At 36.9% G+C, this 72,089-nt stretch overlaps 1 protein-coding gene across 1 annotated transcript; it reads left to right on the top strand.

The window, feature by feature from the left end:
• The first annotated feature begins 12,830 nt into the window (after positions 1–12,830).
• Positions 12,831–48,655, top strand: LOC146003291 (uncharacterized). The gene is made up of 6 exons (XM_083141530.1): positions 12,831–13,031; positions 17,340–17,521; positions 33,366–33,617; positions 36,707–36,890; positions 42,216–42,388; positions 44,871–48,655. Exons 1-6 carry the CDS (start codon positions 12,881–12,883, stop codon positions 44,991–44,993), a joined length of 1,065 nt encoding a protein of 354 aa, XP_082997656.1. The 5' UTR covers positions 12,831–12,880; the 3' UTR covers positions 44,994–48,655.
• The last annotated feature ends 23,434 nt before the right edge of the window (positions 48,656–72,089 follow it).

The following is a 72,089-nucleotide window of genomic DNA, read 5'->3' on the forward strand; positions in this document are numbered from 1 at the left end:
GTCGGTTGCTTGCCAGACCCACTCGCCCGAAAACCACCCACGAACTATTCACGATGCTACAGGACGAATGGGAAAAAAAATCCACCAGCAATAGCCTATACCAGAACTTAGTGGAAAGTCTGCCCGTAGAGTAAATGCTGTAATAATAGCGAAGGGAGGTCCGACATCTTATTAATTACCTGGCTGATGTCTTTGGAATGAACAGCACTGGGTCTCCGGTGACTTTTGGCTATGTAGTGTAGATTTAAAATATTCAATTTAAGATGCGGGGTTTAAATTTGCCATTTCGCATACTTTATGCACAGATAGCTAATCATGACTGGACTTACAGTTAAAAGTATGATCGGAACCACTGTGCAATGAGCCTCCACCGGGTACCGAACCCGGGACCCCTTGATGGCGAGGACGTTACCACTACGCTATCGGGAAGACCCATAAAAAATAGATAATTGCATGAAAGTATCAAACTCAAATTTACTTAATCATCTGCAAGATATCTTATCTTGCAATAATCTTCCATCTGTCAGATAGATTGTTCTGCAAACAGGGTGGATAAATTCATGATTTTCATTTAAAAAATCATTTTTGTTGATTTTTCATTTAAATCGGATTTTTTTATTTAAATCGATTTTTTTTAAAAAAAAAACATGCTTAATTTGCTTGCATGGTATGTTTTTTATAGAAAGGCTTTTTCTAGTAAATGTCCCTCTAAATATTTTAACAGTTTGATTCAAGCAAATAAAAAATATACGTAAACATACATTTTTCTGTTTCTGATACTGTAACTATTATGGAAATGTTTGTTGAGTTTGTTAATGAATCTAATAATAATTTCAGTAACATTTCTTCCAGTGAAACTAAAACATTCTGGATGTACTGTAAAATTGTAACTTAAAATATTAACTTAAATAATTTTATAGTCTTTTTGCGTTTCTGATATCTACAAAATCCTTATGTAAATTGTTCTATAAATTGCTTATTTAGAGTGATTTAAATGAGTGATATTTTTTAAAAAAATCGCCTTATTTAAATCAATCCACTCTGTCTGCAAAACACATTAATAAATAATACGGATTTAGAGAATTCTGTTTTATTTCCACGCAGCTTTCTTTTCCTTCCTGGATATAAATAAAAGGTAAACAGTCAAAAACTTGCCTCAGGACATTTATAAATTCAATGCGATTTGCATGAACAATTGTTTTAAGGAAAAGCAAACATGCACATTTGAGATACAATTATATAATTTTGCTGTTGGTCTATATGAGGTGGATAATTTGATTATGTACTGGATTTATATAATATATATTGCATAGGCTATATATGTATTAAAGAAACTTTAATAATAATAATACATAATATGTATTGAAGAATACGTACACAATTTAATATTAGCATGTTGAACATGTATTTTCTTATTTTACGTAGCTCCATGTTGCATTTTCTGCCATTCACAAATACAGTTTGTGTGTTGTCTTCCATTCTTAGTTAATGTGAAATTGAACGTTTTAAAAAAAAGATATCAAATCGTTTGTTCCAACATAAATGCTAATGCTTCAGCACCGATTTTTACCCCCTTTTTGTGGAATACGTGTTTGATACTACTACTAATAATAATATTAATAACAGTCATTATAATAATAATAATAATAATAATAATAATAATAATAATAATAATAATAACAGTGACTTATTATTATTATTATTATTATTATTGGTGCGTTTATCCTGTAACTTGCCCCCCATCCCACAAAAATGCGTGGTTGCGCCACTGGTCACCTGTCGCTTCGGTCTGAAAGAAATAAGAAAACACTATTTCTTGAGCAATTCTGCAGAAAGTTAAAATCAGATCAAAAAGTAAAGCAGCATCTTAGAACAACATATTTTCAGAGACATTGTTGACGAGCATATTGCTTCTCTTTTGTTTTTTATTTATATCTTTATTATAGAAAAAAATCGTGACGAGTCATCATTGACTCTGTAACTTCGGTATTTCATATAACATATTTTGCTTATCAGCTCTTCACATAAGCACATTTCTCGTATCTATCTTATCTTTTACTAAGCTTTTGTGATAGACACTTTGTAGCGATTGAAGTGTAGGAAAATAACCTTCCCTTATGTGGAATTTTATCCTTAATTTAAGTACCTAGAAACCAGTTAGAACAGGATGCTTATGGAGTTTTCTTTGTCATTGAACACCTGTTCCTTCAACACCTGTTCTGGCATAAATTACGTGACTAATTCGATCAAAACATGATGTGAAAACCATAGGCAACGTCAACAACGATAGATAAGCATCTGGTAAGTGATTTCCAGTGTAACATCTGTGATCAGAGTTACATTTTGTGTTGAGGCCACTTTCTGCACAGATAGGCTAAACAGGACTGGACCTACACTTTAAAGTGGAATCCGAACCGGGACTTCTTGATTACAAGACGAAGACGTTACCACTATGCCATCGGAGAGGCACGAAAATTTAGAATGTCACCGTTCCAGGGCCAGAGTAAAGGTTGAATCACATTGAACTGGGTTTCCAGCAGGCGCGTCGCCTGATAATGTTCGCATGAGCACGTGAACACTCATGTGTATGTTTTAAATTACGTACATATTAAATGCACACACATATATTTCTTCGAAATAATACTTTTTTGATGTTCGAGTATACACACACAATTTACTCTGACACGACGTCTTTCACGTCTGATAACTTTTTTAGATAGTTGGTAACACTGACTCCAACTGTGTTCCGCGGTTGCAATGAACACAATTACCGTGTTGTGTGTTGTGAACTGGCAGCTAAGGGGCTGTTGGTCGCTATAGGCCGAAAATGTTCAGTGCGCTGTGCGAACATTGTGGTGCGAACCCTGATCCAAGCGGCAATACTTCTTACATTTGTCACCAGGGTGCAGCATATACAAGGCATGTCTAGGAGGACTCGAAAAGATCGGCGCTACATAGTTGCAATCTTTAGTGAGAAGTCGCTAAACCTGGCGGATTTTAAATTCCAGTGGGCGCTAAAATTCACGGAATAGTGACGAGCGACTTTTCTTTAAAAACTAGTCTCCAGGAGTTACATAATATCTTTCAAAGTTTATATGATTTGCGCATGTGCGTCTAAGGGCAATTCAGACTGTGCAACTTTCTTTAGTAATCGACGTTTTTCATGCCAAGGAAATAACTCTCACCAACTTAAATTGCAAAGGAAAATGCCGACTACATTTACATCAATTCAACGCACATTTTTCTGGTAATTTTCTGTATGGGGTCGTATGGACTAAATAGTTGTTACCGAAAAAAGTTATCAACTGATATTAGTAAATCATTTTTACTATTCTCTACGTTATTAGAATATGCTTATTGTAAAGAACAAAATATAACTTTCAGAAAACTAGAGCTGTATTTTTGCTACACATATATTTTCTTTTTTGAAGTTAGAAAGTTGAAATAATATATGCATTTAAATTATCACAATTGAAATTAAATGCATTTTTAATGTGCATATAAACACACGTATATTCAATAAACCTGGTGTAAGTTGTTCCCCACAGCATTTTAAAAAAATACATTTTGCATTTTTCACCAGCAAATTTGATTCAGCGATTTTTAGTTAGCGCATGTTGAAGATTTAGCAACTTTTGCGTTGCAATTGTTGGCAACACTGCTGCTGTGGAAGAACTGTAAGGGGGCACGTTTGTTTTGGAAAGATCAAGTACCGTTAGTTTTTCGGGGCAACAAAAGAGCCTATGCTCTTTGGCGGCAACGGGTAAAAGGCTGTTAGTGTCGATGTCGAGAGCAAGATATCTATTGACAAGCGGTTAGGTGAATTTACGTGCACTAGCTTTCAGACGTGCGCGCGTGTGTGGTGTAGTGTTGTGTTTTGTGAATACTGTTAGGAGTTTGAAAGAAAAGTCATTTTCGCGATTGAGCGAAGCAGAACGAACTCAAGGAAAAAGGATGGGCCCTCACCAGCCGGACCTCTACATTGTACAAGAGGTAAGTACTCCCAAATGCGTTATTAAAAGAACAATCAAAAATTACTGGTACACAAAGTACAATTGGTTTGGGTGCAACGTTGTGAACGCGCAATTTTGTTTTCTTTGTTTATTGTTTGGAGGCGGCAATTCATGGACAAACACAGGACACTTCCTGGGCGTTTGTTACTATTTGCACATGCGACTCGCTTAAAAAGAGACTGCATCTGGATTGGAACGATTCGTTTTGTTCAATGTATCAGATCAAGGATGGTAAATATGTTTGATTGATTGATTTGTTGCTTTAAGTCCGCTTTATGCACAGTAAGGCTAATCGGGACTGGACCTACAGTTCTAAGTGGGATCCGAACCACTGTGTGCCTCGACCGGGTTTCGAACCCGGGACCCCTCGATTACAAGGCGACGACGGGTAAATATGTTAATGACGACGACGAACAGATGTTACTATACGCTTTAAATCTGTGGTTCCCAAAGTGTGTGCCTGGGGCACCGTGATTAGCTTGCAGGGGCGCTACGAAATGTTCCAATATTTTCACTGAATCGTTAGTAAATGCTATGAATGTTTCAAATATCTGCTTATTTAGTACTTTTTTTTACATATAAAATGTTTCTGAATTTAAAATACGTGTTTAATTTTTAACTTAAGACAAGCAATCGTACATGAGCGTTGCAAGTGTTAGAGAGGGCTATATTCTAGGCGCCGCGGTAAAGTCTTGAAAAAACTAAGGGAGCCGTGAAGCAAACAAGTTTGGGAATCCTTGCTTTAAATGGTCTAAAATCAATCTCTCTCTGAACCATGGCTAGGAGGAATAATACGGAACACTAGGAAAGAAGGAATACAAGCAATGTCACATTGACTGATACTTCAATCACAAGCATCACAACCGAGTTATTGTGGGCGGGGCGAGGGGACATTCTGTACAATACCCAAATATCTTATATATACAACATATTTTTTTTTTCTGGACTGGACGCGTCCTCCTCTCTGTCCCGCTAACGATGCACGTGCTTTCAATGCTGAATGAATGTGGTTGGTTAACATATGGTCCGTGTAATACAAAGTATATTGCGAAGTATGATAATCTTGCGTTGTACATACCTGAGATTGCATGTTATACTAATTAGTTTGCACTAGACATCACTAATTGTAAATAACGTAATTAAAAGGGTGTTAATTGAATAAAAAAAGTATTGCATTACTTCAGATATAGCATGATTTGGGGGGGAAATTGTTGAAAATAGGTTGAACTGTTATTCTTACTTGTTCAATATTGAAGATGAAGTTACAAGGGAGAGTACTAAATCTCCAATCAGTATAATTTTTTTATTGTGAACACCCGTATGTGAACCGCACGCGACGCCACTGGTTTCCAGTAGATTTCCTGTAAATGCACAACAGCTCTCACTCTAGCCAGCGAGCCTACCAAGAGTGCAGAACATGAGCAAATAGGTTAGCGATAGGTGCTGCGTTGAGATGACGTCAGCTGCTCGCTCTTTGATTGGATTCTTCGCGAGTTATGACGCCCAAGCTACAAATGGATAACAGCCGATAAAGTCACTCTAATTTTCAATACTTTGTATCTCCCGAATGAACAAAGATGCAGAAGTTGCTTAGACTTGTTTCAAAGAGGGCGTTCAATAGTATATTGGGATATGATCGTTCGTGAAACTTTTTAATATTCTATCTCTCTGATCAAGTGTTCAAATCTGAACAGTTCGAAACCTCCATCCCAATAAGTTTTTCTCACTTGCGGGTTTTTAAACAATTATGGATTAAGAAAGTCTTATTGTTGTGTTTTCATGTGCCAGTTGTGGGCATATCCTCAGAACTTTCATTTTTTTTAACGCCAAAGAAACCAGGCGCAATACTTGCTCTGCAGGGACAAGATGATGTCCTACATTGATAATTAATTTGTTTTTATGATCTCGTAATTACAATGATGTAGAGTACGTTTATTTAACAACATATGAACATAACCAACATACAGGAAACAATTATTGAGTCAGAAGCTCCCTCTCTCTCACACACAAACACACAAACACACTGATAGACACACGTACAATATACAGGGTGAGCCAAAAGTCCCATTACCCCGTATTATGCGAGTCTGTGCTGTGGTAGTGGTTCGTAGTGATACTTAGACGTTGTAGTTCTAAGTGGTAGTAGTAGTTGTGTGCAGATAGTGATGTACCTCTCAGCAAGATGGAGCACCAGCCCATTATTCGATTGCCGTGCGAGAATATCTTAATGAAGTGTTTCGGACCAGATGGATTGGACGTGGTTCTCCACAGTTGCCAGCACCTCTGAACTGGCCTCCCAGAAGTCCCGATCTTTCATCGTGTGATAATGCATTGTGGGGTTATATCAAACAGCAAGTTGCCGGCACGCGTTACCACACAACTAACGAACTGAAAGAAGCCGTTCGGCATCCACGACCACTCGCACAATGCTGCGTAGAATTTCACACCGTACCTGGAGGCGCATAATTCTGTTATGAAAATGATGGTGTCCATGCAGATATTCTGGACTAAATTGTTGACTGTAACCTCCTCAGCTAACATGTCTCGTCTCCTATCATACTCTATTTACTTCAGATCCATAACCTTCCCTCGTCGCAAAATACAGACGGTATTGGGACTTTTAGCTCACCCTGTAGATATAGTGAGTGATGTATGCACGTGTGCTTCAGGAATTTACTTTTCATGTTTCAGTTCTATAAAATGAACATAAAAATCTTTAGGATAAACTCAATATATCATCATTAATTTTGAGTCGAATAACCTGGATTTTAATTACATAGAAAATATTTTTAATAATACTTTGATAGATATAAAAAAAGTATTAAAATGGGGACAGAGACCAAAATCATAGTAAATCATAAGATTTTAAGCGATCGAAGTGATTACAAACTGTGTGTTAACAAAACATGTACAAAGGTGCAAGTGTTAAGTCAAAGAAAAGTAAATAATATTTTACCCATGTTAAGACATCATGTACGTATATCTATTTTATAAACGTTATTTTCTCAATCATTAGTATTCCATATCTGGTTTGTCTTTGATAGTAATAATTTTACTCTAAATGTAACCATTATATGATGTGCCTAGAATCATTGAAGCCACGTTTTCAGGAAATACAAGAAAAACTGTACTGAATGAACCATGCAATGTAGGTTAATTGTTTTTAATTCCTCATTGTCCATGTATTTTATTTTTGCATTATTTCATGAGCCTTAGTGCATGAACAAACAAACTACGTAATGATTATATATGGAGCATTCTGATACCAATTAAGGATTTGGCTGATTTATTTTTTCCCAATGTAGCTAACTGTCTACAATGTGAATGTATGCAATGGGATTTCATTATTTTAAAATGAAATAAAAATAAACTTAATTTGTTTACTCGTTTTCAAATAGGTTCATTGAGTAAATAATGAGTACATTGTATCAGTATATACATGTATTACATAACTGCAACTTCTTTTATGATGCCACTTGTGGTGGAACATTTGATCAGCAAACTGATATGTAAATAAACGCAAACAAAATCATCCACAAACTCGCCTCCATAAATGTAGTTCTTGCAGAAAAACAGATCTTCTGCTCAACAACCAACCACACCAGTTGTATTTTACGAAGTTTTGTTACGGTGTATTAAGTTATGTTATCTTGAAACGCCCTGCAGAAACATGTCAACACTGAAGTTCGGAAAGTAAGAGTACTTTTACGCTCTCACCAATACATGCAGAGGCGAGGCTCATCGGGAGATGCGGCGATGACAAAGGAAAACAAAAAATATTGCATTTTAAATATTTTAGAGAAGTGAAAAAATAAGCAGTGGCGTAACGTTATAGTACGCCCCGTGTTCCCCGATTTTTAAATTTTTTAAAGTGCGTAAATGCTGCCGTCTACAACGCTCCACTAACAGCTCTCGTTCTAGCATTTTTTCAATGTCTTTGCCGACCGGGCTCCTCGGCCTGCCAGGAAGAATGCTTGGATCTCTATAGTACGCACGAAAGGCTCTCTTGTACGCCGGTGTACAGAGCAACCTGATTGGTTCTATGGCTCGTGTGACCTTCCTGCCTTCCAACGCAGGCGACAGAAGCAGAATTCCTACCCGTTTCTTCGCGCTCGTCCTGTGTGAAGCTACAATACGCAATATTGACTGACGTAACTCATTTTCTAGCTAAAACAAGGATGAATTATGTTTTATAGCCACCCGGTTGACTTCAGGCATATAGACAATACCTATGGCGACTAATTCCGTAATAAATTATTAAGCTAAAAAGGGTCAACCCTTCGACTTGGCGTTCCCACCCGAAATGTCCATGCTACGCCACTGAAAATAAGTCACAATATTCGCATATTTCCGCGAAATTTGTGAAGTGACACCATGAAACAGCTAGAAATACGCAAGATATTCGCTAAGTTTGGCGCATCGAAAGGAGAGCCCAGTTCTATTCCCCGTGTCCAACCGTCCCGCTACGTTTCCTGTAGAGTGCAATGGTGTCAGGCGGGCAAGGTCATCGCAGCAGGTCTGCGAATCCAAGGTCCTTCGACCGCTTTCCCCCGCTTTGAAGGTCTGGTCATAAGAGACCTTTTTTTCAGCCCCTATCTTTACAACCACGGCAGGGTTTCTGTGACGTCATCAAAATTAAACTTCTCCAAGTGTCTGCTATTCCCAGCACTGTAAAGCATGCAAAGCTCCACAACTTACACAGAATATATGAAAGTAAAGATGCATAGAAAAAAATATAAGTAATCAAAAGCATATATTTACCCACCGTTAGTGTGGAAAGAACTGGAAAAGGAGCAGTTCTAGATCCACTGTATTTCCTTCAAAGTATGTCTCCTTTTAATTTTCTTGGATCCTGCGGTTCAAATATCGATTTCGGAAAAAAAAAAACGTTCTTGCTTTGCAAAACACGAAGTACTTCATGTTGTTTTGTGTTTACTAAGTGATTTAATGATTTTGTTTATTTTACTTCGCTTGGCTAATTGCGAAGATGAAAATGAGTGATGATACAATGAAAATGATGAAGGGACACTCACAAACACCCATGCCGGGATTCGAACCCGGGACCCCTAACGTCGTAGCGCGCTGTGATAACCACTCTGCCACGGAGTCCTGATTGTTTACTATGTTTACAAATTACAAGACTGATAAAGATTTTTTGATATCAAGGTGATAGACATACTCAGATGACTCGTCCTTTCCCATTGCACTAATATTTATTGTTATTAATTATCTTTTCGATTGTACAAATGTTTATTGTTCATTAATCTTAATTTCTGTAATTTACCTATCACTGATAATGTCAGGATAGTGACTAACACAGAGAGAACACAGAGAGAACCATTTTCCTAGCACATCTTACTAAAATATCAGGATTCCGGAAAATTTAAAATTCTCGATTCGGAAATTTTACTACCCGGATTTCGGAGGCAATCCGAATTTCGGAGAGAGAGGTTTATTTTTTTTAAAATATTTTTCAAGTAGAATTTGTTATCAAAGTCTCGTCTTCCTTATTTTACGATAATTTAGTCCGTAGAAAAATAAATCCGGATTTGGCCATCGATCGTTAGCAATGTAGGAAGTGCTTCTTTCTTCTGTCTCTTCTTTTGTGTAATTCCTAGTAATTCGGATTTTAAATCACGTTTGTAATATTATAGTGAAAAATGTTAGCAACCTGAAATTTTGTATTTTCGACAGGATTTTCTTTCCCAATTTTCGGAACTTCGCATCGGACGGAAATGTGTGGTAAACAATCTCAGATTTTTTCGAATTCTTGAGATGCGCTTACAGCAGCGCGAGATACGCGTATTATTATCACTCAGATAATATAATATGAATCGCATAACATAACTTATGACCTTGGCGTTTACCGTGGAGAAATGTCCCCCCCCCCCCTTTCCCCTGGTTGAAAGATTTACCATGACGTTTGGCAGGTCTTGCGATGACTACGTAAAAATGTCACGCTTTGGCACTGCATACAGGGTGTCCCCAAAATAATCGTCATAACTTCATGAATGTGTTCCTCATATGTAATAATGATAATAGTTTACATAGTTTATGTAAAAGTATGGACTAAAAATCGCTTCGAAGGAATAAATGCCTATTCAAAGTATATGTTCAACATGTTTTCAATGAGCTCGGTAGTACGTGTTCATATATGAGATTCGCAGGATTCATTCATTAATAGAAAAAAGGATTATTGTGCAACTAAATACCGGGTGATCCGTTTGAGATGCCAGAAAAGTAAACCTTTATACACAAGAGGTTACTGTACGCTTCTTCGAGAAACTTGTTGTAATATAAGCACAAAGATGTAAGTTTCGAATTAGTCGAGGTTTACGGACTTCAGCTGTGTGGCGGCAGTAGCATGCATGTAATACTCGAAAATTTCGCATACCATACGACATACTGTGTACGTTGTTGTGAAGATCACCACCTTTGTTACTATGCACAGTAGCGCCGCCATGTGGCTGAAGTCTGTAAACCTCCACTCAGTCGAAACTTACATCCTTTCTGCTTGTAACAGGTGCGGCAGTGAAACGGGCGATTTAGCAACCCTGGAAATAGCAAGTTACGTAAGTAATCAGATAACGGGAGTGGTGCAACGACAGCATCGTGGCCGCGCAGCGTTTTTGTAAAACGCCTTCACGGCAAAAGCGCGTTGTTCGCCGGTCCACGACGCCATCTCGACTGAACACGGATATCAGTGTCAATGGCAAAGGTTTGTTGTCCAGATGGCACCACTCCCGTTATCTGGTTCCATACGTAACTTGCTAGTTCCAGGGTTGCCAAATCGCCCGTTTCACTGCCGCACCTGTTATTACAACAAGCTGCTCGGAGATACGTGCATTAACCTCTTGTGTATAAAGGTTTACTTTTCTGACATCTCAAACGGATCACCCGGTATATAATGAAGATTTTCATTATCGGCTAATCACATATGTCGTGTACAAATCTCATTGCTTTGGATAAATTCCATAAATATTAATAAACACAAATGCACATCATTTCCACTACTTTATTTTTATCGAGCAACAAACATAATTGCACAATCAACGTTCAAAGACCAGCAGCACCGTGGCTACCATTGGCTTAAAAATTATGGATATCCGAGTTTGGACTATGATTAAAAATTAACCAGTAAAAACAAGTTACATCAAAATTTAGCTTATTCAATTCTGCATTAAGCTATGGTAACCAAGTTTATTCGAGTATGCCTTCGGACTTTTTATCGTCGTGAGAACAAAAAAGTGACGTTTTTTTGTGTTTTCCAAAAGTCTGCTCTCTTTGAAATCGTATGAATAAAAAACTCGTGGTCCGATCGTGATGAAATCTAAATCCAGTGCAGGTAGAAAGCTTTTAAACATATTTCTTCATTTTCATTTTTTTTTAATCGGCCAAAGGAAGCTCTTAAAACGACTTTATCTTAGTATTGGATAGTTCTATAAATTCGATCTTGGTCTTGTTAGGAAGCTCTTTGCATCTGCTTTTAAAATCCATTACCATTGTCAAGTCACATTGCGAAACCGGTTTTATACAGATTTTTATTCAACGAAGTAAAGATGTGTGTTGAATGTGGCGACACAACTCACAGTGACAGCCCACAGTTTATCGGTCATCGCGGTAGTGACTGAACGTGATAGTCTGGTACAGTGCGCATATGGCCTTGAACGGCTGAACAGCACGAGCGAATCACAGACGTGCGGCGGTACCTATATATTTCCGTGACAAGGCATTTCGCTCAACCACGCTGTCTCTTTTCTGAGTGAGATTTCGACATGGCACCGCTGCAGTGCGCTGCTATTGGCTATCGCCATATGCAGGAGATTTGAAGCGCACTCTAGCATTGCATCAATAGTTATAAAATTAAAATTACTCAATATTGCAGACTGCACACTTCTGAAGCTTGCCTCTCTCCACAACAAACATAGTCATTTATTCAAAGACGAAATCGAAATTCTTACAAAATCTGAAAATAAAAAATCGTCAACGTTATTTTCTTATAGGTTGACATTAACATATTTCATAGTTCGAGGGAGCGGGGGCATCCGTTCCCCTCGATATGGGCCTGACATCGAGTCCCATCGTCGCTGCTTTCTGGTTGTGGAGACCACAATATTGCTTTCTCCACCAAAACAGTCCAGTCAAGGTCTGAGCTTCCCCTTACCTCCTCCACACCCCTGGCCCTCCAAGGTTGCCACACTTCTTCTAAGCTGCTCAGTAGACACTTCGCGCGTTGTACAGTCACAAATAAATTCTGGGTTGTAACGATCCCATTGACATCCAATGGGATTGTTACAACCCAGAAATGTCCGTGACTGTACGTATGCGGTTGGTTTCGTCGGTTGAACTTGGTGAGTATTGGCAACACTGTAGGGGATGGCGTGACCTTGACTGGATTATTTTCATGGCTTAAGCTTTTAAGTGCCAAGATTGCAAGTAATGTTAATTTGTAAATCTCATGGATAGTAAAATGACGACAAAAGTCTAGCAAAGTCAATAACTGGGGCAAACTTTTAATTTCACGATGAAGGTCCAACAATTTTGGAGGTTTCCACCGAGAATCGAACCCAGGACCGTTCTCACCAAAGGCGAGAGCGCCAACCATTCGCCCGAGCCTTTTATCGACTAACAGAAATGGTTGCTACGTGGCGTTATCAAATTCACAGATAAGTTCAGAAGAGACGTCAACCTTTTTAACATTTAACATTGAGTACAAATGCACTTAGACAAGTTCAATATGTCGCCAACCTTCGACTTATCTACTGAGAACGGAAACTAAACAAAAACGTCCGAGATTAAATGCCTGTTGGATGTATTTCTCAGATATCGAAGTGCATTTCGGCGATACGGTCTGCCTATTCTTCGCGATGGAGGACAGATGCAACGAAAGGCACCAAAACAAAAACGTGACGCTCGTCCTGGACAACCTGTTCAACCAGATCAGGGTCAAAATGTCCAAAGCCGTTGGGTCGATGATTGTGACGTCAGCGATTTTCTTACTCGGAATAACAATGAAAGGCAAGTATGTTTGCAATTTTCCAGTATAGATTTACTATTAAGTGTTTCTTTTAGTGCACGTTCAAAAGCACTAGCGTACGCAGGGGGAGCTGGTGGGGCTACAGCCATTCAAATAAAAACAATAAAATAACTCGAGGGGCTTTTACAAATATCATAAACTTGTAGATTGAGTTGGTTCATTTTACTTGACGTTTCTGCCACTTTTGGCTAACTTGCGAAGATGAGGATGAGCGATGATGAAGGGAGACTCGCAAAGAACAGCCATGTCTGTCCAGGCCGGGATTCGAACCCGGGGACCGCACAGAGCGCTACGACGTCAAGAGTATCGGGTTTGAATCCCGGCCTAGATATGAGCGTTAATTGTGAGCCTCCCTTCATAAGTATCATCACTCATCCTAAAGTGGCACAAAAGCGAAGTAAAATAAAGCAAATCAATCAATCTTATTTGACAAAAATATTACGCAATTGATAATAATGTCTAAAATTAGCTGAACCAATAATATTTTAAATGTAAATATCTAGTTTTCTAAAAAATATGAATAAGAGATGTAACAAATTTGTCTCCTTCCCATTTCCGAAGTCAAAATTTGGAGACTTCATTTTGTTTTTCATATTTATCACTAGGGCTCGGATAGTTATGCACTAAAAACATGTAAAATATGCATGCAAATATGAACTAAAAAGTGTAAAATATGCACTTAAATATGCACTTTAAAAACCAGTTTAAAATAGAAATGCTGTATGTTACAAACTATGAAAGATTACATGCCAGGCAATGAATATGCATTATTCTGAATGCTCATTCGCTACACAGACTTTATTTACATTAATATGGTTCTCCGTTAAATGAAACTCAATACATTACAGATCAAGATTATGATTGCATTTGATAACAACATGTCGTCTCAAATTTTCGAACTTGAAACTACTTCTGTTTTCAGCTATAATAGTCTTATATTGAGAAAACACACGTTCCACTCGCAAGATACAAGTGGACTGTATTTTAGGACAACAAAGTCGGACACATCAAGTTCCAGATCATCCACACGTTGTCCATTTGTATGCAGAATTTTGCAAACTTTCACCATTGTTGCATACCCACTGTTCTTTTTCAATACTGCATGCAATTTCTGTACATACACAGGATCTTCAACCTAGGCGAGGGCCTTTTTAATGTCTTCTATAATTTTGATGCCACATTTCATACAATCCAGAAAAAAGGAAAGAAGACAAAGAAAACATAAAGAAAAGAGAAGCGAGGAGAAGAAAAATAAATACAGTGTATTGTCGGTGTTGGTTGTTCGTACAAAAATATGCACATCAACTTATTTTCATACAAATATGCACCTGCATATGAAATTGGTCATCATGAAATTGAATGCTATATACCGACTAACACATTGATCATGTGGACAGGACCAAAAAGTTATTGCACATAGGGTTCATCCCCCCCTCCTTTCCAGCAATCAAATAAACCCAAAGTCGCCGTCTTTGATAGAGAGAGGCAAGGAATTTCCTATCCATCAAATGTTATATATTAGGGTGGTCCAAGCTTGTATTATTTAGCAAGAACCGAAGTATCTCCAAACTCTTCTCCACATGCCTTATTTTTGTCCTCTAGTACTGACTTAATTGTGTGTAAAATTTTAACTTGATTGATGCATATGTGGAGGTCACCCCATTGTGAACATTTTTCTCCCCTCTCAGGATAGATTCCCAAACTATTGTGGAAGAACTCGAGGTAATTCAAAGCATTTTCCACGTAGGATATTTGTGCCCTCTGGTGTAGATCTACCTCTGCATAAAGTTTTAACTTAATTGATGGGTTGTTATAAACATATTTATTTTTTGAGGATTCATTTCACTATATCATCATCTACTGTGAGATCTTCGCCAGCTAAATGCATTCGATGTTCAGAATGTTGAAACAAGATATAGTAAATTATTTGGCACATGCTCTTGATATCCAGCAACCAAGAGATAATTATAAAGGGGTTCTCCTTCTCTAACTTTTGTCTCTTAGAGAAAGAAGTAGAAATGAGTCATTTCGAGTTCCTGGTGAAGCTCACCATGCTCTGTGAAGGAGCAGAGGTATCTATGTGCTGCAGGCCCATAGCACGGGGACTTTGTAAACAAAGTCCATTTTCAAAAGTTTAACAGTATTAAATTAAGGTAAATTATGTGTGTGGGGGAGGGGGTCATTCAGTCACATACAGTTTAGAAATATCACACAAATACTACATTTTTTCTATATCTTAAACTAACACTTGAAGTGTTAATTGTCTGCTACCGAAACTATATCTTACTACACACTCCATATTACCTTCGATGATATATATTTATATCACACAAGAAAAATGGACAATATTCAATCACAGTGCCTAGAAAAACACAAAAACAAGTTTCTAATTTTATCAAAAGCAAATTTAATGTCGTTACTTTCCAAATGTACAGCTCTTAAATAAGAAATACATGCAATTTAATTTGATAGAAAGTGTAAATTGGGGCCTAAATATTGTTTGTTTGGAGTAAAATTTGAAGTATTTTTTAGTTACATGTGAAGGAATAAAATTATCCTTGTGCAGAATGGAAACTCATACAGCTCACCTGAAAGACAGAATAATTGTAAGTTTCGTAATTACTTATCGTAAATTTCCACTTTCATAGCATAAAATTTCCTAGTTCACAAGAACAAAACTTGAATAAGTTCAAGGCAAATATATAAACTTGCGACAAACCTACGATGTAGTATATTAAGATGTTTTATATTTTTATATCAGACATGTTCATAAGTTAGTTTCTATAGTTCTCCGCAAAAAACAACAACTTGGAGCTATATAATACAGGGTGTTTCCGGGGTGATGATACAGACTTTCAGGGATGATGGAGAAGGGCACATGTATCAATTTCAGATATGGAACCCTGGTCCGGAAACGACTTAGCCGAAAGTTATAAGCGAAAATCGGTGTATGAAGATGTAATACTTTTATTACCTGCACGAGTTTCACAAGCTGTTCCGTGGCCAGCTCGGTCACCTGATCTGACCCCACTTGTTTTCTTCTTGTGGGGTTATGTGAAAAGTCTTGTGTACGAGACACCTGTAGTACACTGAAGAGGATCCCCTGGCAAGTATTCTCGCTGTCTGTGACATTGTTCGAACGACCTCGGGGTTGTTCCAACGGGTACGTCAGAACTTTGTGCGACGATGTCATGCCTGCAGCGAGCCTAGGGACGCCATTTTGAACAACTGTTGTGAATGTAGCAGCTTGTGAAACTTGTGCGGGTAATAAAAGTATTACATCTTCATACACCGATTTTCGCTTATAACTTTCGACTAAGTCGTTTCCTGACCAGGGTTCCATATCTCAAATTGATACATGTGCCCTTCTCCATCATCTCCATTTAATGAAATAAGTTGGAAACTATCGTCATTAGCAGAAGAGTACACACACAAAACTAAATGCATCATATCGATTGATACACCAGAATCCATGGATTGATTGATGCACTAAAGTGTGCTTTATTGCTTCTTCAAAGAATCAGATTCACATTTGATGCATTTGGATGCATTGTTGTTGTCTTGGAAGAAACACCAAAGTACATCATTTGATTCAAGTGAGGATTTCTTTCAGTCGAGATGCACTTCAATGCGTCAGTTGATGTTCCTTGATGCACTTTCCTGCATCTTTTTTGATGATGCACTTAAACGTTTGGTCTGAGCTACAGAGGTTATGAAGCTCAGACGAAACGTTTAAGTGCATCATCAAAAAAGATGCATTCTGGTGCATCAAGACGCATCAAGGTGCATAAAAACGCATCAAATGATGCATTCAAGTGCATCTCGATTGAAAGAAATCCTCACTTGAATCAAATTATGCACTTTGGTGTTTCTTTCAAGACATTCAAAAATGCATCAAATGTGAATGTGATTCCTTGAAGAAGCCATAAAACACACTTTAGTGCATCAATCCATGCATTCTGGTGCATCAATCGATATGAGGCATCTAGTTCTCTGAGTGATAGCATGAACTTGCCCATATTATAACAAGAATTGTAATGTTACGTACAGTCACCGGTAATAAAAGTGTAACACAGACCCTGAAACACTCTCTTCACTGCATGCCGCTATGTGTGTTGCCTACCCATACGGCGATAAACAAACCTCAACAGCAAATCTTAAATTGCAAGCTTGGTTTACGCCTTAGGTTTATGCAGGACCCATAACGTCATGCAGGGAAGCCATTACTTCAGGATATAAGTGTCGCATTTTTATTGCCTGTGACCGTATGCCATTCTCTCCTTTCACAGGCGAATGGATCATCATCCTTGCTTCTGGAATGGCAGAAAAGTTCGGAAACGCTTCTGCTTCTCCCATTAGTTTCGTTAAAGAAACTTTCGGAGAATTAGACTTCATACAATTGCTACAGTGCTACATTGGCTTTTTAATTCCGAGCTTCATTATATATTTCGGAGTCTCAGGATTTTTACACGTAAGTACTAACGACAATATTAAACCAATTTACATTCTCATCTAATTTTTACTACAATATTGGTTGGCTGGAAACTGTTCTCTTATGATTCCTACATAACCTTCCCGATAGCGTAGTGGTAACATCGAAGGACTTCGGGTTCGATGCCCGGTGGAGACACGTAATGGTTCTGATTCCACTTTAAACTGTAGTTCCAGTCCCGATTAGTCTATCTGTGCATAAAGTGGACTTAAAACCAAACTCGGCTCCTGCGATTACTAAGAAATGCATACAGAAATATACCGGGTGGTCCAAAAGTCCAGGAACGGTGACATATCTTGAGAAAAACACATCGAATCGGAAAACGAAAAAATATGTGTTTAATAAGTGAAAGAAAGCTATTCAATGATATCACACTTGATTCCCCACCATCGCACCCTGGGGGTGGGGCGGGGGGCAACTGTGAAATTTTAAATGGAAACCCCCATCTTGTATTGTAGAATCGGAGTATATAGAATATATAGAGTATATGGAAAGGCGGGGTCTACCATATACTCTATTGAAAGGTCTTGACGTGCAGATTCCGAATCTGCAGTCGCTTTCACTCTAGCTCAATTAGGGGCAGAGCGTCCCTTCGAAAATTTAAAATCGCCATATCTCAGTTTCTAATTGAGCTAGGAGGATGGTTGATAGCTCGTTGGAGGAATGAAGTCCTTTTTCCGATTCTACAATACAAAATGGGGTTTCTATTTAAAATTTCACAGGAGGTGGGGAATCAAGTGTGATATCATTGAATAGCTTTCTTTCACTTATTAAACACGTATTTTTTCGTCTTCCGATTCGATGTGTATTTCTCACGATACGTGACCATTCCGGGACTTTTGGACCACCCGGTATGTTGCAACATAGTAGGGACCATACCCTCCCCTAGATTCTTCCAGACTGCAGATACAGCATGTACAATATCACTTATGTCAAGCCGGTGAAGCTGTCCCTCTCTCCAATTTATATATACGAGGGGTGTCGAAGCCAAATTTAGAATACCATATAAGGCGACCATGTAGACATGTCATATTGTGATGGAATAATGTTCACATCTTTGTACATATACTCATTTCCATGTACTCGCTATTTCATTCCACGTGGGTACCGTGGCTTACGAAAGTTAGAACCTTGAGTATATCGTGGCGGAAAAGCAATTGAAGTATCGAGCAATGATATGAGTTCTTGATGCTGGAAGGGCTACCACACAAGGACATCCACACTACAGTAAACCCTCGTTAACACAAACTCTCTTAAAACGAATACTCGGTTAACATGAAGAAAATGTTGGTCCCGGCAGGGATGTATTATATCTTATAGAAAGTTGTATCGGTTAACGTGAATTTCGGTTGCCACGAATTACGAACTGTTTTTTAGTCCGTTGCGTCATTAGATCTCACTTAACACGAACTTCCAAAGTTTTTCATAACTTTTTTTCTGTTGTTCCTCAGTCGTTCCTCTGCTAGGTATGTAAGAAATCGCTCAACAATCTCTATCATCTTGTCAACAATCAACTTATACAGTATTGTAACCAACAGATTCAGATCAACAATGTGCTCAAATATGTTTTTCTATTCTTTAAAACATAACCAGTACGAGTAACATCAAGATTAAAACTTGGGTGCAATTGGTCGACAATCGCGATCTTCGCGTCAACAATGAGCTTATACGTATTTAACCAACAAATTCAGTTGTGTGTTCAGATGTGTTTTTCTATTCTATAAGACGTAGCCAGTACGAGTAACATGAAGTGCCTTTGGATCAAGGCATTATTGCTCTTATGAAGAGGTCTTATCGTATCTTGCGAAAGAGTAATATAAAGGAATTTTTCACAAAAAAAATGATCTGCGAGTACTTTTTTTAAAAGTTAGTTACTGTAGTACTGTACTAGTGTTTTCTATGACGACATACATAATACGTATTGTAAATGATTATTGAGTTTATTGAGTTTATTGAGCAATTTTCACACCGATAGTACCCCTGGGGGCATTGGTGCATGTAAATTACAAAAGACATGTTGACATCGCACATATATATATCTATACATCAATTTGGCATTTTTTTTAATAATAATATAACATAATATAATAGTAAAACACACAATGACAAATTATTTGTTGAAGTGAACTAGTGCTGTAAAAGTACATGTTATATAGTGTATACAATCTAAATTTATTTTATAAAGTTAGTTAATTCTTGAAATTCTTGAACTGAATATAATGTGTATTCCAATAACAATTTTTTCACTTTACTTTTAAAGATTGTGGTTCTCTCAAAATTTTTGTAACTTTTTGGTAATATATTGTATAACAGGATGCCTGAGTAAAAAGGTCCTGTTTGTAATGCAGTTAGCCGCACTTTGGGAATGTGGAAGTTATCTTTTTGTCTGGTATTGTAATCGTGAGTGTCTATGTTCCTTGGATAGTTCGATTTTGTTTCGTGTATGAAAGTAAGTGTTTCAAGTATGTACAGACTTGGAAGTGTTAATATACGTAATTTTTTGAAAAGCGGTTTACATGTATCAGTTTTATGTGCATTTGCCAAAATACGCAATGCTCTTTTTTGAATTTTAAAAATCCTCTGCGATTGAGCCGAGTTTCCCCAAAATTGGATACCGTAAAGAACTGTATTGCAACAATAAAATTTGAGTCCCCGGTTAGCACGATTTTTTTTAACACGAACTCTTGAATTTTCGGTCCCTTGGGATTCGTGTTAACGAGGGTTTACTGTAGTTTGGTCAATGCGTATAATGTGCTATCGTGTTCAATTGGGCTGACGAGTTCAAGAGGGGAAGGAAATCTATTCAAAATGAACCATCCCCACCACCTCCGAGAAATAACCGTACTCCAGACACCTTAAAAAAAATAAGAACTATATGTCAAATCACAAACCCTGACACCTTCTCTAAACAAAACCACCTGCATGCAGAAAGCATTGCAAACTCATACAAGTAAAATAATCCACACGAAAATCCAGCGTTGTTACAGGATTCATTACGTAAGGTAAAACAATGGTAAATTTGTAGTATGGGATACGCTGCCGCAAATGACGTCTCACTTTAAACCCAATGATCTTTCTTTTTTTACTTATTGCTTCACCTTTATGGTTAACTCTTTGCACCAGTAATCATTTCCCATAAATTTGGCTTCTTTCTTTGAATATATTTTACTTGCATTTTTTAGACAAAATGATATAACATGGTAATGTATATTTCTAAGGATGATATAGATAGGAGTGTATTTGAAATTTGTTTGTACATTTTATGTAAATTGTATCTTATGTAACTAAAATATATAATGGGCATAAACAGCCATATGCATTGCTGTAAGTCCAATAAATATATTGATGATGATCCAAACAAGACAAAGAAAGTTCGTAAATTTATTGCGGTTGGAAACTTTGACAAGCATCCTAATAACGATTTTTGTTCCGCCAAATATAGTGCACTTCGTAAAATAACTTGGTGACATCGCAAGGCAAGATAAGTGTGAACATTTTGTAGTAATATAACTTTCAATGAGCTTAGAGATTTGTGCACATAATGATATTTTATAACATTGGTTATTTTCTAAAAAAAATCATGTGAACAGCAAGGAAGTAGTGCAACTTAGTAATATTGCCTGACTTAGCCTTAGAAAAATAACATGCCGAGTTCTATGCGTGAGGGAAAGTCTCCGTGTTCTCCGAGCTTGTTTTCAAAACACCAGCAAGGACAGCCTTTGCAAAGGGGTGAGAAACAGATTCTACTCAATATTTATGTAACGTTCTGTCAGTAGTATCCTGAGAAACCAGTAAATGAAGTGGTTAAGTTGGTATCCCAGTGCAGTGGTGTGTCAGTATCTGCAGTTTTAAGGGTTATGAAAGAGAGAGTGACCGGGAGAGTAACAATATATGCGGCTGCATATTCGTCTGATGTTTTGAGAACGGGTTCTCACATTCAGAGGCTCTTATATAAAATGAATAGGTGCGGCGAACTATGAGTGTAACAGCAGATGATTGCGGTCATGGATCAGCTGACGCGGAGTGATACATCGAATCGGTGATCCGTTTGTTTACAGAAGGTCTCAGGGATTTTGATTTAGACCTTAGTGATGCGAGACAGAAGACAAACTGTCTGTCAAGCAGGGACGATGGGCTTTCGGATATTCATCTGATATTGACTGAAGTCTTGATGATGAGAAAAGTGCCCGGGTAATGGGTGTCAAAGTTGCTCACACCACTTCGAAAGCAAGATAGTGTCGACATTTCAATTAAAAATTTGGAATTAGTGAAAGAAAAAAAATATCTCTAATCTAATAACATGGGACGAGAGATTTGACATTATTATGATCCCGAAAGGAAGCATGCAGTGGAAGCATAAGGACTCGCCTCCGCTCAAGAAGGCAAAAGTTCAACGGAAGCTGTTGACTGTTTTTTTAGGGGGGTGGAGGCTGCAAGGGTCCAGTGCTCGCCAAGTTATATCCCAGACATATTATGATTAATGGTATGCAGAAACTTTGACCGAACTGCGTCAAGTTATTCACCAGAAAAGGAGGACTAACAACAGGTACTGTATGAATTTGTTACACGAATGCGTCACCACACACGTCTCACAATGCCAGGCCTGATGCAGACGAACAGAAGTTCAGAATAACCAGTCACCCGGAGTATTCGCCAGACCTGGACCCAAGTCATTGTTGCCTGTTTCGATATTTGAAGTTCGAGATAATGGGACGGCAATTTCACGACGACAAGAATGTCATGTGTGCTATGAACCCCTTTTTTGAGTCTCGGGGTGAATTCTTCTACCACACTGGAATTACTCGTATGAGCTTGTCATCCAACAGTGTGTGTTAATAGAGGGGACTACGTTGAAAAGCAAACCAGATTTCTTTCTTTACCACATGCTATTTACTTTCTCTGATTTTCTAAATTCGGCTTGGACACCCTTCGTATATTTGAAGTCGGTTGGTGATTTTTTTTTATTATTTATGCCGTTCAAATAGATCATAATATTGTGTGATACGCAAGTAGTTGGAATAATAGTTAGTGTCTGTCGCTATTTAATATTCGCAATTAATTTGCACGGGTGTTAATTAATTTGCACGTACTTAGAACTAATTTGCACGTACTTAGAACTAATTTGCATGTACTTAGAATACTTTACATTTATGTATTTGCATGTTTATAACTTTTTATGAATATATCATTATTTATTTTATGAAAAATATGTATATAGAAGGTAATTAGAGGTACTAAACGCCATGCATATGTTTTTATATTATTTACTGCAAAGTATGTAATGTATGAATCGATAATATTAATGTTTATAGTTTTGAAAATAAGAGTTTATGGTTTATGAACCGCTTTGAATGGTGGTAATGGTACGAAAGAAGAAGGTCCCGGTACTCGAACCCGCGATATGTAACTGTAATAAGTGGTTAGGCCTATAGTGTATACAATGTATGTAATAATTTCATTATGTTATGAAAGACGGTGGTCTCAGACGCTAGACAGAATACGGTGAACTCCGCTCTGGGGGTAGACGAGAAAGGAGTTTGGGAGATGTTCGGTCAAGGTCAAATGACGTCACAACGTCAGAACAAAGAAAGAACCCGATTGACCAATCAGAACCGGTTTTCCCAAGGTTAACCAGTACGCAATAACAGGGGAAAGGTATGCAATACTGTAGGGCATGGGAAGGGATTGATCCAGACAACAAAGGATGTCTGCGAATGCGCAGCAAGGGTCAAATTTTTTGAAACTGCGTCGGTTGCATGCTAGAACATGTTTCTGTCAAAGTAGGCCAAGGTTTTCTAGAACACTAGAACAAAAGATGTCTGAGAATGCGTGATGTAGGTCAAATTTCTGAAGCTATGCGTCGCTTGTAGAACCGGTTTCCGCCGCCAATTAATATTCCGCTCAGGGTTTCCCCAAGGCACAGGGCGCTTTAGCGCGGGTTTTGGGCTAGAACTCTTGCATGTCAGAACAGGTTTCTGTCTAAGTAAGCCAAGGTTACCGAGAACACAAGAAAAAAGGATTTTTGAATACCCAATTAGATTGTAGCGAGAATTTTACTTTAAACAAGGAGAACGAAGCGTAAGGGTTTTATATCTGTACTAGGAAGAAGGGAGAACTATCAGGGACTGGGCCTACAGTTTTCACTATTTGCTTTTATCACGGGAGATCGAACCTAGGACCCTTTGATTATTGATTTAGGTAGTAAATTTATGTTACTGTGTGCTATTTAATATAATATTGAGTTTATTTTTTTACCAAACTTTGACTTTATGTCAAACATTTTACAAGTTTAGGCTTATTATTACTCAAATAACACAATTTCATCTATTCAGGCAACATTTTTTATTATATTTTCAACACAAACTGTGTTCTTCAATTTTTAATTGTTTACTTTTCAAGTTTTGGACACACAAAGTGTATTTTGTCGACCTTTAAATTATTATTTTACCAAAATAACGCAATTTCATCTATTCAGGAAATACTTTTAGTTACATTTTCGACACACAAAGTGTGCTTAGTCAAGTTTTACTTTTTCATTTTACAAGTTTAGGCTTATTATTACTCAAATAACACAATTCAATCTGTTCAGGAAAGATTTTTAGTTACATTTTCGACACACAAAGTGTGTGTTCTCAACTTTTATCTGTTTATTTCACAAATTTATACCTATTTTTATCAAAATAACACTATTTATACTATTCAGGAAAGACTTTTAGTTATATTTTCGACACACAAAGTGTATGTTCTCAACTTTTATTTGTTTATTTCACAAGTTTAGCCTAATATTTACTCAAATAACTCGATTTGAACGTGTTTTTTATTACATTTTGGACACACACGCACTCACACACACACACACACACATCCACACACACACACGCACACACACACACACACGCACACACACACACAGAGAGAGAGACAGATAGAGAGAGAGAGAGAGAGATTTTCCAAGTTTACAGGATTATTCTCTAGTTTACTCAAATAACACAATTTAGATTTGGTTTGAATTAAATTTTGTACACATGAAGTGTGTTTCGTCAAGTTTTACCCTTTTATTTTACAAGTTTAGGCTTAATATTACTCAAATAACACAATTTAATCCAGTCAGGAAGGATTTGTTATTATATTTTGGATGCACAAAGATATGTTTTCACCTTTTTTACTGATTTTTTCCAGGGTATGTATTAATTTTTATTTATTTTGTTTTGTATTATATATACATTTACAAATTTTTAACTTAGACTTTAGTATTTCTTTAAATCTTTTCAAAAACACTAAAGAAAAAGTACTCTTAGCTAAAATGTAAGCCACAGAATATATTATTATTATTATTATTATTATTATTATTATTATTATTATTATTAGGGTTTACTGATTTCCACTATGCTATTTTTGGTTCTGTATTTCTATATGTATTTATTTAGGTCAGGTTACGCCTGCTACGTAGGAAAGTTTGTTTATTTTAGAGTTTGCTGAGTATTTTGTTACTCTTATACTAGGTAAAGTTTCCTAAATATATCAGGTAGGGCTCCATCCATATACTTTTGTTTTTGCTGTTTGGAGATGATGTGATTAGCATCACTCTCCATCTGCTTTTCATTTTATGTACCCAATATTATTTTGAGGCTTAGTGAATTCTAGAGCCTATTTATGCAGGAGAGAGGGCTTGAAAATTTTGATCTCAGATAACCCACAACTATTTGTAAGAGTATTTTAAAGGATATTTTATATTTATTATGTGCCACTAGAATATCAAAGCTTGCTTAATTTTTATGTTTTTAACGCTGTTATTGTATTTCTAGCTAAGGCTTACTGGATAAAGTACACGAAATGTTTATCATTTCGACTATTTACGTTTATACGAGGCCAAATTTTTAGTGTGACGAAAATTATTGTGTGTCTATAAAGACTGAAATTCCTTTACAAATGGGTCCATAACTGGACGCTTACCAACATTGTTCCTTTTTTTTTAAAAAAAAAATATAAACATTTATCAATATATTGACAATTCACAGGACAAGACGAAGTTCACAGACGACTGACTATATGGACCATAGGTCCACTTGCTAAACTTTTTTCTATGCTAGAAGAATAATTTAGCCTTATAGCCTCTTTCAAAGTATTTTTGAAGTATTACTGGTTTTTGGGTGCATCAACACTTGGGTTATTTCCATTTGGTTTATTATACGAGGCTACAATCACTATCTGAACACTGAAATTCTCTGATTGAAACTAAAAGCTTAGGCTGTAACTAGGGACTTAGTATGTATATCGACAATTTATACGACAACACGAACCTTACAAAGGATTATAGGTGACGTAGGACCACACGCCAGAGCTTTGTTAATATGCAAGAAGCACTTACAGCTAATATTACGAGGAAATGAGGTTGATTTTTACCGTTTCACAAGAATGCTATTTTTTATACACCCAATATTTGCTTTTTCAAGCAACTACTTGTACCAGAAGCACTTACAGGCCAACTCTAACTAGACTTCGACTTATTCTATATCAGGTGCTAAATTTATAAAGAACTATGATTATGTATATTTCTGAGGAAGCACGTAAAAGCAGATTATCCGATTAAAGTATTTGAAAAACAGATTTGTCTATGCAAGTATATTTTTATTGACTGGATTATTTAACAGATCAAACAGGAAGACTGCAAAATTCATTAAATGTAGTTCTATAGTATAGGTGGTTTCAGAGATATAAAAAGAACAAATATAAGATTTCGCTTTTTTTTTGCTTCTGAGGCTAATCGCGACGCTAAGGGTAAATGGCGAGGAAATGTAACGGAGGAGAAACAGTCCCAAAAGTTATGGGCTGCATGTAAGTTAATACCACACAGATATTACAGTAGGTGTAGGTTCTACCACCAGAACTTTTCTATCATAATAATACTGGTTATGCTGTACTGTTAGCTAAAGATGCTGATATTTGAGAAACTTAAAAGCTTATTTGCAAAATTTTAGATAAATAATAATCTGTTAGACTGTAAACATATTTTATATCCCTTCTGCATAAGATCCGATGACAAAATTTAAAAAATTGTTATCGCCCAGACAGGGACTCGAACCCTGGACAGATAGGTTAAAAGTCTAACGCTATACCAACTAAGCTATCTTGGCACAAGGTATTCTTTTCTTGAAAAGTTAGTTATGTTAAGAAATATATTGAAACACTTGAGAACACTCTTGGTCTGGTTCGACAGAGAAGGAGACAACATTTCCAAATTTTTACAGAGTGGGTGTATTTTTCCACTATAGAGGCCTTCACTATATGTAATTCGAAACGCTAAAGTTCAGCTAGCTTCCAAAATTGAGGTAAAGATTGTGTTTCGCGAGAAATAAAGCTAAAACTCTCAGATTTACTGTACTAGCCAAGTTTTAGTAACATTTTCCTTCACTATAGTACTAATACCAAAGAAATAGGTATATTTTATTTATAATTTGACAAAATGTACTAGTATTTAATTCACAAAGTTAGGTAAAGAACAGTATTTTTTAAAAATATTGTTACTGCCTTCAAATTTTATGTTATTTAGCCACTAACAACTGGTTTACACTGTTTGGCATCCTTTAAATAGGAAAAGAAGGAATTATTTGTTTAGTATTTTTACTATTTTATATTTATTTAAGAAAACAATTCTACAGTTTAACTTAATTTTAACAAATTGTAACTAATTTATATATCAAAGTTATGTTATTTAGAGTGTATGAAGGCGTACAAAGTTAATATTTGTACTTATCAGTTCAACTAACAATTATATTTTACACACAAAAGATAATGTTTACAGTTAAATTATTTGAATCAGAGAATAATATTTTACAGTAATTGATTCATTCAGCACTAGTCAGTACTTTTATGCATCAGAAAGTTTTTTTAATTTTCTATTACGCATGCTATTTTGGGCTATTCTTAAAATGTATTTCTAGGGCAAACTGGTTTAATTTTCTGCTTATAATGCAAAGTTGACAGTTTTCGCACAATGCATTGTACATTTGTTATATTCTCTACTTACAATCCAAATATTATGCTTATTTAATGTATAACTAACTATCTCTCTAGCCTTCTTAAACCCGAATGTTCATGGCTGCAGCAACACATGCCTTGCATCTGTCCCTGTCCTGAGCAAGATCTATATACTCCTTTCCTTCCCTACCAATTTCCTTTAGGTCCATCTCTACATTATCTCTCCATCTTTGTTTTGGTCTTGCTATTGGTCTTTTACCATCAGGTTTCCCAACAAGAATCCTGTATACTCTTCTTTCCTCTCCCATTCGTACCACATGATCTACACACCTAAGTCTTCTTGATTTAATAATTCTAATAATATCTGGACATGAATACAAATTATGTACTTCTAAATTATGTAACCTTCTCCACTCAGCTGTCTCCTCATCTGTTTTAGGCCCAAATATTTTCCTAAGGATTTTATTTTCAAATACTCTCAATTTATGTTCCTTTTTCAATGTAAGGGACCAGGTATATATACTGTATTTAACTTTTATTTTTTTGTAATTAACAAAAATTAAAAGCTTATACTGTAGTTATTATATCTTTTTCTATCAGCTTATTTTGAAATTAATATTATTAGGTATAGTCTTTGATTTATAACTATATTGCTTTTTTATCAATTTATCTAAGAGTACACGCAGACAAACACATGTGTACACATTTTTATGTAAATAGATATGCCTTTTTTCAATATTTTAGTATGAAGATTGCACTTTAGCTATTTAAGCAAGGGTAGGAAAGGTAGGATTTCTGAGAATTTGTTGCAGGATTTTGTTGTCCAAGTATAGATGAGAACTGAGCTGGGAGACTGTTTTGAACCTTGTCATGAGAGTTTGCATGTGAACTTTATGCAAATTGAGCACTATTGACTGTGCATGCTTCTAAGTTTTGCTGTTATTTCACATCAACTCTGCGAGACTGTAGACAGTTTTCCCATTTCAAGTAGTTTTTATTGATTGTATTTGTATATGTTTTGGGGACTTAGCAGTTTTATGTTATGAGGCAGTTTGTTGTAGAATATTTTTACCGGATTGTTTTGACAAATTGAGTGTCTGCTGTTTTACTTGTAATTATTTTCGTTCTTGTGTTGTGTATTTGACTATATTTTGTCCAAGTTCGTAGTATTTAGAATAATTGTTATTGACTTGTAGACGTAGGGAGTAATAATCCTTTGCAAGATGCCCTATACTTTAGTCTGAACATTATTCTTAGTGTTCACTTTTGAAGCCTTAGTATTCTGGTAGTATTATTAATGTAGAGGTAAATTAGGCTGAAATGTAGGCATTTAGTTGTTTCAGCAGGTAGAAGTTGCATGATGGTTTACTGCTGATGATGTTAATTTACTCTTCTTATGTACTACGTATGATGTAGCTTACTTGAGTATTTGGAATTTTCTACTCAAAAAAGGATAGCTTGTCTATCTTATTCCTATGTTGTTGAGTTTGTCCAAATGCCTAGGAAGAATCTAGATATATTATGTTTGCAGTTTTATGTTTCTCTAAGGTTTCAGCTATGTAGTTTTTTTAAACTGTGCTATGGGTGTGACTATGGATTTCTCTTTCTGGATGCCATGTTGGTTTCTGATTATTCCTCTTGCTGTTTGAATTTGACTTAGGTTGTTTGCTTTTTTTCTTACATCTTTATTTGCTTCCTTGTTCAGTATTTTTTACTTTTTTAGAGTTGGCCTGTAAGTGCTTCTCGTACAAATAGTTACTTGAAAAAGCAAATATTGGGTGTATAAAAAATAGCATTCTTGTGAAACGGTAAAAATCAACCTCATTTCCTCGTAATATTAGCTGTAAGTGCTTCTTGCATATTAACAAAGCTCTGGCGTGTGGTCCTACGTCACCTATAATCCTTTGTAAGGTTCGTGTTGTCGTATAAATTGTCGATATACATACTAAGTCCCTAGTTACAGCCTAAGCTTTTAGTTTCAATCAGAGAATTTCAGTGTTCAGATAGTGATTGTAGCCTCGTATAATAAACCAAATGGAAATAACCCAAGTGTTGATGCACCCAAAAACCAGTAATACTTCAAAAATACTTTGAAAGAGGCTATAAGGCTAAATTATTCTTCTAGCATAGAAAAAAGTTTAGCAAGTGGACCTATGGTCCATATAGTCAGTCGTCTGTGAACTTCGTCTTGTCCTGTGAATTGTCAATATATTGATAAATGTTTATATTTTTTTTTTAAAAAAAAAGGAACAATGTTGGTAAGCGTCCAGTTATGGACCCATTTGTAAAGGAATTTCAGTCTTTATAGACACACAATAATTTTCGTCACACTAAAAATTTGGCCTCGTATAAACGTAAATAGTCGAAATGATAAACATTTCGTGTACTTTATCCAGTAAGCCTTAGCTAGAAATACAATAACAGCGTTAAAAACATAAAAATTAAGCAAGCTTTGATATTCTAGTGGCACATAATAAATATAAAATATCCTTTAAAATACTCTTACAAATAGTTGTGGGTTATCTGAGATCAAAATTTTCAAGCCCTCTCTCCTGCATAAATAGGCTCTAGAATTCACTAAGCCTCAAAATAATATTGGGTACATAAAATGAAAAGCAGATGGAGAGTGATGCTAATCACATCATCTCCAAACAGCAAAAACAAAAGTATATGGATGGAGCCCTACCTGATATATTTAGGAAACTTTACCTAGTATAAGAGTAACAAAATACTCAGCAAACTCTAAAATAAACAAACTTTCCTACGTAGCAGGCGTAACCTGACCTAAATAAATACATATAGAAATACAGAACCAAAAATAGCATAGTGGAAATCAGTAAACCCTAATAATAATAATAATAATAATAATAATAATAATAATATATTCTGTGGCTTACATTTTAGCTAAGAGTACTTTTTCTTTAGTGTTTTTGAAAAGATTTAAAGAAATACTAAAGTCTAAGTTAAAAATTTGTAAATGTATATATAATACAAAACAAAATAAATAAAAATTAATACATACCCTGGAAAAAATCAGTAAAAAAGGTGAAAACATATCTTTGTGCATCCAAAATATAATAACAAATCCTTCCTGACTGGATTAAATTGTGTTATTTGAGTAATATTAAGCCTAAACTTGTAAAATAAAATAGTAAAACTTGACGAAACACACTTCATGTGTACAAAATTTAATTCAAACCAAATCTAAATTGTGTTATTTGAGTAAACTAGAGAATAATCCTGTAAACTTGGAAAATCTCTCTCTCTCTCTCTCTATCTGTCTCTCTCTCTGTGTGTGTGTGTGCGTGTGTGTGTGTGTGTGCGTGTGTGTGTGTGGATGTGTGTGTGTGTGTGTGTGTGAGTGCGTGTGTGTCCAAAATGTAATAAAAAACACGTTCAAATCGAGTTATTTGAGTAAATATTAGGCTAAACTTGTGAAATAAACAAATAAAAGTTGAGAACATACACTTTGTGTGTCGAAAATATAACTAAAAGTCTTTCCTGAATAGTATAAATAGTGTTATTTTGATAAAAATAGGTATAAATTTGTGAAATAAACAGATAAAAGTTGAGAACACACACTTTGTGTGTCGAAAATGTAACTAAAAATCTTTCCTGAACAGATTAAATTGTGTTATTTGAGTAATAATAAGCCTAAACTTGTAAAATGAAAAAGTAAAACTTGACTAAGCACACTTTGTGTGTCGAAAATGTAACTAAAAGTATTTCCTGAATAGATGAAATTGCGTTATTTTGGTAAAATAATAATTTAAAGGTCGACAAAATACACTTTGTGTGTCCAAAACTTGAAAAGTAAACAATTAAAAATTGAAGAACACAGTTTGTGTTGAAAATATAATAAAAAATGTTGCCTGAATAGATGAAATTGTGTTATTTGAGTAATAATAAGCCTAAACTTGTAAAATGTTTGACATAAAGTCAAAGTTTGGTAAAAAATAAACTCAATATTATATTAAATAGCACACAGTAACATAAATTTACTACCTAAATCAATAATCAAAGGGTCCTAGGTTCGATCTCCCGTGATAAAAGCAAATAGTGAAAACTGTAGGCCCAGTCCCTGATAGTTCTCCCTTCTTCCTAGTACAGATATAAAACCCTTACGCTTCGTTCTCCTTGTTTAAAGTAAAATTCTCGCTACAATCTAATTGGGTATTCAAAAATCCTTTTTTCTTGTGTTCTCGGTAACCTTGGCTTACTTAGACAGAAACCTGTTCTGACATGCAAGAGTTCTAGCCCAAAACCCGCGCTAAAGCGCCCTGTGCCTTGGGGAAACCCTGAGCGGAATATTAATTGGCGGCGGAAACCGGTTCTACAAGCGACGCATAGCTTCAGAAATTTGACCTACATCACGCATTCTCAGACATCTTTTGTTCTAGTGTTCTAGAAAACCTTGGCCTACTTTGACAGAAACATGTTCTAGCATGCAACCGACGCAGTTTCAAAAAATTTGACCCTTGCTGCGCATTCGCAGACATCCTTTGTTGTCTGGATCAATCCCTTCCCATGCCCTACAGTATTGCATACCTTTCCCCTGTTATTGCGTACTGGTTAACCTTGGGAAAACCGGTTCTGATTGGTCAATCGGGTTCTTTCTTTGTTCTGACGTTGTGACGTCATTTGACCTTGACCGAACATCTCCCAAACTCCTTTCTCGTCTACCCCCAGAGCGGAGTTCACCGTATTCTGTCTAGCGTCTGAGACCACCGTCTTTCATAACATAATGAAATTATTACATACATTGTATACACTATAGGCCTAACCACTTATTACAGTTACATATCGCGGGTTCGAGTACCGGGACCTTCTTCTTTCGTACCATTACCACCATTCAAAGCGGTTCATAAACCATAAACTCTTATTTTCAAAACTATAAACATTAATATTATCGATTCATACATTACATACTTTGCAGTAAATAATATAAAAACATATGCATAGCGTTTAGTACCTCTAATTACCTTCTATATACATATTTTTCATAAAATAAATAATTATATATTCATAAAAAGTTATAAACATGCAAATACATAAATGTAAAGTATTCTAAGTACCAGGTGGTTATAATTAAAGTGACGGTGTTCAGAGTGGTACAGCACGGGCTGTAATGAGAGTAGCAGTCTGAAACTTCGTAGATATGCTAATGAAGCAATGCGCTCGCGAATTATGCAAAAAAAAAATAGTTCCAATTCTCGCCACCAGGGTAAAAAATGGCGCTGTAAGCAGTCAAAACGTGGAATTTTCCGTAACTCTGACGTCAAAGTCGGTGACATTGCCTAACCATTGTGTGAGCTCCCTGGTTGTTGTTGGTGACGCTTGTTGCTTTTTCCTTTAGTAATGTTCATGTAATTCGAATAGTGAAATTGTAGCCATATTTCATTACAAAGAGTATTGTTTTCTGCGATTTATAGTGTTTTCCTGTAACTATACCAAGTTTTGACTGCATACAGCGCCATTTTTTTACCCTGGTGGCGAAAATTGGAACTATTTTTTTTTTTTTTTTTTTTGCATAATTCGCGAGCGCATTGCTTCATTAGCATATCTACGAAGTTTCAGACTGCTACTCTCATTACAGCCTGTGCTGTACCACTCTGAACACCGTCACTTTAATTATAACCACCTTGTACATGCAAATTAGTTCTAAGTACGTGCAAATTAATTAACACCCGTGCAAATTAATTGCGAATATTAAATAGCGACAGACACTAACTATTATTCCAACTACTTATGCACGGTCCAAGGGCTTGTATAGTAAACGGCAATATTTAATTTCGAGTTCGGTGCGCGGGTACACACATTCAAGAACCAATCGATTTATTTTCAGTGGTACTTCTACCGTCGATGCAAGGGTTGCCCCCACGAATGGAAGTGTCAGCCAACCAGGTGGCTGAGTCCTGAGCTGGAGAGGGAGGAAATTCTCATTGGCAGCATGAACATGGCTCTGGGAAATTTGGTCTCATCATCCATAGCGTACTACATCATCAACGGAGGAACCAGGACGGGACTCTACTTTGAAATTCATCAGTACGGATGGATTTGGTTCGTCCTGCAGTGGCCAGTCATCTTCGTATTTACTGTAAGTGTCCATTCTTTAAACTCAGCATTGAATGAACACAGGAAATTGGAAAATTTTCAAGGGTAGCTATACAAAGTAAAAATTAAAGTGCACCCCTGTGCTTTGCATCACTCCATCAAGGCGTATACGGTGTGTGCACACAGAAAACTAAATGCATCATATCGATTGATGCACCAGAATGCATCGATGAACTAAAGTGCACTAAAATGTGTTTGATAGCATCTTCAAAGAATCAGATTCACATTTGATGCATTTGCATGCATTTTTGTATGTCGTGAAAGAAACACCAAAGTGCATCATTTGATTCAAATGAGGATTTCTATCAGTCGAGATGCACTTCAATGCATTAGTTGATGTTCCTTGATGCACCTTCCTGCATCTTTTTGAATGACTCATTTAAACGTTTGGTCTTAGCTACAGAGTGTATTTAGCTCAGTCTAAAACATTTAAGTGCATCATAAAAAAGATGCATTCTGGTGCATTAAAACGCATCAACTAATGCATTGAAGTGCATCTCGACTGATAGAAATCCTCACTTGAATCAAATAATGCTCTTTGGTGTTTCTTTCACGACATACAAAAATGCATGCAAATGCATCAAATGTGAATCTGATTCTTTAAAGAAGCCATGAAACACACTCTAGTGCATCAATCGATGCATTCTGGTGCATCAATCGATATGATGCATTTAGTTCTCCGAGTGTGGAGTTAGGGCCCCACACTTTCTTGATCACAACCGAAGGCAGGGATGATGTGTTCAGCATCACGCCCCTGGCCGCCTATAACCCCCCACCCCCAGTCTCCTCCATGTACCCACTTTATACGACGCTAGGTGGGCGCCGAATCCGCTTGAACAGGTGGAAACAATCCCTGTTCTCCTCCCCCTCGCCCCCGCGTCTTTAGCATGGTAGTCAGACGTCCTAACTATTGAGCTACAGCGGGTCAAAGAGTATTCATGTTAAGTTCGTTTTGCAGTATTTTTTTTTATTAAATGTATTCACGAAATCATTTAACTTCCACAAAAATATGACATTGATGGTAGAATACTGATGATGATACAGGGTGATCCATTTACAACGCAATCCGGAGTTGGGGAACCGGAAGTGGTACACGTATAATCCTTATACCAAATGTGAAGCCTTGTTCATGCATATATTTTTAAACCGGGGAACAATGATTGGATTTCATTAGTGTCCACGCAGTGTTGCCAAATGTAACGGGAAGTGTAAATGAAATTTTTTACAAAGCATGAAAAATGACACATAATACACATGTACGGACATGCCGACGGTAATTTTCAGTTTGGTTCGGTGGATTAGCTCGGAATCTATGGCAGTGAGAAAAGAAATGTTCATTTCTACCGATAGTCAATCGGATGAGGCGTCTTTAAGGGGAAACTAGGAAAATCGTTGTTTTTAGAAATTAAGACTGTGCAATGGCAACACTGCTGGTGTTTCAGTGCCACAAAGGTGTGTTTCAAAACTGTATACATCATTCAATTACTGGAAACAATAGAAAAGAAACTTGGAAATTTTCATGAAAATAGTGTTACTTACATGCACCTGGCAACCATGTGTTTTGCAGTCTGTACCATATACCTTTGGAATGAGAGGTCCTAGATTCGATCAACCTTGGAAGCAATGAAATGTAATCTCATCTCATTTCACTGCCATAGATGCCGAGCTAATCCACCTAACCAAACTGAAAATTACCGACGACATGTCCGTACATGTGTGTTATGTGCCACATTTTTCATGCTTTGTAAAAAATTTCATTTACACATCCCGTTACATCTGGCAACACTGCGTGGACGCTAATGAAATCCAATCATTGTTCCCCAGTTTAAAAATATATGCATGAACAAGGCTTCAATTTGGTATAAGGATTATATGTGTACCACTTTCGGTTCAAAAGTTGTACTATCCCCAACTCCGGGTTGCGTTGTAAATGGAACACCCAGTATATTCATAGTTGGTATAAGACAGTCATATTTCAATACAGAAGGCATTTTTAAAATCCCTACGAACTACAGTAGGATTTTATAGGCTACAGTACAGCATGTGTGTTTTATTTCCTTGTTGATGTTGCTTTTGTGAATTGTCAATTTGTATACTGTTAATACTACTACTACAACACTAAAAATAAAAACTTGGAAAAATAATTTTAAAGTTCGCATTGTGAGCAGTAAAATCTCTTTCTACCTGTCTACTGGAAACTATTCCAAAGTCCCTATTTTCATACGTAACCGCAATTGTCGCTAGAACATTTTGCACAAACTGTTCAGTTAGTGTAGTGTCATTTGCAGCATTGTAGTTTTCCAACCACATCTTCATATACAGGGTAATTCAAAAGTCTCTTGATATTTTCCTATTATCGCTAATGAATGGTGTTCAGGATGAAAAAAAATATACCCTGTTGTCTATTGAAACGCACCCAAGACTCTGAGCGGCTCTTTGTCCAGACCTGAGTCCCCTAGATGTTTTGTCTGAGGTTGTACAAAGTAAAGAGCAACACCATAGAGTAAGTGACAGCAACAGGGGAGATCACGCAAACTATGTTGGAGCATGTGCTCCAGTCTACGCAAGGGAGGTGTGTGGTATGCCTAGATTTACAGGGCCACCACATTCAAATGTACTGAGTTTCTCTTCTATTCTAGAGTACTATTCAGCAGTACTGTCAATTTTGTCAATAAAATGATTTTTGATTAAAATTTCAAGACTTTCTGAAACTTAAACTGATCAACTGATGGGCCTCCTCGACATTATGTTTCCGATCACGTGAAACCCGAAGTATACAAATTATTTAAATAAATACAAAACTTCTACTTCCGTTTGAATTAATCAGTAAGATTAACGAGAGAGTATATGCCATACTCTCGACTACGCCCCTAGGTATACAGCCACTAATTCAGACTTGAAAATATATGTAGATCAGCAATGTATGCTAAAATGCAGCAAGCTTGTGAACCCTATGTGCAAGAATCTACCCAATAAATTTAAAAATTTATTATTTTTTTCATTTGATTCTCCCTCGGTTATTTAATAAAGTTGCCAAAATGTATATTTTCTGATTTTGCACGTCTTTTCCAGGAGTTCTTAGTGTATTGGCAACATCGCTGTTTTCATCTGCCTTTCATCTACAAATCCGTTCACAAACTCCACCATAGATACAAGCAGCCTACAGCCTTCTCTTCAGTGGCCATGCACCCCATAGAGTTCTTCACCTTACAGTCCATTGTTCTGTTGCCGCTTTTCCTCCTACCAGTTCACTGGGGTAAGTATTAGTATTGGACGATATATCGTTCAGACGATATCAATCTCAAGCAGTGGCGGCATTAAGCGCCATGCCATGTTTGACCTTGCACTATGCTAAACCTTATCTACAAGGAAAGTAAACTGCCTCCCCCCCTAAGTTTTAGCACTTGCTTCCCCAGTTTTGCAACCCAATTGCCGACACTTACCTCAAGTTATGAAATACATATGCCAGCATATGATGTATCTCGAATTAGATTAGTAGAGGAAAAGGTCTAAATATGGACCCCCCTTTTTATGTTGTCATTTTCGGAGGAATAAAATTAATATATCAAGCACCTGCCTTTAAAATGCATATCTATGAAATATATACTTACATGTAAGTAAGAAGGTATAGAAGGTCTCAATTTTTCTTAAAAAAAAACCCAGCAATTTCCAAAAAATGGTAAAATGATGTATTTCAAAATTGTGGTCTAAATATGGGCTATTAGTGGCGATATCACAAAAAGCAATTATTTTTTTTTAAAACAACCAGTCATTTATCGCTAAAAGAATATGAAATTCATATTTATGAATAATCTGTTGTTTTGAAACTCACGCGGAATGGGAAGAATCGAAATTAAGAAAAACATCCAAATATTTGTTGAAAATGTGATCTGGGCATTAGACCTCGTGTCAAAGCGCATATTTAGACCATCGCGCTATTTTTCTTCTTCATTTTATTCTCGCTCTCTGTGGTACATATTTCACAAACAAATCATGGCATTATAAAAGCCCACATTTGTTTTATGTACCGCTAATATCATAACCTAAACAAAGCAGATGAGAATTCAGAAAACGCCGAGTTAAAACATACCTGCAAAAAGTTTTCGGAGGTCGCAATTCTATAACAGCGTCCAAGGCCGAAACTAACCACCAATTTCTCTTGCGAATTGGCGCCGCAACCTTTGTTCTTGACAGATAACCAGTTCCCATAGCCTCTGCCAGGCTGCAGCACCCGGAAGCGCTGATAACTCCAAAACCCATATTTAAACCTTCGCCCATATTTAGACCTTCTCCTCTACCATTATTAAATACGTGTGTGAATGTTTTAAGAAATGGTATATATTTAACCAACACTTGAAGTGCAAATTATTAGATTAGAGGATTATTTTCCGATTTTTTTTAGTGCCCGCGATGTACACCAGTTGAATAACAAAAGGAAACGGAAGGAAAAATGCATTCCAGTGATATCAACGCACAAATATGGTCAAAGAAGTGTTCGAAATAAACCTCTGTGTCAAGTAACATGTTTTGTATGTATTTCGAACAAAGGCGCATCTAAATTTTGTGTTATTTCGCAAAATACACTTAATCATAGTGTCGCGTAGTGGTGGCAGCTTGAACATTTAAGGGACACACGACACGAGAGTTTCACACCGAAGAGACAAGATGTACTCGACACGCGGCAAGCTATACTTGTTTCTTTGCTCAATTCACATGATGGTACAGATATAACTGCATTAATCAGTTTATTAGTCACCCGAAAAAACGTAACAAGAGACATCCTTACATCTAAATCGCGTTGTAAAATTTGTGTAAGTTAATTAAACTCGAGAGAGGCATGTTGTGCATGAGAAAACTGAGAAATAATATGCACTGACATCAAATTGTATACGCTAGACTTTCCAGCTTGGATAAAGCGAATACCTAAACACTAGAGAAATGGTTCTTAACCTTCGTGAAACCATGTCCCGATATTTTTTTTTTAAGTCAATGCCCTTAGCCCAAGAATTTTACTCGTAAATCTTTACAGTATTTAAGATTGTTTGCATGAATTAACATGCACCTATGAAATTAAATATTGATAAATATATTCTGGCATAATAATAAAGAGTAATAATAGTTTGATTACGTTTGTAGGATTGTTGACAAATATAATAATATGGATGACGAAGTAGTAACGTCGTCTCCTTGTAATTAAGTGATCCCGGATTCGATAACATGTGGAGGCACATACTGGCGCGGGTCCCACTTTAAACTGTAGGTCGAGTCCTGATAAGTACATTTGTGTATAAAATGGACTTAAAAACGAAAACTCACAACTCAAATATAATATTGAGATTATGATAGTTGTCAACAACTTTCAGCAGAACATTTCGCAGTTCAGTATGGCTAATACGAGGGTACGGTATCGGCTCGCGGCCCTGCATTTGGGAAACAATGCACTAGAGTACTTTACCATGTTGATTGATCTGTTTTGGACTAAAGTGCCTCCATATGCTGTTTTTCTTTTTAAATAAAAGCAGTAACGTCGTAATTGGTAAAAAAAACATGGCCTCTTTACACGATGCTGAAGGCAAATTACAGCCGATAACTGCATCAAAAAAATTGATAAAGCGAAAAGAACGTTGTGCTTAAATCTTAAAACATTGTACATATCCTTTATTACATCAACAAATTTGAGATTCGAACATGTTGTAAGGCCTCCGGTTGGGCTCTCTTCTAGAGTCTAAATATAGCTCGTTGGAGTGAAGCATTCACTGCGCATCCGCGAACATCAAACTGAGGCGACACGATGCACGGTATTGAGAAAACGGCACAGTCATAGAGGCACGTAAGCGACATGCGACACGTGCAGCTTGCCGTGTCTGTTCGGTTCGAAAGGTTGCATTGATTACTGAGGGTTCGCTTCCACGCGACACGTGTCGCATGTCTCTTCGGTGTGAATTCTCCCTAACGTGTAGCTACACACCACTTGAAATATTGCTTTCATACGCTGCCCTAGTTCACAGCCACAACTCATGTAATAATGACGGTTCTATACAGCGTCTCTAGAATGCTCCACTGGACGTGGCACTTCGCTTAGTAACAAAAAACTTCTCGGCTCACTTCGAGAGAGTGGACGTGCATTCGTATAGCAACGAGGCGAAAAAAATAACGCGGGAGCTGGTTGCCAAGAAAAACAATTCTGTCTAACCTTTGCAGTTCGCATAATATGCAAATATGAAATATGGATATTTGATTTTTGTTCCACGACCACCATTTTGATATGTATTGTCACTTGGCTGAGTATTATCGATATTGCAACATTGCATTAAGCATTAATTGCAGCGGTCCAACAAATGATGATAATATTATGTGTGATTGACATATTTCCACATAAACAAGCTTCAATGGGTTTGAGTTTGATTACACGTTATGCACAGATAGTAGTGTTGCCCACGAGACGAGACGAGACGAGACTTGGGTCTGTCTCGTCTTTTCTCGTGAAAATGCTGTCTCGTCTCGAAAATATTCGTTTGTCCCGTCTCGTCTCGAAGGGTTCTGTCTCGTCTCGTCTCGTCCTGTCTCGTGAAAGTATCCAGGATATTATGGCAACAAAAGTTATAACTGGGAGAAATCACAAAATATTATTCTCGAAAATTGGTTAAACCTGTAATCACTTTGCTCACTGTAGCTATAGTGAGAATAAATATGATTCCTTAATCATAAGAACATGAGTATATCAAATAAAGTTTGTTGATTATCAATAGCTAGATAATGTATAGAATCTGCCTTGCTTTTCTAGCTCCCATCCACTCTTTATCCATCGTACACGCAGGGAGCTTTCAGACAGAAGGAACACGCGACAGGCGACAAGCCACACGGGGGTTTGCACTGAAGTGACAAGCGACAGGACCCCCTTCCGTTCCGTTTATGATAAAAGTATTCACCGCACGGGCAATACCAACAGATCGAGGCGATTCTACGCTCGATATTAAGAAAACGACCCAATTTGAGCGACACGCAAGCGACAAGAGACACGTGCTGCTTCGGTTCGGAAGGTTGCGTTTACTGAGGGTTCGTATCCAAGCGAAACATGTTGCTTGTCGCTTCTCTCCTGTGACTTGTTCAATGTGACAAGCGACACGGAAGAGGGTCGCAAATGAAAGAAGGGTCTGTTTGGGCGAGAAATTTTATGACGATTGTCGCCAGTATGGCTGGAACAGGGCCGTAGAAAACAATGGCAGTGACTACCTCCAGATCGTTTTGCGCAAGGATGAATGGAAGAGAGCTCTTGGGGTAGCAGATAGTTGCCACATATAAGGTATTCTGAGGAAATTTCAGTAGGAAGATACAGGGACACGAGGCTAAAGTCTGGGCAAATTCGTTACGGACAACGTGTGACGAATTAGGATTTTTCGAGGGGGAATCTTACAGATCTCTATTCCTGTAATAGAAGCTGTTTTGGGTTTCCAAAGAAAATGCTTTATTCCGAATAAATAAATATTTGTAATTGATTAGTTATTTTGCTTATATTTTTTCGAGACTTTCGAGACGAGACGAGACTCTTCAGGAGCCGTCTCGTCCCGTCTCGTGTCTCGTCTCGAAAACGAGACGAGACGAGACAGGTGGTCAGTCTCGTCCCGTCTCGAATTTTAAAAAGCCTGTCCCGTCTCGTGGGCAACACTAACAGATAGGCTAATCGGAAATGAACTTACAGTTTAAATTGGGATCCGAACCACTGTGCAATATGCCTCCACCGGGTATCGAACCCGGGATCACTTGATTACAAGGCACCGACTTATGTAAAAACAAAGAACACAACACACAAGAAAAGTTATGCTTTTGCAAACATTTTGTCTGAATAAAGAACAGAGTTAAAAATCACTTTGTCTTACTTTTGTCCAAAAGCTTACATGCATTTGAGCAGTGGCGCTAGTGTCGCTATTTTAAGCCTAGGGGAAACGAGCGTTTAGGAACAGCATTAGCACCTTGGGAAATACATGCTAACTGCACCAAACCTGGCCTGCCTAACCAATCCACGTAGGCATATGCTAGCATAAATAAGCATATAAATAGGTTTGGAAAGTTATATTTTGTTTACTTAAGTTATTATATGTATACGTGGATAGGTTAGGCACATCAGGTTTGGTGCTGTTTGCATGTAGGCCTATTTCCCAAGGTGTTAATGCTGTCCCTAGCTGCTCGTTCGGGGAAGCTTGTAGTTCGCATATTTTCAGATGTTTCAGAAATCTTGGAGCTAGTGTAGTTCTTGTTTTACATTGAGGCAGCTGTGAATTTTATTTCCTCCCATGAATAAAAAATTGACAAGCACTTAAATAGAGCGCTCAATATTTTTGGCGCGGGCAGTAGTAATGCGCGCCAAAAATCGACAATGTTGCCAACGAAACATGAATATAACTGCATTGCGGATAATTATTGACTAACCCTCGTACTTCTACTAACAACACTAATATTTCTGGGACGGTTCAAACCAAATGCATCCTTCTTAGTTTTCAGTGCTGTGAAATTATTTAAGACAGAATTGCTATGTGGTGCACAACATTACTTTTTTCATTATTTGTTTCTTTGACAATTCCAGTGCCATATCTCACCATAGTGACGTATGACTTCTACCAAGGGATGTTGGATCATTCGGGAATAGACTTCAAACCCCACTGGTGGCAGCCATGGCAACCTGGAACTATGTTCCACGACAATCACCATCAGTACTTCCATGTAAACTTTGCACTCAATATGTCATGCTTGGATAAGGTAAGCAAGGGTGGTTCTGCCTGCAGAGCAGAGTGGATAAACATAATGATTTTTAATTTTTTACATCATTTTTGATGTTTCTTTATTTAAATCGATTTTTTTTAAAAAAAAAAAAGACGCTAATATATAATAATAATTATTAATACCATTGTCATCATCATTATTATTCTTTCGAATAAAATTTATTTTTGTTAGTTTATACAATTTACCATTGTATAACAACATTTATAACAGTGGTAATAATACTTATTTTTTTCTACTATTCAACTTTTATCATTTGCCCAACCCCCCCCCCCCCCCCCACAAAATTTTCTGGCGACGCCCATGTATAGATATATGTTTTTTTTATACAAAGGCATTGCAAAATATTTGAACAGTTTGATTAAAAAAAAATTATGTAAATAGCCTATACATTTTTCTGTTTCTGATACTGTATAATATGAACCTACTATGGAAATGTTTGCTGAGTATGTTAATGAAACCACAACAATTTCAGTAACTTTTTTCCAGTGAAAATAAACTTTCTATATCTACTCTATAATTGTAACTTAAAATATTTACACAACGTAGGGAAATCCTTTATCAAATCTGTACTATACGGATATCCAAATTATCCAGAAATTCGCATCCGAAACAGATATCGGATAATTTGAAATCCAGAGATCCGTTATCCGGACTGTGTAGCCATTCCTAAAACAACCATGCATGCTCCAGAATTAATGTATAAGATTTACACTAATTGAGAAATGACAGTCATTTTGCGCACTGTAGGTATCAGCACGTGAAATTTCATTATTAATAATGCCTTTTGAATTTGTATTTAAACGGTATGTGTGTTCATTTAATTTTGTGAGTTTCCTACAGGTAAAAATGGCTGAATACATATAGAGAAATGAAAGGATAGTTTCAACTTTCAGTAGCCCAAGAATGTAAACTATTCATAGTTATAGATAGACCATTAACATTAATAGTAATAACTATTGCTTGATGTTAATTGTTATATATGTAAAAGGGTTGCTAATTTTTGCTTCTACCATTAAACAATTTACAATTAATAAATAATATATTTCCTTTTAAATATTATCACTGTATATATTAATGTGCATCTATTAATAATAACATTATTATCCTTTATTATGTTTATTGTACGAGTGCATTCATATTTATGTTTTCAACTTTCGAAATAATCTATCAAAATGTACCTGAATTATCACTTCTTGAGACTACATACTGTACAATTAATTCAATTACAGCATATTTTTTTCCATAACGTATTCTGAAACTGCTTAGATTATGATGAAAATAACGTTATTATAATTGAATAATACGTGACCATCCGATATAAAAAACAAATAAATCTTTCCACGTTCAACGTTCTTCCAAATAATATAATGAAATGATTAATTGTTGATTTGGTTATACATATAATTTGGACCCGTTTAGCCCTCCCCTTATATACAGCCATGTATATGTATTATTTTATATATAGCTTACTGCTCATGTTCAGTTTTTATGCAATATTATATAAACAAGTGTTAGTTGGCTGAACAGTCCCTTTCGTCCGCGTAATAAAACAATTTATTAGTAGTAGCAGTAGTAATAGTTATAGTACTATGGCGTATCAAAAAGTAAGGTGAATTTTCGATTTATTGAAAAACGTGCATAGAAAAAATATGAAACTAGTATGTTTGACACATGGTATCACACTAAAATTCGACATAGGAACCACTGCCTTCGTGGGCATATCGTGTGAGGTGGGTGAGGGAAATGCCCATTCGGTGGTGTTTTCGGTCCTCACTCAGATTTTTGGGCACCCAGCGCGCACACACTTTCGTGAAGCCAAGTTGGTCATGGACGATACTCCTCACTGAACCATATGAGATGCTCAATGCATCAGCAATGTCATGCAACCTGACTCTTCTGTCTTCACGAATCATCGCATCCACGTCTCACACATTGCTGTCGGTGATGGACGTTGCTGGTCTGCCACTTCTGTCATAATCTGTCACACTACTCCCACCAGTTGCAAATGAGTTACACCACACGTACACTTGTTTCTGCAACATAACACCTTCTCCATAGACCTCCAACAATTCTCGATGAATTTCAGATGGTTTCTTTCCCTTGACCCATAAAAAACGAATAAAACGAATAACACTGCGCACCTCCTCCTTGGAGTAATGTTCAAGTCGTTGCGCCATCTTTGAATTGCTCTAGGTACCAGACGGGTTGATGTAGAAGACTGTAATTGCCGTCAGACTTGCATCAACTTGGTATCTGACACATACAAAAAATTTAATTAGCTACATAAAAAAACTCTGGGTTTTACAGACAAATTCACCTTACTTTTTGATACAACCTTGTATATAGAACATATCGCAATTATAGAGTAAATGAAACAACTTCGTTGTTGTAATTAAGTATATCACCACATTTGTCCCTTATTTATATTGTTAATGACATTTTTTTTTACTTTCCCTAGATCTTCGGCACGTACCGACTCAAAGATCGAATTTATGGGGAAGACATATTTTACGGCAAAGGAAAACCCTTGAGTGAGGCCACTGTTGAGGAGAAGAAAAGGTTTTTAATAAACGAAGAGTGAGACTATGACATAACTACGACACTTTAAGGAATATTATCAGAAGGGCTTGCGAAAAGTACCAGCAATATTGCAAGCAGCAATATTTCGAAGATGGCAAAAAAATATTGCTCTTATCAATCGTTATTGCTTATTTCCATATTACTGCAATTATAAGGGCAAAGTAGGGCACAAAATATGACGGCAAAGTTCATACGTAACTATCTCTTTAGCATAAACAACAGAGAGAATTTTATCACATACCAATCCTAAGTAAGTCATCTGTCTGTTAAATATTTCTAAAAAGTTTAAAATGCACATGATAAAGTGTGGTACAGCACACTCAACTCCATTCCCTACTAATTACTTGGAGAGGGCTAATATGCAGTGGCGTGCCCAGGAGCTTTGAAAGGGGGAGTTACGTAATCTTTTGTAGTAGCCAGGCCTCGTTCTGCAATTTCTTCCTGCCTTTGACGCTCCTTTTTCAGGAATAATGGACCAAACTGTAGGGTATGACCTCCATCAACCCCCTTTGGGCGCGCCACTGGTAATATGAATAGAATGAATTGACTCCCCTTCGTTTTAAGAGTGTAAATCTGCCGTATTCCACTTGCTCTTCTGTGTGATTTCTGCAGTATTCACACGTGGTCATTTTAGTATAAATTTATACAGTAACATCCACAGAGTCCAAGAAGTCACCGCACTCTTACATTATATTGCATAGTAACATAGTATATATGACATTTATTTATTGTAACATGTGTATTTATCTATTTACATTACAACATTCTTGCAAGCAAACAAAATCAAAAAGTTACCATGACAACAATATAAGAAACAAAAATTTAAATTATGTCGAATCAACCCATGTTTGCATACTTTCAACTTTCTATTAATAATAAACACTTAATACATGAACGGCTTTGTAATCAACAGGTTCAGTTAGTTCACTACCAATTTTTCTGAGAGTATAAAGCGAATGTAATATTGAGAATTAAAGAATACCTGCCAATTTTCCACACAGTTGCAACATGATATATGCAAGTGTGGGTATGGGACTTCTTGGACATTCTGTATATTTAAAATAACAAAGCACACTTCAGCTTACAAAACTGTCATGAGTTACAGTCGTGGAAATAATACTTCCTCCATAGGACTACTCGTATTCAGGTTCTATGGGGGAAATATTTTCCCCCACGACTGTACATATCTAATTTCTACATATAATTTGTTGCAGTATATTACTCAATTGTCTTTTGTACACCCAATGGCAAAAGTAATAGTAGGCGAATTGTCCATCACCATTCTTCTCCAGTCTCTTTTTTAACAATTTGATGATTAGAGCCAGGATTTGTATGTAATTACTTATTCTATTGCTTTCTACATACATACCTTGAACACGAAAATGTCACCGAATTATGTAACTGACATCATTTTGCAGAAGTTGTATGTTACATATTTTTACATATTAACCAGGATATTATATATTTTACATAGCCTATTTGCTCATTTACTTTACATAAAACAACATATTTCGGCAACATATTTTTCCTATCTTGATCCTTTTTCGTCTATTTACGATCTCTGAAACATGATGAAGAAAATTTGTATCTCATGTGATGTCAAATTTTCTAATCAATCATAAATGCATAGTGCTCCCCCCTTTTTCTTGTTACATATTTTAGTTTCGCTTTTAGGTCTAGGCAAAGCACCTAGAAACTTGACATCGGTGGACAAGAAAGCTACTTTCCTGTACATAGCGAGGTACACAATATGTTCCCTTGTACAAAAAAGTACAAAAGTAGCTATGTATTTTCATTGGATTGTTCCTTCTGTAGACGCTTTTTTTTACAATTTGTTTTCAAAGTTACGAAGAGCTCTCGTACAGATTTACATATTCTACAATAATTTACCATGTGAAAAGTACAAAATTGGTTTCTTTAATATGTGCACGTTGCTGCGCTTTTTTGAGTTTATAAATTTGATACAAATTTTAATTTGAACAACTTACGTCTTTAAAATTACGTTGAATATGTTCAAATAAAATAAATATCTAGCAGAATTCTTGAAATTGCTTGGATACTCGATTATTATTAATATTACATATTTTATGATACTACGTACAGGGTGCTTACAAACTCCTAGGGCTAGTAGAGGGGACTGAGTAGACAATATTTGGAATAGGAACCGTTTCCGTGCTACAACCATAACAATGTGTTGGATGTGCCTGTGTTGGTATGCAACTGGATAGGTAGTACATGACGTCAGAAGATCACCTGATGACCTAAAGTGTAATCATTTATTACAACCATGTCAAATGAGGTTGTACGTAAGGTACAGAAGTGAATGGCGTGTAACTCAGTCCATGATACAAACAAATTTATTTGGTAACAATGCCAAGGGAACAAAAAAGAAACGTACCATTCATTGATCAACACCTGCGTCGACAGTGGAACGCAACAATTTGTTTCTGTCTTCTGCACTGGATGTGTCGCATACGGCACTACTCAACTACAACAGTGGCTCGATGTGACGACCACCAACGTCGTTGCACACATTGTACCAACGAATCATTTTCCGAATCAACCATGTTCATAGGAGACGCACAGGCACGTGAAAGGGGGCTCCAGGCGGGATACCACGGCAGGGTAGACGCCACGTGCCATCAGGTGATCTTCTGACGTCATGTACTGCCTACCCGGTTGCATACCAACACAGGCACATCCAACACATTGTCATGGTTGTAGCACGGAAACGGTACATTTCCGGACAAGGGTTCCTATTCCAAATATTGTCTACAGTCCCCTCTACTAGCCCTAGGAGTTTGTAAGGGGAATTTCAGAGCACCCTGTATTTAGCTACATATCCTTTTTATAATACATATTAAGGTACATCAATTATTGTTACATATTTATGTACATATTTTGTACTTTGATATTACATAAAAATCCGGTGTCTAGTGATGATGATGAATTGAAATAAAAACTTCAACAAGGAGAGAACAGCATGTGCTTCTCGCCAACAGAATTATGTTGCTTAAAACAACACAGTGGATGTAGAATAAAAATAATGAAAGTACCGAGGAACAATTTGCTTACTATTACCTTTGTGAATTGTGGGTGACTGTAGCCTACAAGTATTCTGAATCTCAACATGATGGAATTAAAACCTTAGTGATAATCCTAAAATTTATAATAGACAGATTTTTTTAATGCAGAGAATTAATCAAATAATCGATCGTTGTGTTATGTAAACTAAATAAATAAATTGTAAAATTGAAACTTTTGGAAAAGATTAGTTTTCATAGCTTCAAATAATATAAATGGCACCTAGTTTCATGATTGCAAAAACTACTATAAATTTACATGAAGATATTTCTGCAGCTAGTTTGAAGATTGGAACACTATTGTACTTGAGTGAATGCTGTACTTATGGATCGAAATCTGCGCTCCGCCCAGTAGCATAACTAACATGCTCTGCGCCCCCCCCCCACCCAGCAACTTGCAGTTGTACGCCCCTTCTCGTTAAAATAAGGTTTTCTTTCTAAAATATTAATACACGCATACGTACATTACGTATATACGTACATACAAATATGAAAATATGAAAATATGAAAATACATTTTAATATGATTCAATGTAAAAAAAATATATACGAAAGATTAAGACAGTAGGTTTAATATTGACTTATAACACCATTAAGCCTTGTTTCCATGATTATGAAAAACTAAATATGCTGACCAAGGCAGTAATTTATTTTATTAAAAACATAAACGAACGTAACGTTTCAACCTTCTAGCAAGGTCTTCTTCAGACTCTGTATCAAGTACAAAAGTCTTTTGTTTTATTTTAATAAAATAAATTACTGCCTTGGTCAGCATATTTAGTTTTTTCTTAATATTGACGTATCTTATTACAACCAACATTTTATCAAATTTAGTAATGTCTTGGGTTGTATCCAAAATAAGGGAGGGGGTGCGTTTAGAACGTCATGTATTATGGCACTCAACACCTGTTTCGAAGCCAGTCTAATAAGTTAATTTTGAATTAACTTGGCAGGACTTAAGTATTTTGTCTTGTTTTTCTCATTTTCAATATGAGTCTTAACCTTTTGATTACAGAGCCCATTTTGCAGGTAAGCCCCCGGTGACCCCGCCGATTTTTAGCAAAATGCAGAGTTTAATTTAGATGACTGTAGTTCGGAGGCTAATTGCCCTAGACAGACGAATGATATATCGTTATACGCGGAATGAACCATAGAATCGGACTACATACAATTTATGCACATTGAGTGTATCTATGGATGCGGGGGGAGGGGAGGATTCAGAAAATTCAAATATTTCTGAAGAAAAATTGTTCACCCTCCCTCCCTGGACAACAGAGTACAGGACATTGTCAAAATACACATGAAAATGATCGCACAAAAACGCTTTTTTTTCTCAAAGAAAGCCGCAAATTTCCCTTTTTTTAAATGTAATAACAATACATTTCCAGGGACGTGCAACAGTCCTTACGCCAACATATATGTGTTAACAATAATATAAAAAAAATCGCAAGGAAACACAGGAAATAAACTCGCCGTAGTTGGTCGGAACTTCTGTCGGCTTGAAAAGACTATATTTTTTAAAGAGAATAATAACGGCAATGAGATTTATTTACACTAAATTTCTAAGTGATAGTATTAGGAGGGGCAACTGCCCCTTTTGCCTCCCACCCCCTGTGCGTCCGCCTATGCCAAGAACTAAAAATTACCAACCATAGGAGGTGCGGCAGCAGTGCTTTTCTTTCCTGTTCTCGACAGTCACATATATTGTAATGAAATATCAATTTATTGTGATGTTTTGATAAATTTGTTATAATCTTTATTTTATTGAAGTTTAACAACTTAGAATGATTGGCAGGGGTGCCCAAACGCAACTTTCAATCAGCCAATCTTCCTCCCGGCCAATGTCTCCCAGTTTCCACTACTCAGCAATGACATTGCCCGATCGGAAGTCGCACTCGCACCTGCATTCCTATTTCAAGATCTTCTCTGTCCACAATATACATATACAATATACAGTGTAAGTCAAAAGTCCCAGGACACCCTAATAAGTAGAAAACGACTTGACGGAGGGCGATGAAATTTCGGATATGGGTAATTGGGTTGGGGGCACACCAGATGGGACTAGTGTGTATCATGGCGGTCATCTTGAAAGCCGCCAACTTGGAATTACATCCAGATTTTTAAATGGGAAGGGGTTCATGTAGCATATCATTTTACATGTGCGTTTTCTCAGAAATGAGAATATGCAGTTACTTTTCCCCTCACTTTATTTGATGAAGATATTTTCACAGTTAAAGTTCACTTTGGCATCCTACAAGATGTGCTCTGTGTGTTGCCCGTTCTGTGCTACACACAACGTAAGACGTTTCAGCCAGTCCACATGGACACGCCATAACACTGCAGGGTCGACAGAGTCACATGCTGCAGATGTCGGAGATTAGTGACTCTCTTGATAAACTATGGCTTTAAGATGACCCCAAAGGTAAACAAGGGTCGTAAGTTCCGAGAAAAGGCACATGTAAAATGATATGCTACATAACCCCTTCCCATTTGAAAATCTGGATGTAATTCCAAGATGGCGGCTTTCAAGATGGCCACCATGATACCCACTATCCCCATCTGGTGTGATCCCACCTCAGTTACCCATATCCTAAATTTCATCGCCCTCCGTCAAGTCGTCAGAAAGATCTGTTTTTGCCGACAGATGGTCATATGGACAAATCGTTTCAATATCTGTAACAATCAGTTCACCCAACCTAACAAATATTGTGGATGAAAATGACTGTCATCCTTATTAACATGGTAAGAACCAACATGATAATAATTAGGGGCAAGTTTTTGAAATGTTACTGTGTTTGTAAGAAAAGTATTTACATGTTTTGAACTCTCAAGAAATGACAGCGTCTGTATGTTACATAGAAATTAAAAATAACAATTTGATGTAATTTTATTTTATTGAACTTTTTTGTTATTTAACGTTGCTTTTATGTCACTTATGGCTAATGGCGACAATGAGGATGAGTGATGAAATTTATGAAAGGACACTCGAAAAGAAAACATGTTCATGCTGGGATTCGATCCCGGGCGTCTTAGTGCTGTAAAATATTTTTAAAGTTTTTTATAAACCAACAAGGGATGTAAGAAATTCAATCTTTTACACTTGGTAGCTCGTCACATGGACGTCCGTAGGATTTTTGCCAGGGAGGGGCAAATAAAGTAATTTTACCAGGGGGGGCAAAGGAGGGATATTTTCTCTACAAAATAGCGATACCCCACAAAAAAACACTGCTTCAGTCTAAAATTATCATGCCTTACAATAATTAACATAAATTACTTGGCCGTGACGCTCCCTTCCGGACGTCCATGCTAGCGATGAACTTTCCAATGCGGGAAATAGCTCAATGGCTCGGTGAGTTTGGAGACCTTTGCTCTTAAGAGGCAGTGGCGTCGCGTGCTGTTCACATACGAGTGTTCACAATAATGTATTTGTACTGAATGCAGATTTACTCCTCTCCCTTGTAACTTCATCTTCAATTGAAAATGTGAGACTAACAGTTCAATTTATTTTCAACAATTTTCCCCCAAATTCACGCTATAACGCTATATTTGAAGTAATACAAGAAGGACCTAGGAGAAATTGTCCCTCTCTCCCTTAAAATCTGCCAGGTTTAGCGAATTCTCGGTAAAGTTTGCAACTATGTAGCGCAGACCTTTTTGAGTACCCGTAGACATGCGTTGTATATGTTGCACTCTGGTGCCGTAAGAAGTATTACCGCTTGCATCAGTGTTCGCACAGCGAAGTGAACATCTTCGGGATATAGTGGCCAACAGCCCCTTAGCTGTCAGCTCTATCCAACACGCACAGCAATTGTGTTCAACGCCCTCCGTGGAACACCGTGGGAGTCAGTGTTACCAACTATCTAGAAAAGTAATCCGACGTGAAAGAAGTCGTGTCAGAGTAAATTGTGTGTAAATACTCGTGCAACAAACATAGTATTTCTTCGAATAAATATACGTATACGCGTGTGTGTGTGTGTGTGTGTGCATGCATTTAATATGTACGTAATTCAAGACATTTACATGAGTGTTCACTTGCTCATGCGAACATTATCATGCGACGCGCCTCCTTAGAGGTTATACGAATTGTCCTTTTGGGTGTTGTAGTTTCGTCCTTATACAGTGGGATCCATGAGCTATTACCGCGCAAATTGTCCATGACTATTTTCATTTATTTTTCTCCTACATCCTATGTGTTTTTAAGCGATGTATTTTTATGTATGCCGGTGCAGAGCAGTCAACAGCTTGTTTTGAGTTTTCTTTTAATTCTTGAAGCTCTTATTGGGTCAAATAAAGTGAACGAACATGGTGATGGACAATTTGCACGTTAATACTCATGGATTAATACGAGTAACTTTAAAGCTTAGCGTGTGGTGCCTCATGCACACAACTTTTCTTAGCGTGGAATATGCTTCTTGCGTAAACATGTTTCAAATTAGTCTGCCTCTATGTGATGGTTATAGCTCTTCGACGTTGCTGATTTATTTCGTACATAATAATTAGGAATCTTAATGACATCAAACGCTTATTAAATTTGATGATTCACCACATGTGAAATGTATGGAAAGCTGCGTGATGTGCTGGTATGCGGCTCAGAAAACCCAAAATATATTTTAACAACTTAATAACATACTGCTTTACTTATGAAAAATAACGTGAATGCACTAGCGAATACAATTTTGGCGAATGAAGTGATTACGGGATGAATAGGCTACAAAAAATTATTTTTTTACGTCTGGACGTTCATTCTCTAATGTTTCTTCCGAATAAGAACGGCTGGCTGACGTCACAGTTTACAGGGTTGCCAAATTCAAGGCTCCGGCCTCCCTCGGATTAAGGGTGGCCTTGCTAGTGCGGCTCTGTCCGCATGTGTATCCGTTTTACATTTCGGTCTGTACCTACATTCCAGCAGAATTAACTGTAGAGTTTCCGTTGGCCCGTTACAGCTCTAGCCAATTCGAGCGCAGTTCCATCACTCACAGAGCGGCCATTTCACTCAAGTTAATTCTGCTGGACTGTAGGTAGATATTGCATATTTTCATACATATATTGTACTTGAGCCTTACATAATAATATACGAAATTATTATTTAGAATTGCAATTACATAGAGTAGTTTCCTTCCATGTATAGGTTTTAGGTTGACAGTGCTGCTTATTAGGCTCTGAAATACGGGAAGTTGTCAATCATTCCACTTCGAGTGCGGTACGATCGAGCGTATTACGTTCGAGCGTCATATATTCGATCGAGTATTTTCGAGCGAAAGTGGTCCAATACAGTACTCTACCGCAAAGCCTCTATTCTATCCTGCGGCCTCGTTACTTAATAAGTAATATATTATCGTTTTCTCCAATTTCAACTTTAGCACAAAAGTACAAATTTAGATTTAAAAAAAGAGAGCTGGATAGGACCAGACTTTGAAGCACCGCTTGCACCTCCGGTTTTTATATGAACATTACATTGAGGGGATATCCAAATCTTGTGTATTGCTATTGTCTTAGACTGTTGCGGAAATTCTGGTGTGGAGACTGACATTTCTTTTTTTGGAGGAGACAATATCCACCCCTCAATATCAACAGTAAGTCTAAAATTTATTGAGTATTAAATTTAAAGGGAGAGAGAGAAAGCTCTTGATAAAGTGTTAAATCTTAGGCTGTCAAGGGATTTCTGTAGTGAAGACAGACTTCGAATTCAATTTTGGAGATTTCAATTTCAGGGGTCGGAATTGTTTTGGTCGCCATTTTGAAACCGGACAGTGGATTACAGTAGTATAAAATATGATAGGATGAGCACAAAAATCGTACAAAAGAAGAGGTTATTTGATTAAACAGCCCGATTTGCCTACACTTAAAACTATGCCAAGATGCCCTTATTCCCTATTTCTTCAAGTGTGATATGCTCTTAATTCTAAGAATTCTGAATTCTAGTGTAGAAAAGAAGAACCCTCAATAGACAGATTTGCCTACACTTAAAACTATGCCAAGATGCCCTTATTCCCTATTTCTTCAAGTGTGATATGCTCTTAATTCTAAGAATTCTGAATTCTAGTGTAGAAAAGAAGAACCCTCAATAGACAGATTTGCCTACACTTAAAACTATGGCAAAAAGGGCATATAGCCCAATCGGCCATGTGTGTACACATTTAAATCTAAAGAATTTTGAATTCTAGTGTAGAAATAAAGAACTCCCCTCAGACAGATTTGCCCATGAGTGTAAAAGCTGAATCTCTTAGTTTGTTGTCTATAAACTTGTCAAAAATATGCCCCTCTTGATATTGTTTTGACTATACTTAAAACTAGGGCAAAAATGCTTATATTCTCATCCTCTACAACTTACAGATCAATACAATAGGACAAGGGCAGGCAAGCAAATTGGTTTCATGTTTTTTCTAATCTTTGATCAGTTTCATGTCCTGGCCAGCAATAAATTATATGCTTGCATGCATGAGATAAAATCTACACTGTGCTTTTTCAGGGAATATTCCCCATACATGCCATCATGTCATTGACTCCAAGGGAAATTCTTAGTAAAAAGAACATTGGCCTCTTATGCCTGAATTGGATTCAAGTTTTGCTTTGTTCTGATAATATATACCCGAGAGAGACTTACAGAATATTCATTGCACAGTTCAAAGTCCAACTTTGAATTGTATTTAGCTGATATATAGCTCATAACTCCTGGGTTCTGATGCTCAATAGAATATGGACATAGTCCCATGGCTTATATGCTTTGTAATCAAGAGGCTTCTGTGTTTAAGACCTCTCTATGGAGAAGTGCTAGTCTTGTTGTCTTGTAATCAAGAGGCCCCCAGGTCTGAAACCTGGTAGAGTGTGTGGGCCTCCCCTGATGGCAAAGTGTTGGTATTATTGCCTTGTAATCAAGAGGCTCCTGGTTTGAGGCTCTGGTAAAATGTGTAAGATTGAAATACATGTGGCAGAATAATATCCCCACATGTAATATTTTGAGAATATTTATTGCTAGCTGATATACAGCTGAGGTTTGAAACCTGGTAAAGTGTGTTGTACAACAGCATAATAGAGCAAAACTACTCTATATTGGGGATCACCAGAGCATAGTTTCTGCTGTTGTCTGGGTATAAAAGCACCAGCTCAGCCACTAACTGCTGTTATAATTGTTTTGGCATATTGTCCATAGTTCTGTTTTTTTGGACCAAGAAATTTTATATAAACAAACAACAAAAAATGCCAAATCAAAAATATTGCAATCAATGCAATAAAAATATATCTAGTTCTAATTGGTCTAGGCACCGGTTTATTTGTGACCGTAAGAAATGCAGAAAGGCTACAAAAATGTGTCCAAGATGCCATAAAATATTAAGCAAGGCATACTATAAAAGGCATAAGTGTAATTTTTATGTACAGTCATCAATATTGCCCCCACAACCATCTACATCTGGTCTGAAAAGGAAGCATGAAACACCTGTTAATGCTAGAGCAGCAAAGCAGCCACGCTATGCACTACCTATCCATAGCAGTTTTAATGGCCAATTAAGGGATTACCGGTTTGTATCAGAGCAAAAATGTGGTATTAAGAATTTTTTGAACAGTATAAATCCTGATGTGCAGGCAATTCTAAATGCACAAAATGGCTCTTATAAGCTGTCTCTCAAATTGTTTACACAATATAAGAAACCAAATGGCACAAAATTTACACAGCCCCACATAACAGAAACTGTACCTGTATACTCAAATACAAATTCAGACAAAATAATAAGCAGTTTGATAGATCAATTGAATATTAAACACTCTGAATTTGCTGGAAAAGAGTCTGGATGGAGCCTATGCGGTTCTTCACACAAGCTCTATGTTAATATTTCTGAATTCAGCCCATTACAAGGATCTACATATCTGCCATTACCTGCTAATATTAAAAACAAAAGAGCCGTGGTTAATATAGAAAATAATGATGAGAAATGCTTTTTGTGATGTATTTTAGCTGCTTTGTTTCCAGTTTCAAGGAATCCTCAGAGAATAAGTTATTATAAACAATATGAACACAATTTTGATGAAGCAATGGAGGGTTTAGAATATCAAATGTCTGTTCAGAATATTGATAAATTTGAAAAAAAGGCCCGGGATATCAATGGTAAACAATTATCTATTAATGTATTTATTTGTTCTACTCGCCGTGGCAATTGCTTGATAGCACCTCTCAGAATCAGTACATTTGATGATGATTCTGCTGTTCCGATTGATCTGCTCTTAATTGAAGGGGATGGCACATATCATTACACTCTGATACATAATCTTGAAGCTTTAGTGAGAACACAACTAGACAAATCTAATAGAATATTTAAGTTGTGCAGAAGATGTTTAACTGTATTTGATGGTCAAAAAAATAATAAATGGTGTTTGTGAATGTAACACAGAAATTGCTAAAAACAAATTAATTGAACATTTAAAATATTGTGGCAACCATAAACCTGTTCATATGGTGATGCCAATGCCAAGTGAAAATGCCAAATTCAAAAAGTTTGAAGCCTTGTTGGAACACCCAGCATATATAGTCTGTGATTTTGAATCAAATCTCAAACCTCTTGCATTCTGTAGCCCAGACCCTGAGGAATCTTCAATTACATCTTATCAATTACATGAACCTTCTAGTTTTTATTATGTGGTTGTACAGGATGGTGTTGTTAGTAAAGAAGATTTATACATGGGACCAGATGCCATCAAAATATTTGCACATAGAATAGAAAATGAGTGCCATGACATAACATCTAATGTCTTATTAAAATCAAAACCCATGTTGCCTTTAACAGAGAAACAGATTGAAGATTTCAACAATGCAGAAAAATGCCCGGTATGTGATTCTGAATTTTCAGATATAAATATCAAGGTACATCACCATTCTCATACAGATGGTAAATTCTTAATGGCCCTGTGTAATAGCTGTAATATTAAGATCCAGAGACCAAAATTTGTCCCCATATTTTGCCATGGTGCATCCAATTATGATTTCCATCATTTGATCAGGTACGAGGGGTTTGACAAGCAGAATTTAAATATTTTAGCTGAAAATGATGAGAAATATATTGCTATTAGCAAAATCATTAAAGTTAATGGTGTTCCTATTCACTTAAGATTTCTTGATTCATACAGAATTCTGTCTGCTAGCCTGGCTACACTGGCCACTCAATTATCTGATGATCAATTCAAAATCACATGTGCTTTGTTTCCAAATCAGGACCTGAAATTAATTAGGCGGAAGGGTGTATATCCATATGACTATGTTACAGATTTTTCTAAATTTGATGAGTGTGCTCTGCCACCACAACAAGAGTTTTACAGCAAAATCAGAGGATCTGGAATTACTGATGATGATTATCACCATGCCCAATTGATGTGGAACAATTTAAAATGCCAGACATTTGGAGATTATCGCAATGCTTATTTAAAACTTGATGTGACCCTCTTAGCTGATATACTGCAGGCATTTAGAAAATCTTCCATGCAAAATTATAAACTGGATCCAATATATTTTTACAGTGCTCCGGGCCTAGCATGGTCTGCAATGTTTTTGAACACTAAAATGCAATTGGATCTGATCCAAGATCAGGACATGTATCTGTTTATGGAGCAATGTATAAGAGGGGGCATGGTGCAATGCTCTCAGAGATATGCCAAAGCTAATATCAAATATATTCCTGATTATGATCCAGCACTGCCATCAAATTATATACTGTATGTGGATGCCAATAGTCTGTATGGTTATGCTATGATGGATAAATTGCCATATGCAGGGCTTGAGTGGGTTGAAGATTTCAATATTGAAGATCTTAAGGATTTTGATGACAGTAACTATGGCCTATTCTTAGAGGTTGATCTGACAATTCCTGATAATTTACACAATACATTTTCTGATCTGCCCCCAATTCCTGAGGTTGAGTGCTCACCTGGCTCTAAACAGAAGAAATTGATGATGACTCTGGAGCCAAAACAGGGTTATGTCATATATTACAAAAACCTCCAGTTCCTGATGAATCATGGTGTTCAAGTGACCAAAGTTGGAAAAGTTTTGAGGTTCAGGCACTCAAGATGGTTGAAGCCATATATTGATACAAACACAGAGCTTCGAACATCTGCAATGAGCCAATTTGATAAGACCTTGTTTAAATTGATGGTAAATTCAGTGTATGGCAAAACAATTGAAAATGTCAGAAAACATATTGATGTTAAAATAATTACTGACCCCAGCCGGAGCAAAAAATTGATAGCAAAACCCAACTTCAATTACAGAAGAATTTATGATGAGCATATGGCACTTTTTAATATGAAAAAACAAAGATTAAGTTTGATAAGCCTATTTATGTAGGGGCTGTGATATTGGAATTGGCCAAATTACACATGTTAAAATTGTATTATAATGTGTTGAAACCTTTTTATGGTGATTGTGTAAAATTGATGTACATGGACACAGATAGTTTTGTTCTTGATATTCAAACAGAAGATGTTTATCAAGATATAGCACAGCCTGAATTGTTTAAATATTTTGATAGCAGTGAACATCAAGGATTCAACCCCACAACAAAAAGGTGCCTGGCAAGTTAAAAGATGAGACACTTGGTGATGTTATTGTGGCATTTGCTGGGTTAAGAGCCAAGATGTACAGTTTTGAAACATGTAGTGGTGCTGTTGCAAAAAAGCCAAGGGCATTGGCAGAGTAATTGTTGACAAAGAGCTTGAATTTGAAGATTATGAAGATTGTCTCAAATCATGTAGCACAATCAGAACATCAGAATCCAGAATTCAGAGTGTGGATCACTTGTTGACTAGCAATATTGTAAGAAAAGTGGCTCTGGACCCACATGATGATAAGAGATGCATTTTATCATGTGGCATACATACTCTACCATGGGGTCATTGTTATTTGAAAAATGGCAATCAATGCCCAATTACAGAGCATGATTTGAAATAAATAAACATGCCTATGAACTTATTTGGGTTCAAAAAACAGGCTATTATGGACCTGCCAACACCACAACCCTCTTCTGATATAATATCTAAACTAAGTGCTTTGTTAATTATTCATCTGAACAGCATACTTACAGATGTTGATGATGAAACAGGTAAAACATTGTACATATTTAACAATAATTTAAATTATTACCAATTACCTGTAGGTGGTCAATTGCAATTTATTACAACCCCTGAGGGTAATGTCAAGATTTCAATAGGGAGAAATATTTATAGAATTAAGCACTCAAACATGATTTCTGGCACTGTATATACTGTTTCTGCTGGTGACTGCTTATATATTGAGGTCCCGGGATCCTATGACAAGCTTATACCCTTTTTTATAGAATTAAGAATTAGATATTCAATAATAAATAACCGCTAAAACAAAAATGCCTAATGATATATTTGGCCATACAAGGCATGAAGATCACAGTGATGAGATTTTGATGCTTGATGTCAGAGTCAAGAAATTAAGAAGTGATTTACAAGCTTTACAAACCACACTCAATGCCAGCCTTCAACTAGAAATTACAAATTTACAATCACAATGCATGGACCCTCTTCTTAAAATTGATTCTGAACTCAAATTATTGCTTCAGAAATATACTGATTTGGCCACATTGGATAATTTTCAAAGTTTAGAAGAGGCTGTAGCAGCTCTTCAAGCCAAATTTAAGACCCAGGCCACCAACTCTGAGCAATTGAAACAACAATTGGAAGAGCAAATAAATAATGTCCAGGCACAGCTCCAAACAATTGTCAAAAGCATAAAATCACAAGAAGATTTTGATCTAGTGATTTCCACTCTAAAAGAACAGATTCAATCATTACAGATACCTAATCTGGACCCCTTGAACAATGCCATAGCCGAGGTTAAAGAAAAAATTGAGACACTTGAAAATTTTATGAACAACTTGCCATCTTCTGATGCTTTGAGTGCAATAACTCGGAGTGTTGCCAATATTAAGCTGCAACTTGAAACATATGAAGATTTTGGAAAAATTCAAAGTACCATAACCCATCTTGAGGGTACAATAGCAGCAGTGCAAAGTGATTTGACAAATGTACAAGAATCTCTAGAATCTCGCCTGCCTGGTATTGTAAATACCCTTGCCAGTGTCCAGCAACAGATCACAAAACTTGAAAACCTCAACACTGAATCTGAGCTATCTCATTTTCATCACTTGATGGATGATATCCAAACAAAGCTTGATATTTTACAACAATCAACACCCACTCAGGCAGATATAGCCCTGCTCCAAGATGCTATGCGTGGTGTGGTTGATGCTTCTGAATTAAATGATGTGAAATTGGCACTTGAATCTTTGCAAAATACTGTATCAAATCTGCCTACATCACAGGAACTTAAAAATATTAAGAGAGCTGTGTATCGCATATTGAAATCAGAAGATATCAAGAATATCCAGACAGAGATCAAACAACTCACTCAGACAGTGGCTACTCTACCAACCAATCAACATATTAATGAACTGCATGCCCTGTTTGAGGATATCAGAAGACAGGTCCATGATCTTACTGCTCAAAATTCAAAATTGGCAGTTGTTGAAAATTTACAGCAAATTGTAGCTAATATCAAGCAACAGCTAGGGACCATGGAATCTAATCAAGCAAATGCTCTGTCTGTTTTTGCCACCCATCTACAAGAGATTGTGCAACAATACAAAAAACTTGTTGTGGACATAAAAATCAAGCCAGGCCATGATGACGTTGTTAGGACCATCAATGAGCACCTTGAATCTGTAACAAGTAGATTGCTTACAGCAGAAAAAGAAATAACCGGCATAATCGCGAATCCAAAACATACAGTAATTCTTGAATTGTACAGTATCCCCAACAAAGAATATGATTCACCATTTACACCAGGTGGCAAAATATATATGCTGTCCCCTGCACAATTTTATTACCAGTTTTTTGTTGGGGGCACACTTAGACCAATCAAGATCAAATATTGGCTACAACCACAGGCACACCACTACCCTACCTTATCAATAACAAATGCTGATAATAAACCAAAAATCACCAGTGTAGAATTGGAGGATTTTACAGACCCCAATACATTAGAAACATCTTATGCTGAAGATGATGGCTCTCTGGAATTTCATATACAAATAGGAGATAAATTATATTTAGAAAATCCTGTAGTATCAGCTGCTGAACACCCCAAAGTTGCAATATTCTTGTTTTCATATTATGTCTAGACAAATTATTGTTGATGAATTACACAGACAAGCCAGACATAATTATAAGAGACTGCCAGTAGTCACAAAAGGCATAGATGATTTATGGCAGTGCGACTTGATTGAGATGGCAAGTGGACAGCTGAAAAACTTAGACAAAATCAACAAGGGCTACAAGTATCTACTCACTGTAATAGATACATTTTCAAAATTTGCCTGGGCTGTGCCACTCAAATCCAAGACTGGGGCATGTGTTACAGAAGCCTTCAGGACAATCATCAATCAGAGTGGAAGATCACCGCGCTATTTGCAAACAGATAATGGCAAAGAATTTTATAATTCAGTGTTTCAACAATTTATTAAAAGCCAGTCAATACAAAATTATTCGAGTTACAGTGATCTCAAGGCCTCAATTGTAGAGAGATTCAACAAAACCCTAAAAAATCATATGTATAAACAATTTACACTTCAAGGTAATTATAAATAGTTCAGTATTCTTTCAGAACTTCTACATAAATATAACAACTCGGTCCATTCCACAATCAACATGAAACCCTCTGAAGTAACTTCATCTGATGAGCAAAAATTGATCAGTACTGTTTATTATCCTAAATATCAGCCAACAACAAGAAAAGCCAAATACAAGGTGGGTGATCAAGTAAGAATCAGCAAATATAAGCACTTATTCAAAAGAGGCTTTACAAGAAACTGGAGCACTGAATTATTTACAGTGGTTCAAGTTAAACCTGGGACCCTTAACACATATATAATAAAAGACCACCGAGGAGAAATTCTCAAAGGCAGGTTCTATGAAGAAGAACTCAACAAAACTAAACAGCCTGACACATATCTCAGAAAAAATCATCTGCAAAAAAGGCAACAAGTTATTTGTCAAATGGCTAGGACTTCCAGAACACAGCTGGATCGAGGCAAACAAAGTGATAATATGAACACCTGGGATGTTATAAAGAGGCTGCCAGAACCTGAACAGCAGAATAAGAGAAATGGCAAGGTGCTGCCTGATAATATTAGATGTCTTATTGTTGGGCCATCGGCTTGTGGTAAAACTACACTAATAATTGATAATTTTTTATTGGCACCCAACTGGTTAGACTGGAAAAATAGGCACTTGTATGTCTTCTCTAAGAGCTTGGAACAATTAAAATATCAGCAGCTGATGAAGCTATATGATGGACTGGATATAGCCACTTTTGAACCAGATGTTAAGCCACTCCATGAATGTCTCGATAATTCTGTTGTTGTGTTTGATGACATTATACTGGATAATCAAAACAAGGTTAGAAATTTTTTTACACAGGGCCGACACAAAAACATTGATTGCTTCTACCTTGCACAGACTTTTTCAAAAATACCCAAGCAGCTGATCCGAGACAACAGCAATTTTATATGTGTGTTTCATCAAGATCATACCAACCTCAAACACATACATGATGAATATGTAGGTGGGGACTTGAGCTACAATAATTTTTCCAAGTTTTGCAGTAGGTGCTGGAACCAGGATAGTTATGGGTTTGTCACAATTGATATGACAAGAACACCTAATACTGGCAAATACAGAAATAAAATCAACAATTTTCTAGACATTGAAACATATATAAATAACCATGAAAAGGCCAATCATTGATGATCTTAAATTAAGAGATTATCTTGTAAAAACATTTAAGGGATGGAAATCAGAGAACCGAGGAATTTATGAACAACACAAACAAACACAACAGCCTATTATTGATGCTATTAGTGAATTAGGTAAAAATATCAAAACTGTTACAGAGCAAAATCAAAATTTGATCACAGAGCTTGTACCTGTAGCTGCAAGGAACATATTAGATTATCCAATCACCCCACTTTCTAGTATTCATACACCTAGTCCTGTTGCTCCTCGAAGAATTGAAGCTAGTCTGGATCCTATTGAATTGGGTCTTCTTGCTCAAAAATATTTAAGCACACCTAAAGACAACAAAGATGAGGTGTTTGGCTTATATGCTGACACAGAGCGTGATGGTAGCATCATACATAGAATTGGCAATTTCAGAGTAACATTTATGGGAGATGATCTAATTGTATATTCAGAATCTCATCTTGGAGAAAAAGGTGTTTTTGTTAAGTATCCCGGAACACCTGGATTGTGGGAACTGATGACTAGGAAAAGGCCTGGCAGCTATACAGATCAAGATTATGAGCATTACAAAGAAATATTAATAAAATCAGATGCTCTATACCAGAACAATGATCCCACACAAAAAAGATTCAAGTCTAGCAGTGGAGCAAAATATAACAACTTAATCAAGCCCATATGGTCACAGATCAAGACTGGCAGTGGAATCAAACATTACAACACCCTGCCCAAAGAATTTGTGTGGGTTGATGATGTCAGGAAACTTGTAGATAGGTTATTGGTGATAGCTGGGGAGGAAAATGCTGGCAACCACAATTTTTACAATGAAAAGGTTGGAATTATGGACATGATAAGCACTAAATTGTCTAATTTTATAGTGAATGACACTAAGGGGATTGGATATCTTATAAAAATTATTAATACTCTACCACCTAAATTTTGGAATATTTCTGAGGGTCGGGGGCTGGTTAATGACATTATAAACAAGCTGCCATTTGAACTACACATTCCAGGCTATCAGTATTGTGGTCCAGGCACAAAATTGGACCATAGATTAAACAGAGGTGATCCTGGTGTTAATCCCCTAGATGCTGCTTGTAGAGACCATGACATAGCATACAACACACATTCTGATCTTGACAAGAGACATGTTGCAGACAAGAAATTAGAAGAGGCTGCATTTGGTAGATTTGTAAGCAAAGATGCTTCTTTAAGTGAAAGAATAGCAGCATTGGGAACCACCATAGCTATGAACACCAAACAAAAACTGGGGTGGGGGTTGTGAATATATATATAATAAACCTACAATGAATGCCAAGGGTGTTATGTATCAGGTACCTTATGCAGGTCTTAAATCTCTTAAAACTATTGATAGTCTTTTAACCAAAAAACAGCGCAAGAAAAAAATTCTTGTATTGCCAAGGGCCATGGTATGAAATTATTACTTAGTACCCCCCAATTAAAAAAATTACAGCAATCTAGAAAAAAATCACATGTGGGTGGATTTATATTTACTATCCCGGCTATCTTAGCAGCACTTGGGGCTGTGGAGAGCTTGGCTGGGGGATCAGCTGCCATAGCAAAAACAGTAATAGATGCCAAGAAGAATAGGGCAGAATTAGATGAATTGAAGCGCCATAACCTGGCCATGGAGAAACAAGGCAAATGTGTTAAGAGAGCCATGAATAAGTTTAAAAAAACAAGAGCCGCTTACAAACCAAGATATTGAAGCTTTAATCAAGCCACTGGGCATCAAACATTTTAGAGGTGTGTACATGTCTGATTCTTTACCAGAACAACCACTCAACAAAGAGTGTGGCATTGTTAATTTGGATAAGTACAAAAATCAGGGCACTCACTGGATCTGTTATCTTAAATATTTAAAAGATGAGGCATTTGTGTTTGATTCATTTGGAGGTGTTCCACCTGAAAATTTAATAAAATATCTAAATTCAGCTAATCTTTATTACAATAATGCCCGTGTTCAAAATTTCAAAGATGTTAATTGCGGACATTTGTGTTTATCTGTTCTTAGATATATGTCTCAAATAAATAAACCATCAATTGAAAATTTTCAAAAAGCCCTGTGGTATCTGAAACATCATGGGGGTATTCCATCTCACCAGCCAAAATTCAATATTGAAACTTAGATTACATGATGATATAGTATATCCCAAAACAATAGCTCTCAGAGCATTTTATGGCATGTACTTGATCGCTAATATTACACACCACAACAACACAATTGCAGTAGGGGATCAAAAAATTGTCATCACTCCAGGGCAATATAATCTATCTACTCTAAATGCTCAATTACCCAGAGGTATAGTATTAACTCAAAATTCTGTCACTCACAGAGTAGAGATTGTATCTGCTACAGAGACAGTGGATCTGGGTACTATAGGAGAGCTGTTAGGATTTGAGAACAACACAAAACTTGAAGCAGCCATCAAACACACTGCTATTAATATACCTAAATTCTTAGCCATAGAAACTCTGAATATTCACTGTAATGTGGCCGAGGGTATGATCACCAAATCAAATGGCATAGGCACTCACAAACAAACTGGCATCATTGCAACATTTAAACCTAATTCTGAATTTATGGAGCCAATCATCTACACTCCATCCCCAACATTATATTTTCCTGTGTGCCATAATAGAATAGATTACATTGAGTTGATGGTCACTAATGAAAAAGAAGAATTAGTTGATTTTGCTGGAGCCACAACAACTGCAATCATAGAAATTAATATTTAAATAAAAATACATACAAAAAAATGGAAAATATTGAGAGTTACGAGCTACAATCATTCCCCCCAAAAAGGAGGGCATTTGCAAATTTAAATCAACCCAACACAGAGATTGAGGTTGATCTTGATGGCTTTATACACCCCCACAGAGCAGATCTATACATAAAATTTGATGTTGTAAAGCTCGATGGTACAGATTATCCGGCAAATTCAAATATAAGATTGGTAGATAATTTTGTGCCACATCTGTTCTCTGAAATTGAGATCAGAAAACATGGTGTTGTTATAAACAGAGTAGATTATCCCGGCATTACCTCCACAGCTTTGGCCACACTAAAATTATCCACAACCGAGGCTTCTTACTACAAAATAGGTGGATTTGAGGCTGGTGATAAAATTATATCTAAAAGCCACACTGTACTGTTCCCCATGCGCCTGTTGCCAGGATTCTTCTCAGATTACAAAGATATTATGTGGAAGGGTGGTTTAAGAATCACATTTAGAAGAGCTGCCAATGATAATAATGCTTTGATGAGGTACAGCACATTAAACTCTACAGGGGAAGCTCTGCCTAATACCCTACCTGATGAGGGCAAATGCATTATTCAGACTATGGAGCTAAGAATGCCAGTTGTTGAATATGAAGCCAGTTATGCTCTTAAATACAAAGCAGATATAATAAAAAATCCACAGGTTCCTTTACAATTTTATACATATCAATGTGTACAGAAGCCCGCCACTGGTACTTATTATGAGTTTGATGCTACAAATTCATTCTCCAGTATACAATATGACATGCCGGATTTTGTGGTGGTACTGTTTCAGACTGGAAGACACAATAATCAGGAAAAAAATTCAAGTAAATTTGATAGCTGCAACATCAAGAACATATATCTTAAAAATGGCAGAAATGAGGTATTTCCTAGAGAAAATTATAATTTAGACATGTCCAAGGATGATTTCCTTAAATTATATGAAGCATTTACAGCATACAAAAGGGTCACTACTGGCAATACTGACATGTATTACACACCAGATGAATTCAAAGCACAGAGACCCATGTTTGTCATCAACACTTCAAAAAGAAAACAAGTTGTGGTTAATGACAGGACAAACATTAAAATTATCTGTGAATTCCACGATACACTCCCCGATGACACTATATGTAGTGTTATTCTCATAGGCGAAAAATCATATGTTTATGATGTAAGAAATGAGAGAGTCACAGAGCAATTCTAGAAAATCTCTGCATATTACATTGTTTTAGTACTAGATATATGAGTTGAGGCTGGTGTCCAATTAAAATATTGAGCATATTCCAGGTAATAAGTATTTAAGCATATATTATATTATATTATATTATATTATATTATTGTGTAAGCAAAAGCTCTTATAAGCATTTTGCCCTAGTTTTAAGTATAGTCAAAACAATATCAAGAGGGGCATATTTTTGACAAGTTTATAGACACAAACTAAGAGATTCAGCTTTTACACTCATGGGCAAATCTGTCTGAGGGGAGTTCTTTATTTCTACACTAGAATTCAAAATTCTTTAGATTTAAATATGTACACACATGGCCGATTGGGCTATATGCCCTTTTTGCCATAGTTTTAAGTGTAGGCAAATCTGTCTATTGAGGGTTCTTCTTTTCTACACTAGAATTCAGAATTCTTAGAATTAAGAGCATATCACACTTGAAGAAATAGGGAATAAGGGCATCTTGGCATAGTTTTAAGTGTAGGCAAATCTGTCTATTGAGGGTTCTTCTTTTCTACACTAGAATTCAGAATTCTTAGAATTAAGAGCATATCACACTTGAAGAAATAGGGAATAAGGGCATCTTGTCATAGTTTTAAGTGTAGGCAAATCGGGCTGTTTAATCAAATAACCTCTTCTTTTGTACGATTTTTGTGCTCATCCTATCATATTTTATACTACTGATTACAAAATCATGTTCGCATCCTTTTCACGTTTTCTGTGACCTTTAAAACGAGGTATTACTTGACCCCTCTTGCCATTTGAAATTTTCGAGTGCTTCCCTAACTTTAAACCATCATTTTTGGGTCACGCGGTTTTATACTTTTTTAGTCCCGCAGTCATCATGTCGCATATCGTTGGAAAGCTTGTGTCCTGCACTTTCCTAAACTGTTATGGTGCTGCACTTACCTTAAATGTTAAGCTCTGTATACTCGATTTGGCTCAACTTCCTTTTTTTTTTGCAAAACCATTTTCTGCACGGAAAACGGTAGGTGGTACAGACAAATGTTTCATATGACAATCGTATTTTTCCCGAATATGCATTCCAAACATACCCTTCCCATTTGAAAATCGCACGAACGGGGCATGTGCCCCCACTAAAATCACAAAGCGTGGCTTTCGGGCTGTTGCAAATTCTTTCTACGGATTCTTTGGGCCCAACTTAGTGGTGCATTTTTTTGTTTCAACTTGATACGATCTCCCGTTCTCGAGGAAAAGGTAGTGTCTGGGTCGCTCTGAAACACCCTGTGGGTCGGGTACCCTATTCTACACCGTCGAATTTTCAATTTTTTCTTCCTTCATTATGAAGATTATGTAATACTAATTGTGAATAAAAAAATTGGAGCGCGGAAAGAAGTATTTACGACTGTACAGCCGTTTAAAGTTGAGATTTTGTCGTTTGAAATTGTTGAGTCCAAATTTCCCAACCGTTTCCGGACTCCGCCCCTGGGGTAATTGACTTAATTTCAATTGATCTGGAAAAAAGGTTCCTGGACCGTATTTAAATTGTTGCTGGAAAAAAGGTTCCTGGACCGTATTTAAATTCATTCTGGAAAAAGGTTACTGGACCGAATTGAAATTCTTTACAGATAAAAAGGTTCGGTAACAGTATGGTATAGTGCAAACAGATTTCTTCAAATTTACAGGAGAACCTATTTACGGAACTGAGTTTCTGTAGACTTTTGGAAGCTCGGGGAAGTGTGTTCTCCCTTCGTTCAACTTATTCGGCCTGTAAATCATGTATTTTTCGACATTAATGTCTCTCCGATCCACGATAGCTCGTGCCGCCATTACCGTCGACTACGTGAATCAAATGTTCCGTGCGTTCGATTATGTAACCCCTGTCAGTGTAGCAACCACGCGGTAGTTTTACAAGATGACATGTGAGCGTTTTTTTTTTTCAAATTTAATTTTCTGTTTGCCTAACCTAACTGAAACTAACCTAACCTTCCGTGAATGGTTTGTGGATCAATTCTCGCTTAAAAACCTTCTGTGAATAGTTTGTGCGGCATTTTTCGGTTAATAAGTTTGGAAACACTGCATATCAGCTGACGATAGACAACGTGAGTCAAGATTAGCAACGAACAATAAATACTTGTAATGTGAAAAATTACGCTTTTTTAAGTGAAAAAAGCAAAATCCCGCCTTCAAAAATGTTCCGCTATGCATAACAGTTAAGTACAAATGTAAATAATTAGGTAATAAACGAGTGAAATGTGTTTTCAACGGTCCAGAACCCATATACGCTTGATGATTTTCTCTCCTGGACCAGAATTGAATTTATTTAAAATTCCTGGACCTTTAGGCTAACAACCCTGCTCGTAACACGAAGGTTTTCTACCATGGAAGAACTCTTTCAACATGAGTTTAGCCACAAAAAATGACGGAGCAGATCGCTTTGTTGAAATTTGTACTATAGTACAATAAACGCCCTCATATTTTCACTAATATTACTATTGAGATAAAAGTTCGGGGTGCTGACCTCAATACAAAGGGATATGAAAGTACCCGTTGTAGAGTGAGATTACTTTCGTAACATCTCTGGCTGTTTTGCATTGGCAGCTTTGGAGCGAGTCATAAGTCCCGGAGCAGCCAATCCACAAACGAGCCGCTGGCGTCATCTCTACCCAGCACCAATCGATATCGCTGTTGCTCGCGCACTGGACTATTGGTAGGCTCACTAACTGGACTCGCGCGGTCAGCTGGAGTTGTTATGAAAATAATCTGACTCTACCACCTTCAATGACTCCCGCGATATACCTAACTACATACAGAATGATTTGGGGGAGGGTGTTTCTTACATAATAATTCATTTCAATTGATTCTATTTTCTCGCTCCTGGAAAAGATTTGATTTGTTATTTTTCCATGTGGCGTGTTTTATACATTTTTACGTGAATTTTACTGGTCAAGAAACGTCATCACCGTAAAATTTCCGAACCCTGTTCGTACATTCGTAACAACTTGTTTGTCACAGCACACCCGCAAACATAAAAGTTGATTTGCCCTTACAATTAGCTAGGGAATGTCCCCCCCCCCTCCACGTTTTGTTGTCAAGTTCCCATATCTCTTACACATTTCACGAAACAACTGGAACACGGGAACGACATACTGCCCTGCGCGATAATTATATCCACTGATTTTCATGTCTATAGCATTCTGTCCTAACATGGATTCAAAGTTTTTAAACGATTCAAAGCCAAGGTGTATGGGTAGGTATCAAAAAGCAAAGAAAAAGTCGTCTGCTTACCGTTGGAAGGTGTTACTCCTTACTGCAGCAAGTCCATTGTTTCTGCCTTGTAGCGACATAAGCTTGCTTCACTCAGCTGGAAACCAACCTGATTTCACTGTTTCAGAGAGCACATTTTCAGTTACGCACTTACGTGATTCGACTCTCACATGACACATATCTACTTTATATCAACAATTTGTAAAGGTTTTGACAATTCGTCCGGGAGACCGAAGTCCCCAGTTCGAGGTGCCAAACTACTCTACCGCTGGTCCGTAGGTTCAGGGTTCCGCGGCCGCCCGATTGGACGGTCGTCGGTCCTTGGTTCGCGTCTCCGGTTAAGGAAACACGATTCCTACCACCAGCTAACGGTTTAATTCCAGGTTAGTGTCACCGGGTCGGTTATTTACACCTCCGGCGGTAAGCCACGTCGTGCATAAAGTGGTGCTGTTATTCATTTATAGCTATAATAATAATAATAATAATTGTTGTAATAATAGAAAACTATAACCCTTCCGGTCAATGGAGGCAAGCTATACAGCTTCAAACTCAGGACTAAAACCAAAAATATCGACCATACGAGGATATACATCTATACATATATATAAATGAATCAAGAACACCTGTAGGATAACGAATATATATACGTGTATTCGGTAAAAATAAACACAACAATGATAATATAACACATTACTTGTACATATCCCCTCGCTCTCATTCCATCATGCACTCACACACACACGCTGCAGGGGTGAACACAATATACCATTACATGATAAAATATCTAACTGCCTCTTTGATTTATATCCCGTGTACCTTCGAATATTTGAGATTTCTATTAGCCCCTTAGGCTTGCTTTCAATGTAAATAAGCGCGGCTAGCGCTCTGTCACATATGAGACGCGATTAGCTAGGCGTCATAGTTACCAAAAGTAAATAATAATTGACATTACACTTGTTGAGGCACTACTATGCAAAAAGAATAAGCATACACTAAATGAGTGACAAGAGGAAATTAACTTGTAACTTGATTACAAGTACGCGATTGCTGACAATAAAAAAAACGACTGTAATATAAACTAGGATATATTCAAAGTGATTAACTCAGCTATACTATTTAGTACCTAGTTTTCTAATACCTATATATATCAAAGAGCAAGGTAAAAGTCAAATAATTAATTATATAAATACTCGGCGCGAGAATAGGAAAACAATAACAAATAGTAGGCCTTTTACATTTATAGAATTTCGAAGGGTGAGCGAAATAGGTTCTTAATTTTGAAGATTTAATGTACTTTTGATTGGATTGGCCAAAATAATTAGTAATTGCAGGCAACATTGTTCGATTTCATCTCGCTTTGTGTTATGACGAACCAGTGGCGACGTAGGTGGACAAATGTTCACTCTCACACATAAAGAAATAACTGGAGGATACTATACCGACTCAATTGCGGCGTGGTCCTCGCTGATGTCAACGGTCCTCGTTGCGGCGTCCCGACGATACTCGTGGCTATGCCAGTCTGTCCTCCTGGCGGGCAAAAACTGTCTCTTCGACTTAGACGTAACATTCATTTTTCTTCCTATTTTCCATGGCGGCGACGAAGATGGGCGGAAAAAGCACCTCGCTTCCATCTGTCTGCTCGGGGCGTTGCATCCGATCATGGCTTCAATGGCCGTTCGGGGATACGCAGGGCGTCGGGTCGTCTAAGGGCGGACGTCGTTTCATCTCTCTCTCTTTTCTCTATCTCTTCTCCTTTTCCCGGCGTAACATCCGTCTCACTGTTGAACTGTCGTCTCTCACCTGGGTTGGCAATGCGAGTTGTCGTTGCGGCGTGGCTTTCATCTCAGACGCCTTTATGCCAGCGTCGTGGTGCGGTTCTCTTGACTTAAGGCGTCGTATACTTAAGCAGGGGTCCTGGCTTCTTCTCTTGGCTTCATGGCAGCAGTAATCGGAAACCCGAAGGTCCC

The sequence above is a fragment of the Lepisma saccharinum genome, chromosome 20 (genome assembly GCF_977018435.1).
Source record: "Lepisma saccharinum chromosome 20, izLepSacc3.1, whole genome shotgun sequence".
In the NCBI taxonomy this organism is placed as follows: Eukaryota; Metazoa; Arthropoda; class Insecta; order Zygentoma; family Lepismatidae; genus Lepisma; species Lepisma saccharinum.

Coding starts and splice junctions, on each gene's coding strand:
- LOC146003291 (XM_083141530.1), top strand. CDS start 12,881: ATGGAGGACAGATGCAACGAAAGGCACCAAAACAAAAACGTGACGCTC. Junction 33,618..36,706: donor CAGTCATCTTCGTATTTACT/GTAAGTGTCCAT, acceptor CGTCTTTTCCAG/GAGTTCTTAGTGTATTGGCA. Junction 42,389..44,870: donor ATATGTCATGCTTGGATAAG/GTAAGCAAGGGT, acceptor TACTTTCCCTAG/ATCTTCGGCACGTACCGACT.